The 72,089-nt window shown below is 35.1% G+C and overlaps 1 non-coding gene across 1 annotated transcript; it reads left to right on the plus strand.

Annotated features, from left to right (window-relative positions):
- The first annotated feature begins 46,761 nt into the window (after positions 1 to 46,761).
- LOC112132466 (small nucleolar RNA SNORA72) lies at positions 46,762 to 46,893 on the plus strand. Its single transcript, XR_002914232.3, has one exon. It is a non-coding gene; the product is annotated as a small nucleolar RNA SNORA72 (small nucleolar RNA).
- The last annotated feature ends 25,196 nt before the right edge of the window (positions 46,894 to 72,089 follow it).

Genomic DNA, 72,089 nt, shown 5'->3' on the forward strand with positions numbered 1-72,089 from the left:
TAGAGTTGCAAAAGTTCTTATAAGGGGAAGGCAGAAAGTTCAGATTCAGAAAAGGAGATGAGACAATGGAAGCAGAGGTTAGGCAGTAAAAGAAGGATTTAAAGATGCTAGGCTGCTGGCCTTAAACATGAGGGGAAAGGGTCATGAACCAAGAAATGTAAATAGCCTCTAGCAGCTGAAAAAAGTAAGGGAAACATTCTCCCTTGGAGTCTTCAGAAGGAATGTAGCCGCCCTGATGACACCTGGACTTCAGAGCTTCTGAACTCCAGAACTATAAAATAATAAATTTATGTTGTTTTAAGGCACTAAGTTTGAGGTAATTTGTTACAGAAGCAATAGGAGACTAATATGTGTATCTGTCCTTGGAAACCTTACACAGAATATGTCCTCTGGTCACTGGACTCAAGTTTTGCTGAACTGTCCCCTTATTTCTGCCATCCAAAATGACAGCACAGTATCAAACAGGATTTTAACATATATAATGTCTATAATTATATAACACAACTGATTACATATTTATATAATATAGTATGTAATTATAATGTAATATATAATTATGTATTAAATATAAAGAAATATATTTATATCTAAATATAAATATATTTTTACATAGACTTAAATTTATTCAAATATAAGTAAATATATAGTCACAGCATCAGTGTATTTTTGGGAACTTGCTTTGTGGTGCTATAAGTGAAGTCAGACTAACCTTTGTGGCACAATTTATACTCATGACATAATTTTGCTGTCAAATCACCACTTAATAATTTCCTTTATTAAACTTTAATCTACAAAGAGCACACGTGGGTTAGTGATATAACTCCCCAAGTTGTTTCTAAATTCTCCAGCTCTTCTCTCCCAATCCTAACTCTCCCTGCATTCAGAATCCTAAAGATCTTCAATTATCACGGCCTTTCTTGAGATTAGGGAAACTGCTCTTTAATCATCACATTTTTTTACTCACTCAAAACTATAATTCCTTCAAAATTTTCTCCTAATACCCGGAGTCAAGTTTCAAGAATTCAAAAAATTCTTTACTCGATGAAAGCCAGTGCTCCGAATTTTATTTTTATTTCTGCTACACAAACAAAAATATTTACTTATAAATTATTATGTCCTGTTTGTTCTAGGCTAATGTATCCTTCTCCTTGAGGCAATAAATGCTACTGGGTGGAGTGTAATAATAGTAACAACAAGAAATGAAACCTTGCTTACTTTCTCAAAAAGCTCACACTATACTAGATGTATTGCTTGGCTCATTCACCTCAAGGAAAAAGGATCAACCCTGGATAGTGATGCCCCTTACATATGTATTCACAGAGATGGAGGAAAACAATCACGGGCATGCCCCAGAGGCCAGGACATTTTAGAGCCCTTTCTCTGCAATCTCTTCTTTTGGGAAATCTCCGCTTAATCAAGTATCTGCTTTTTTGCTGCCTGAAGAGTGCTTTCATTTGTAAGATCCATTGTATATCTGTTTTTGTGCTTTAAAAGTAAACATCAGAAGAAATTTCCTGTTGCTATGCAGTAATCTTAGTCAAATCTCAGCTTCCAATACCACCAACCATCACCATCAGCATTTCAATATTTTTTTTTTTTGCTTTTTAATGTAATTTCTGGTGACCATTTGTGTAGATTAGTCTTCGCATTTATGAATTGAGACTCACAGGAATGAGTTTCCTAATATATGTAGGGGTAAAGGGAATTTTCCCTACCCTTCAAATGTTTGAATTAGCTAAACAAACAAACAAACAAAAACCTGACAGTAGATTAACAGAAGAAAAAGGAAAGTTTACTGTGAGTACAAGGAAATCACAGGACAGTGATTACCCAATGACCCAGTGAGGTGCGGAAGCTTATATACTCTTCTTCATAGTGAACAGGGAGATGGGGAAAAGTAGGTAAATTTGAGGGGTAGTACATGATTTTTAGGACCATCAAATGGGCCCAAAAACAGACAATAGTTTCTAAATGATTCTCTTTGGAAATTGAATGGGACTGCAGAACAGACAATGGCTTGTGACAAAGTCACAAATATTTGTGACAAAGTGAGTCTATATTTGATGACATTCTTCAGTCTTCCTTTCTACAATATGAGTTGAATTTTCCCTGGTTAATATATTTTAGGGAGGGGGTGGAAGGCAGATGCATTCCTCCTAGAGAACTTCAGATAAGGGAACTCCAGAGAGAAAGTTCACCCTATGCTTGTGGGTGGAAACAGAAGGTCAGAAAGTCCATGGTTCTGAGACTGCTTCCAAGGCTTTTTAATTTCCTTTAGTTCAAAGTGCTCAGCATGCCAAAGTGCCATACTTTGGAGAATTATTTTCTGAGCTGCAATACATCCAACAGCTTTTTGCCAATCTGGAATAGTTATTATGTATAAATCAAGCTGGTGTCTTACCCAGGAAGGTACAGATTCAATATTACGACGATGAAAAATAAGTATCTGCCTACAGAAATAGTTGTAAGCATTGCAGAAAGCCTCCTGAAATAAAACTATCCAGCAGACTCTCCTATGTGGCTCATTAAAATCAATCTGCAAAAGCAACAGATATGTAGTGGGAGAAAAACTTAGATTAAAGAAGAAAGTTCTGGTTAGATTTGAAACACGTAAAGAAGAGGGTAGACTTGTGAGATGCAAATTACCATGTACTGTGAGAGTCCATGGTTTTGGTTTGCTAAGGGATAGCACTGGGGTTCTCAGAATATGGTAGTGGAATTAATAAAAGAGAAAAATGAGGTCATCTAGTGGAGGTTGGAGAAGACCCATATTTCACACATTCAGGTAGTCACACTCTTCAAGCATTGTGAGTTTTGATAACAACACGCTCCTTTAAAATTGTGGAAATGAGGTACACTAATACTAAATTCTCAAACCTTATCAACAGTGCAGAAACATTTCATTCAGATCCTTCTTTGGGAACTGGATCATAATATGGGTTGAAACTAGTGTCAGGAATTCAGCTAAGTTGGGAGAGAATGAGATTGCTGAGCTGTCAGGTGTCAGGATAGCCAAATAAAACAATAAGCCAAAAAAGAAAGCCTTAATATTTTAATCCCTTACAGCTATGATATATGCAAGAAGCTAAAACCAGAGAAAACACAGACTCCCTCTGCTCCATTTTCCACCACAGAACAGAGCACCTGTGGGAGGTCAGGTGAATCAATATAGATGTGGAGTCCTCTCACAGCTGAGGGAGCCTCCAACAAAAGGCTTGGCAATGTTATGGACTCTGGGGTTGGTGGAGAGGTGAAGGGAGAGCAGTAGTAGTGGAAAAGTGCTGGGTGCTGTGTCAGAGAGGGGAAAAGTGTCTTTAAGCCCCACCTACAAACCATAAGGAAGCCTTGGTAGAGACACTTGAAGAGAAACTCTGCCCAAGGCCTCAGATAGAGACCTAGGAAAGAAGACATCTGGGGTAGGAAGGTAAATGCATGAAGAGCATGACCTGCCTGGGGAACCTGAATCCTTGACTGCAACCCCCTGCAGAGACCTCCCCGTGCACTGGCTGTGCACCCTATCTGCAGTGGGGAGAGCAGCTTTCTTTTCCATGAGACCTGCTAGGCAAAGCCTTTGTAATTGCTTGTGGTCAGCCTTGATAGGTCACACAAAGATTTTTAAATAGAAGGCAGACTCCTCAGGCAATAGAGACCACCAAACTCTACTACTTTAGATAGTCACTTAAAATACGTAATGTAAATAACTAATGCCTTTTAATTTTATTTAAATTTATTCCTTCTGGCTTAGCCTAGTAGTAGTTTGTGGATGTCACGACAGGTGACATTTGATATTTAACTTTGAGGTGATAAAACTGGCAAAGTCTATTTAGAAGTGTCTCTCAATGACAAATATTTTAATGAAATGTAACATCTAACACAAAAATGTTTTCAATATTTGGATTTGGGTCATTTTGTAAACACCACTTGCAATGTTCCAAATTTATTAGGATCTCCACTAAAATGAATATTTTTGTTGCATTTATTATTACTGAAGCTGCCACTTTATTTCAAGTACCAGTATAGGCAATATGCAAAATGTTCACTTTAAAGTGTATGCAGGAAAGGAACATTAAATATTAAATGAATATACATATTGTCTGTGTTTGCCTTCGTGTCATTCACATGATCACCCTTCAAGCAGGTTTTCAAGGGCAAGGGTTTATTAGTTTAGGCTACAAGCAGTAAAAATTAGAACTGACAGAGACCCAAGGGTCAATAGAGGACGTTTTTCTCCATACTGAGGGTTAACTTCACTTGTGGCTTAGCTAGGAGGATTTTATTTAAACAAACAATGGGAGTAGGAATATAATAACCAATGACTCTTTCACTTGCTGTAAATTACAATAATTCATTTTTTATTTTATTTTTATTTTTTGGGACAGACTCTCGCTCTGTCACCCAGGCTGGAGTGCAATGGTGCGATCTTGGCTCGCTGCAATCTCCGCTTCCCAGGTTCAAGTGATTCTCCTGCTTCAGCCTCCTGAGTAGCTGGGATTACAGGCACCTGCCACAACTCCCAGCTAGTTTTTATATTTTTAGTAGAGATGGGTTTTTCACTATGTGGGCCAGGCTGGTCTTGAGCTCCCGACCTCAAGTGATCCGCCCACCTTGGCCTCCCAAAGTGCTGGGATAACAGGCGTGAGCCACCACACCCAGCCAAGAATTCATTTTAAATAAAATTCCAAGAGAAAAATATTTCGAAAAAGCAGCAAGTGCTGAAGCAGATACATTAAAAATGGAACATCGTTCATAGCTTTGACTGATATTTTGGTGTTTGCAAAATATACCTCACTGGGTAAGCATTTTTGGAAGTAAAAGCTGATACAGTTTTCCTCATTTATTTAAAACACAATATTGATAAATTTCAAAACATTTCTGCTGTGCAAAAGTTTAGAGAAATGTGCCACTTGAAATATCAACTTGTCTGAATAATTGGGAATAAATGTTTTTAGCTAAACAACAGATTTGTGTTTTAATTATTTGTGTTCTTTCCCCAGATATATGATCTCCGGTTGTTTTGTGATCCCAGGATCTACTGAGATGTATAGCATAAGAAGTTATGCAGTTCCTGGATTTTGTGGATTTTGTAAGTTTCCCAGCTTCTCCATTGCTCTTGAGTGTCATTTTTTCAGGGCAATCATAAAAACGGGCAGGGCATGAAGCATTGCAAGCAGATCTGAAACCTGGATTTCCAAACATATCAGAGGTATGTGTAAAATAAGAATACCTATTTTCTGAGTGAAGGCTTGAGGGAGTCCTCTATGAATAAATGACACTATTTTGACTACCTAGAGGTCATTTTTGTGTTCCTTTGTTTTATTTGTTAGACAGGTGAAGCTGCTTGGTATTTAAATTCTACCCAGGAGGGATGTTACTGTATTTCTTTGGATTACCTATCATTTTCTCCATTGAGATGAAAAGTTTTAGATGTCAGAGGATAATGGAAAATAGTGAGGTGAAGGGTTCAGTTTCCTGCACATGCATCTGACTTTTACCATCTTGTAAGACAGAGAATCTAGATTCTTATGGCTTATTAGAATTTTTTAGGAAGCTTTTAATATATATCTTTATACTTGGCTTTACCCCAGTCTTTCTAGGGGTAGGGACTTAAGCATCAGATATTTTCAAAATCCCCAGCTGATTCTAATGTGCAGGAGGTTGTGAATCACTGGTCTAATGTCAAGTCAATGATATTCTCCAAAATCAAGTTTCTCATCTATATAATAAAAATGTTGGATTACAAAATGGCTTCCACTTTTTTTTGAAAGGGGACAGAAATCTCAATCTATATCTTAAGAAAAATCTTACATTTGTGGAAATAAACAGAGACCAACCAAATTAGAAAACAAAAGCTTTTATTCAAAGCTTGCTATAGCAAGGGAGTTAGCCTTTGTCCCTTGCATTTTGGCAGAGACTCAAAGGCAGGCAGAGGAGTGGAAAAGTTTTAAATAGTGGAGAAAGAGAAGGTTTCAATTATGCCCTGATCAAAGGCTGTTGGCATGGGGAATGCTACAGGTTAACTAGAAGTAGGACATCCTATGGAATGGCTAAGGGATACATACATTCTCTGATTGGTCCTAATTTGGACATGGGAACCAAAATTAGAAAAGCTGTAACTTATTAAGTTCTGACTATTCAGAGCTGATTGTTACAGAATTTCTTGCTTCTAGATTGTTACTCGAGATGGCAGTCTGGCTTTCCACAAGTCTGACTTACGGCAGGCTGACTTCCTGCTTGGGATCCTAGGCAGGTTGCTGCCAGTTGTAGGTCAGAGTTTTATTTTTATATATGGTCTGGCCATTGTCCATTGGTATATTCAGTCTCTCACATTTATAATCCAAATTCCTGTCACTCCCTTCTCCCTGTTCCCCACAAAAAAAATAATAAAAGGAAAGGAAAGGCTTAAACCTTATCTCATATAATAGTGGAATCTATTCCCTACTTCAGTTCTCATCAATCATCTCCTTCCTCTCTATCCTGGAGGGACAGCAGAATTGGCTGAATGTACCTCCTGAGTATTGGCAGCCTGCTTTTCTGCAGTTATCTAGCTCATAAGCATTGTTTTAGCATCTCTGAAGCATGATCTCCATTCCCATTGAAGGACCCAAGTTAGAGCAGCTCTTTCTCTATTTTCCCTGTAACATAAACATGCCTATTAGTATCACGTTATTACTAAAGTTTTACAGATTATGGAAGTGGTATTGGGATACTTTTAGCAAAAAGAATAAAGCAAATCATAATTTAATACCCTGAATTCTAAAATTCATCGACCGTCTCCACCACAAGAACATTCTTACTGGTCACCTTCTGAGATTTCACTTGGTACCATGTTGCAGAGCAAACTCCCCATGTCCGCCCTTCCATTAATTCTCTCTTCTGCTTCTTGTGCACACCAAGGTCACTCTTACCAGCATTCTGACAGCATTTTGTTTCAAAGGGATAGCAGGAGGAAATTGAGCGTGTTTCTTATATGATAATACAGTATAATTTGCATAGTTGATATAAAGCTCTTATCTATATCAGGCCCAAAGAACTTTGCTTTTTCACCAAAAGGCTTATTAAGATATTTTCTCCAAACCAAATTTAACGGCGTATTAGAAGAATCATGTACCATGATCAAGTGAGATTTATCCCTGGGATGCAACAATGATTCAACATATGCAAATGAATAAATGTGATACACCACATTAACAGAATCAAGAATAAAAATTAAATGATCATCTCAACCGAGGCAGAAAAAGCAGTCCAAAAAATCCAATTTTTTAATGATAAAAATTCTCAACAAATAAAGTATAGAATGTTCCTCCACATCACTATCAGGGAAATGCAAATAAAAGCATCAGAGAGAGATTTCTTCACATCTATTAGAATGGTTATTATCAAAAAGTGAAAGATAAGTGTTAGTGAGAATAGAAAGAAGGAAACCCTTTTACATTGTTGGTAAAAATGTAAATTTGTACAGTCATTAGGAGAAAACATACAGAAATTCCTCAAAAGATTAAAAAAAGAACTACCATATGATCTTGAAATCTCATTTCTGGGTATATATCCAAAGGAAATAAAATCAGTATGTTGAAGAGACATCTGCACTCCATGTTCATTGCAGCATTATTTACTATGGCCAAGATATAAAATCAAGCTAAGTCTCCATTAATGGATGAATGGATGGAGAAAATGTGGTGTATATATACAGTAGATTATTATTCAACCTTAAAAAAGACAGAAATTCTGCCATTTGCAACAACATGGATGAACCTGGAGGTAAAATAAGCTATGCACAGAAAGACAAATACTGCATGATTTCTCTTATATGTGGAATCTAAAAAGCAGAACTCATTGAAGTAGAGAGTACAATGGTGGTTGTCAGGAGCTGAGGAGTCAGGAAACAGGAAAATGTTCATTAAAGGGTAAAAAGTTTCAGCTATGTATGAGGAATAAATTTTGGAGTTCTAATCCACAGCACGGGGACTATAGTTAATAATACTGTATTGTGTATTTGGAACTCACTAGGAGAGTAGATCTTAAATGGTCTTATCACACCCACATACAAAGTAACTGTGATGTGATGGATATAGCTTGATTGTGGCAATCTTTTCACAATATATGTGTATACCAAAACATCACGTTGTACACCTTAAATATGTACAACTTTTACTTATCACTTTTAATTCAATGAAACTGAATAGAAGCAATATTTTCTGGAATAAGAGTCTTTGACCTCTAAGGCAATTGCTACTACTCCCCTAGATTATGGGAGAAAAGACAGTTTAATTTTTTTCTCATTTTTTTTCTTCTACTTGTATATTTTAATTCCATATGTGAAACAGATAAGATCACCAAATCTGACTCAAATTAAATATAGATCAAGTGTGGGCAAACTTTTCCTAGACAGGGGTAGCAAACATTTTAGACTTTTCCGATTTTATGGTCTCTGTCACAACTCATCTCTGTCACAACTCCTGCAACAAAAATCTCCTGTTGAATCATAAAGTGGCCACGGAAAATACATAAGTAAATAGTTATAACTGTGTTCCAGTAAAACTTTATTCACAAAAACACATGGTGGGATTTGGGAACAAGACATAATTGGCCAACCTGCCATCTAGATAGACTGACTCTAGAGCCCTGGTCAGTCATCTGCCACTTCTTTCCATATTTCCCTTTCTTGTTCTATTTATGATCCCCTGGAAGTTTCCTCTGAGCTGTATTGATTCTAAGGGATACAGTTTGGAAACGCACGTTTATAGAATATACATGAAGAGTCTTAAATTTCAGAATCACATAAATTTAATGAAAAAAATTGTTAAAGACTAAATGTGTTTTTAAGTCATGTTTTTCATATGTCACAATTTGGAATTTATATCTATGGTAGAAGTAGAAACTTTCCCTGTGAATTTTTCCAGAAGAATAGAAGTTTCTTGCAGTAGAGTTATGCGTATGTATTTCTTGCCCCATTAGGGCTGTGAACTTCTTAAAAGTGGGTATTTTATTTTTGTCATCTCTATACCAAGCATAATAATTTATATAGAAAAAGTGGTTAGTTAATATAGAATAATTGCATTGAAAAATTTGTATCCTTCTGTATTTTGAGATTGTTAGCACTTTATCCTAATTATCAGATTAGTCTCTGGAAATAAATGAAAATGAAATTTTTATAAACCCTATTTCCTCTTAAAGTCACTGGCATTCATAAGAAAGATAGTTGCTTAGGATAATTAAATCTTATATACTTTAGAAGTATCCCATGTTTGGAAAATAGCCCAGAAATCACTGGGGGAAAAGAAAGAAAAAATAATTGGTTATGCAGCCATTTAGACATCCAAACTTCCTGAATAACAATTCCAATTCTATATTGTTTTCTTTTGAAAAGAGGGGCTGGCTACTGTTGGGCCAGTCTGACTTCTATGATCACCTTCCTTCCGAAGAGCTTTGCTCATGATTGACTAAGGACTCAAGCTGATTGACAGGTTTTCCCCTTGCTGAACGTACATTAGAGGCCTGTGTTAATTCAGAAATTCTCCCAACTACTTCAATTTTTTTAGGGTATACCCTTAGATTCTGGTAATTTATTCAAAACCAAACAAGTGGGTGCCCAGAATTGTCCATTTTCAGGTTGCATAAGGTGTGTGCTCTGTGTTCTCGTTTAAAAACAAGCAAGTAAAGAAACAAGAAAACTTGAACAACAAAGCTGAAATACAGTTCTCCCACTGAGTGCATTTTAGCTTTTTATTTTATTTTATTTTATCTTTGGTTATTTTTCTTAGGTAAAGAGCAGCTTCATAACTGAGTACAAAAAAAAGCAAGATAAATATCAAAACAAACCATGTACCACGAGTCCTAAATATATATCACCATTCATTATGAAATGTTTATTCTGAAAAATGAAGTGCTTAAAAAACAAAATCAAGCTGAAACTTCTATTTTCTGGTGAAGGACCAAGATGGAGATCATCAACTGGGCAACATTTGTGGTGTAATTTCATGTAGATCACTGTCATAAGTTTATTTTATACACAAGCACCCATGTAAATGTGCACACACTCAATAGCAGTATATGTAGCTCTTTCATGGATCAATTGCCATAAAATATAAAAAAAAAATTATGGCTTGCAGCAAGTGCTATTGGTTAATCATTGAATATCCTTAAGTTTTTAAGTGACTCAGAAATATTAGTCATATGGGAGGATAATTTAGGATTCTTGTACATTCATTCTTATTTCTTTTTTTCTTCTTAGCAATTGTTTTTCAGGGTACCAAGAAAATAGCTACAGAAAACAGAACACTTAAAACAGTAAAATCAAGGCCTTCTAAGTGTGTTAAAAGAGTAGAGAACTATCCAGAGGTAATAGGTGAAGCCAGTGCGTCTCTCTAGCAGAGCACTGCAGGATAAACCAGGAACCATGGCTCTCATGGTTTTGCAGTTAGAGCCAGTATTCTGCCAGCAATGGAAAGGAGAGATCTTACCCTGTGCTCTAGGTAGCTTCTGAAATGGCTGCCAAGAATCCCTGCTTCCTTGTATTCACACCTTGTGTAATCATCCCTCTGAGGGTGGGCTGGACCTAGAGACTTGCTTCTAACAGTTGTAATTCATCAAAAATGATGATATGTCACTTCCAAGACTAGATCCCGACAAGGTTCAGGTTGAGAACCCTTTCTGGCCCTCTCATGTGCTGGATCTGAGGAAAGTAAGCTGCCATGCTGAGAGCTGCCCTATGAAGAGGCAAGGTATTTTGAGAGTCTGGTACTATGGTAGGCACTAAAAATTTAGCAGTCAGGAAGACTGACATAATACAACCTCACTCCTTATGGTGCTTTCATTATTACTTAGCAAAAGAGAGCATGGATTCTTTGTCAAGCAGACCTGGGCCTTTATTCCAATTTCTACACATATTATCATGACTTGGAGGAAGTCTCTTAACTTTTCTAATCTTTAATTTCTTCTTTTTTAAAATGTGGGGGTGATAAAAGTACTTCTTCCATGAAATTGCTGGGGGTTAAGTGAGATAACAGTAAATTTCTTTGTAAAGAGATTATTGTAAGCATTTATAACGAGAAGTACTATGTTGCTGTTCCTCTTATCTGTATCCTCGTCATCATTGTTAGAAAAGGGGAAACCTTTTTTCCCATTTCTTAACTTCCAGAAAGAGGAGTTGTCCCAGAGTACATTATATGTCTCTCTTGTCTTTTTACTCTTTTAACCTTTGGGGAATTGAAATGATTTATTTTTAAGTCAGTAACTGTGACAGAAGAACACAAAATCACTGGATGAGAGAAATAGATTATTTTTAAAGCAAAAAGATCAGGTAGAGCAGCATCTTGCATCACTTCCTAGCACCCCAGTTCCCAAAGGGCAATATGATGAAGGCCAAGTGTTACCTGTGTGTAGAGGGTTACATCACAGGACAGGAACCGTGATAATAGGAGACTGACTTTCTGTGGGGCTGGTGGCATATCTACCTTTCTTGTCATGAGAGAAAGAGTGAGAGAGACAGAAAAAACATTACCTTTGTATAGAAGCAAATGTCTCCAGGAAGGAGAAAAAGAGGGTATTATGATTATTATCCTTAGATAGTTCTGGGAAGGTTTGTCTTCATATTGCTCTGGAGGCGTACATTATCTGTAAGACTGCTCTTCAAAGAAAGGCCCTCACCATGCAGGTGCATGAAAAATCATCTTTCAATAGTAACCTAGCAGGAAATCGAGAAAGAATAATTTACTAGATTGAGCTCAGCTCTATCTTTTTACCTCAAACAGTGGCCTTTCCACTGGAAGCATTGAAGGTATAGAGAAAAACTTGATTCAGGAGGGTTAATAAGCATGAGGTTCCAGCCGCAGGTCCAGTTGGCTCTCACACAAATCATTCATATTCATCACAACAGCCTCGTGTCACTGAAGCAATTATTTTGTTCAATATGATTTATTTAAAAATACATGAAAATGTAATTTAGTTTGGAAATATTTTCATCCAAAATCATGAGAGTCAGTTTTAGATGTTTAAAGCTATTGCTTATGTATTATTTCAACTAATTTCCAGAAGTTGATTAAAAAAAAAAAAGTTTGTATTGGGTAACCCTCATACGAATGTGTAAATTCGTGCTATTTTGTTAACTAACTTGTTTTTAGTTGTCTGGATTGCAGCAGGGCCCATGACTAAAGCAAATAATAGGGTGGCCCAAGGTTTTATGACAAGATAGAGAAGGATCCTCTAAGCATGTGAGAGGCTGAAAGTTGAAAAATAGGTAGGAGCTGGCCGAGGTGGTTGGGGTAGAGTGAGGAGAAGGTTCTAAGTATAAAGACCAAAGGAGTGATCACTGCATTGAGAAAGGACTTGGGAATGACGTGGCTCTGAAAAAAGGCCACTATGGCAGAACTTCCAAAAGGAAGGGAAAAAGGCATCAAGATGAAGCCAGAGAAGGAAGCCAGAACTGGATCCTATAAGGACTTAGAGTGCAGGTTGAGAATTGTACCCTTTATCTTAAGAATTATTATAGTATAGTAATAAGGACACTGGGATAATTGCATAATCAATTGCAAGAGAACAGAAATTGATGAGGAAACCAGTTAGCAGCCTCTAGCAGTTGTCCAAATGAGGGACATAAATGGAAGAAACTTCCTGGGTTGGGCAGGAACTTTCCAATATAGAGACTTTCCCACCACAAAAAGAAGAAAAACAGGTCCTCACTGCCCTGTAGGACAAACCAGAACACGACGACCAGAGGATTCAGCTCCTAACCAATCAAATAGAGGATTCAAAAATACCCAATCAAGAGGATTGAAAAACAGACCCTTCTGAATGGACAAAGGGAGAACAAGGGAGGGAACAACGTGGGGATATAAGTCAGACTAGCAACAGCACCCTCTTCCCGGTCCCCTTCCACCACGTGGAAGCTTTACTTTTGGTTTGCTCAATAAACTGCGCTACTGCACACTCTTCTGGCCTGTGAATGTCTTTGAGCTGTAACACTCACTGCGGGACCATGACCCACTATTCCATTCTTTGGAGTCAGCAAGGCCGAGAACCTAAGCTCAACTCCAGTTACACAAGCGGGTAATTAAACTGGCCCAGCAGAGTAGGTGACATTAGAAACAGTGGAAAGCAAGTAGATTCCAGATATATTTAGACAAAAGGATTATATTCAGATTAATTCTCCAAAGTGAATTCTGTGTCTTACACACTTAGGGATCAACAGTAAATGTTCACCAATCGTGCTGAGCACATCACCTACCGAACATTTTTTGATTTACCTAGCTTCTTGCTTTTTTTGTAGAAAACCAAGAAAAGACTGCACAGAACATTCTTCCTCAAGTAAAAAGTAAGCTCAAAGCTAAATTACACAAAGCAGGTAACTAATTAAGAAACAATTGTTTAGACAACTGTTGTAAATCTACGCTTTTTTTGGTTAACAGTGGAAGGCAGAGTATTTGTTTTGATATGTATAATGTCTCCTGTGGGGAAAAACAATAAAAAAGTGTCTGGAAGTCATAAAGTTGGATAGTGCTATCTGAGACACCCTTTCAACAATGAAAACGATAACCATATGACTCCTCCATCAGCTAACAGCTGTTGGAAAAGGGCCTAAGCCTTTCTTTCTATGTACTGAGTCCAATTAAGTTGTAAAATCCTGACATACTAAATTGGTCTGTGGCCCACATTTTGAAGAGCTTTAAATAATTACTTACTCCTGCTGGAGAAGCTCAGTTTTTAAAGACATTTGGGTGATTTAATTGGGTGGCATTCATCCTTGCACTTATAGTTTCTACTAGGGCTGATGTGGTTGTGATAAATCCATTATAAATTGATTGTATGAAGACAATCCTTAAAAGCTAACACTTCCTTAAAAGCTCCAGGGATTATGTGTCTGTAGCTTGAAGAAATGACCAGTAGATGGGGCTCGGGATAGTAAAATTTTAGCAAATAAATAAAAAGTAAAATGATCAATTTATGTATTGTTTAGTCAAAAATTCTTATTGAGCCACCACTGTGCATCTTGGATTATGCTAGGCACTAGGAGTACAAGAAATTCAAAAAAATTATGGTTTATTAAGGTATATGGATATGTTTTTAAAAATTATAATCATGGCAATGAGTCTAAATTAGAAGCATGCTGATGTTACAGTGTTGACGCAAAGAAAGAAGTGGTCGTTTTTCTGAGGTTGGAATTAAAATGTTTATGGAAGCCTGTCATTTGAGCTGAGTGTTAAAATGAGTGTATTTAGTATGAAAGGGAGAAGGCATGCATTTGAGACAGAGGGATCAGTATATGCAAAGCACAACAGATTGAACTTTATATGCTTTCGGAAAGAAATACAATTTTGGCTAGGTTGAAGTAACCAGAAAAGAGGAAGTTAACTATTAAAGAAATTATGGGAAACAAAGACCCAAGGAGGCCAAGGGAAGCAAAGAGTTTAGCGATAGTTAAGGCTGGAATAAGCATGGACACAATCAGAAAAGACAAAGTAAACCATTAAAGAACCACAAATTCAAATGAATTCATAGGTTAGGCAGAAAGGTGTCTAACATGAAGAATGCCAGGAAGTAAGATATAGGAAACTGTTGAGTTCTGTATTGAAGGGGATGAGTGAAGCCACTAATTGAATACATTCAAATCTAATGTTTTTAAAACACCAAAAAGTGCCAAACAAAATATATCTGAAGAATTAATGGATTAAGAGTTTTAAACTCCTACATTATCTTAAAGTGCTGAGATAATTAACAAACAAATTCAAGGAGAGTGACATGATCAGATTTAGTTTTAAAACAGTCACTGTGGCTATAGAGTGAGGAACAAACTGAGATGATACATCTGTGGAGGAGGAGAAATGATATCCTGTGTGCCCGATAGGTCTACCACAATAATTGTTTAAAAAAATTAGTGCACATCTAGTAGGCTATTATAATTGTAAAAGATAAGGTGGTAGTTTGGACTGAGATGAATGGTGATAGCAATGTGTATATATTTCTAAGAACCACTTAAAATACAAAATTTTTTTAAAATGTGATAATATGATAAGATGTGGTGGTGGAGAAAGGGATGAAAGATAACTCCCTATTTTACAGCTATAGTTACAATCAAATATATTGTTTGTTCAAACGGTCATGTCAGATTAGCATATTTAAAAAGGAAAAATGCTGCCAGAGGTTAACAGCTTAAATCAAAACCTAAAGTACTCAGATGAAAATGAGATTTTAATTAGTTCCTTTTTTGACTTTTAATATTTGAGGCATTGGAAGGCATGTAAGTAGAGACACCTTCTCTGGGCCTGTGGTGTCTGTAGAGAGCTGTATTTAGAGGTATGGAGTACAAAATGAGGATTTTTAATTTGGAGTTAGTGGTATGAAGATAGGTAAAGCCATGGAAGTGCATGGGCTATTTCCAAGGGCAGTAACAGAGTGAGACCACAAAAGAGCTTATGGAAGCTTGAATAACAACAAACTTAAAGGAAGATCAGATGGTGAAAAACTGACACAAAACTGAAAGAAGTCCATTGAAATGATGGGATACAAAGACCTACAGAGGCCAGGGAACAATGGCTTCTTCCCAAAAGAGAACTCACTCATATTGTGAAATGTTTCAGAGTGCTACACAAGTTAAACAGAGACTGAAAAGTGTCCATTGTGTTCAAGAACAAGGAGCCTGGAGAAGGTTGCAGCAAGTTGAGTTTTCAGCAAGCTGTAGGGTAGTAAAACAGATTATGATTTAAATTTGAATGGCAAGTGTGAAAATGTCGATGGAAAGTAGAAGCATCACAAACAAAAGTTTGGATGGGAAGAGAATTTAGAACAAGAGCAGAAAAGGATATTAACAGACAACTTTCAAATAATGAGATCATTTTTAATGGAAGGGAAGGTTTACACAAAGAAATTAGAACTATATAGAACTATAGATTTATCAAGACCTGTATTCAATTAGTGGTTTAATTATTTAAAAACTTTTTGTCTGCTTCCCTTAAGCAGTAACCATTGCAAACTACTCATTTTGAAATCCACTTATTCTCTAAGCCTCCTTTGTAGAAATTCTTCTGTCATCATCCCAGCACCTAAAAGGAACTAACTAATGTAATTGGGAGGGGGTAGGAGACTTTTGAAAAACTGTGTGATCAACGTGTATACTACAGTACGTGGAAAAACATTGCCAAAGGTTAGGTGATTTAAATCAACACCGAATGTACACAGTTGATGATTAGGAAGTCAAATTTTAATTAAATCCTTATGGATGTGTGAAAATTCTTAATTATTGTTGCTTTTTTATCCTTAACTAAATTTCACTCTATTGAAGTACAGCAGAGCCTTCAGTATCCTGGTGGAATGCATGTAACCTGAGCAATTCATTATAAAGCAGTTTCTCTAGGAGAGCTTAGAAGTGTCAGAATTTATGAACATCCAAGTCCATTTGATTTGATTTTGTCTCTGGAGCGTGTTTGCTAATGCACAAATATTATTCATTAATGTGCTAAGGGGTGTTCACTAAAGCTGAGTGGTGGAATTACCTTAACTTCAGCAGAAAAGCCATCACTCTTTTCAAGCAAAGAATGCTGATGAGAAAAGTCTCCCAAAGAATTGTGATGGTGTAGAACAGCCCCAATAAATAAAATGCATGTTACTGCTTTTGTTAATGCCCATGGGAAAATAATTAAATCTACATCTTTTCCATTAATCTGTTTGGGAGATTGTATGTCTAATGAAAATGATGGAGAAATTCAAAAGTGGGCCTGAAGAATGGTTAACTTTTAAGTCCCTTGTTATTATTCCTTTTAGTCAAGAAGAAAAGAAATGGACTGTCTAAACTCTGGCAGTATGAACTCTAATTTTGTCATACTGTTTAGTGCGTAGGAAAAAAATACTGCTTCCTTACTTTATATGTAACCAGATAAAAATATATGTCTCATGTAAGAAAAGCCCAGAAGTTGCCAGTTTAGGGCTGGCATAGCAGCTTCATGTTAACTGGGACCCAGGATCCTCCATTCTTATTGCTCTGCCATCCTGAGAATGTTGTCTCAAGATTGCTGACTTAAAACAGCTCCTTGTGCTCCAACCATCACATTCATATTCCAAGTAGAAGAAAGGAGAAAGGGAAAAAAGAGAAGTGTAACTTCTCCCTTTTCTAAATTTAGAGTTCATTGAAATATCACATAATAAAGAAACACACTCAATGTACAGCTTGATAAATTCTCACAAAGTAAAGACAAACTTTTAACCATCACCTAGATCGAGATATGGAACACTATCAACACTCTAGAAGACACTCTTATGACCCTTCTCATAATTATTCCCCTCAAAGTAATCATTATTCTGAATTTCAAAACCATAAGTTAATTTTGCTTACTTTTGAAACTTACATAACTGCAATCACAGTGTATGTTCCTTGTTTTTCTCAAAACCATGTTTGTGATGTGTATTTATGGTTACTTCTAATTATAGTTTTTCTCTCATTGATATATAGCATTGTACTATAAAAATATACCACAATTTATCGGTCGATTCTTCTAACATTGGGTAGTTACTACAATAGTGCTATTTATGAACATTGCTTTATGTGTCTTTGTAAACATATGTCTGTATTTCTGTGGAGTATAATTAGATTGGGAAGGCCAGAGTATAACTTGTGTCTATCATCAGCTTTAGTAGCTATTACTAAACAGTTTCAAGAGGTGTTGTACCAATTTATATAACTTCCATCAGTGTGTGGGAATTACAGTTATTTCATAACCTCGGCAACACTTAACATCGTCTTTGTTTGTAATTGTTAGCAATTCTGATAGGTTTTCTGATTTTAATTCACATTTCTCTGGTGTCTATGCATGAGGATCTTTTCCATATATTTAATATCTATTTGAATTTCTTCTTTTGAAAAGTGTCTGCAAAAGTTTTGGCCAATTTTTCTTTTGAGTCTTTACTTTTTCTGTAGATCTGTAAAAGTTCTTTGAATATCCTGGATGTGAGTTCACTGTGGCATATATGTTTTGAAAATATCCATCATAACTCTGTGGCCTGTATTTTCATTCTCTGAAACTTTTGATTTCATTTTATTTTAATCTAAGTTTTCATTTTTAATAAATTTCATTTCACCAATATTTTCCAATATAGGTAGTTCTTCTTGTGTTTCATTTTTTAAAACTTTGCTTTCTTGAGAACTACCATGATATTATTACTGTTTTTGTCCAAATAGCTAATTATTTTAACATTTATATTTAGATCTGTAATCCATCTGGAACTGGTTTTTATCTGTGGTGTGATGTAGAGGTAAAGATTCAATTTTTTTCCCCATATGGAAACTCTAATACATTAGCATCATTTATTGAAAGGCCTTCTTTGTCTTATGCACTGCAGTGTTATAAAGCAAGCAACTTTGTTATAAAGCAGATTATTAAATTTGTGTGAATCTGCATTGAATCAGGTCTCTTTTCTCCCCATTTCTTCTGTCTATTGGACTTTTTATGTACCAACATAATATTATCTAAATTACTGTAGTTTCATGACAAGTTTTGATTTCTGGAAGCATAAGTGCCCTGGCTTTGTTCTTCAAGATTGTCTTGGCTATTCTTAGCTCTTTGTATTGCAATGTAAGTTTCAAAATAAGCTTGTAAATTTGCAAGAAAATAATGGAGAGATTTTGGTTAAGACTGCATTGACTTTATAGATAAATCTGATGGAGAGTTGCTATCTTTATAGTATTGAATCTTCTAACCTGTGAACATCGCATTTGCCTCCAATTATGTAGTTTTCTTTATCTCAGTGGTATTTTAGGCCTTTTGTTGCTGTTTTTGTTGCTAGTTTGTTTTAGTGTATATGCCTCATATCTTTTACGAAAACAATTAATGGATTATATTTATTATAATATAGCAAATATTATAATTTAAAATTAACTTTCCTGTTTGTTACTAATATATAGCAATACAGTTGATTCTACATATTTACAATGTTTAGTGACCTTGTAATATTCCCATACGAATTGACTTGGATTTTCTACCTGCATCATTATGTCATCTATAAATAATTACAGTTTTATATTATCTGTTTCATTTATTGTTTTACATCCTATTTTTATCTTTCTCTATTGCACAATTCTAGTTTCTAAAATTCAAGGTGAATACAAATGTTGGTAACACGCATCCTTGTTTTTTTTTCCAGTTTAGGAAAAGCTCTAAATATTTCACCTTCAGTATAAAGTTGTATAATTTTCTCAGATACTGTTAATCAGAGCAAAGAGTTTTCTTTTTAATTTAATTCAATGAGTAGTTATCATGAGTTTTTAATTTAACAAATAATTTTTATTTACCTTATTAAGATAATCATATGATTTTCTTCTTTATTCAGTTAATTTGATAAATTGTACTACTTATATTTTTATTGTTAGGACAAGTTAACATTCCTTAAATTAAATTATAGTGAAGATTAATGAAGTAATAGGTTATTAGGCAATATTTGAATGTGAGATGAGGCTGGTTACACAGATGATATAGCTCTACCTATAGATATAAATAAAGATGTATGTCTTACCTGAACAGGGAAATCAATACTACCAGAATTATAGTGATGTGTGTGACTCAGAACCATGAATCCCATATCTGTATTACTTTCTCCCATCGTATAAGCCAGGATATGGCAACCACCACCACCCGCCTCTTAAAAACACACATCCCACACAGATATATCCTAAGTAGCATTTCATTTATCTCTCTCCAAAACAAACTTGGCTTTTCAGGCAGGATTGAAAACCGATCAAAGTAGCAAGCACCAAATTGTAACTTGATGTGCTGTGTTTTCCAGAAAAATGCCATTTTCAGAAGAATGCCATTTTTTAAAGCATCTGAATTACAATTTTTTAAACAAGAAAGAAAAGAAGATACAGATCTATGATACAAGGAGATTTTATGTTAAAAATGAAATACTCCAACTCTATATTAGTTTTCTTATTTTAAATTTGTGAGTTTTGAAGACCAAAAGAATTGTGTTCTAATATAGTTGTGCCCTGTCACTTAATAATTAATGAGGCTTAGTAAGTCATTCTCCTTTCATGAACTACCATTTCTTAATCTACTAACCGTGAATAATGCTGTCTTTTGTGAAAGGAAAATAAATCTTGGGGCCCCAAAATCACTAAGCTAAAGGGAAAAGTCAAGCTGGGAACTGCTTAGAGAAAACCTGCCTCCCATTCTATTCAAAGTCACCCCTTTGCTCACTGAGATAAACGTGTATCTGATTGTCTCCTTTGGAGAGGCTAATCAGAAACTCAAAGGAATGCAACTGTTTGTCTCTTATCTACGTATGACCTGGAAGTCCCCTCCCCTCTTCCAGTTGTCCCACCTTTGCTTCGAGTTGTCCCACCTTTCCAGACTGGACCAATGTTAATCTTACACGTGTTGATTGATGTCTCACATCTCCCTAAAATGTATAAAACAAAACTGCTCTGACCACCTTGGACACATGTTGTCATGACCTCCTGAGTCGTGTCATAGGTGTGCGTCCTCAATCTCGGCAAAATAAACTTTCTAAATTAACTGAGACCTGTCTTTAATATTAGGGGTTCACACTTTCAAAGGATTGTAATGGGTTAGAGACAATATATATAAAGTCTAGCACAAAGCCTAGATATGATGGTTACTTAAAAGTTATTATTCCTGTTAATATTCTATATAACAGTGTTTCTTCTTCATACCCTGATTTCAATTTTCAGCTCGGGAGAGTTTCTTCCAATTCATCCCTCCATGCTTTTCTGTCCCCAAATTGTATCTCTCTTATTAGAAGGAAATAATAAAATCACCCTGTGGTGGGCACTTTTCTAACATGGCTCTCAATGACCCCTCAATCCTGGTACTCACTCCCCCGTGTAGTCCTCTCTTCTTGAATGTGGGTAAGACCAACTGATTGGCTTCTAATGTGCTGAATAGGTAAATGTTATGGGATGTCACTTTCTAGGATAGGTTACAAAAGACTGTTGACTTCATTTTAGCCCATACTCTCTTCCCTTGTGGTTTTCTCACTGGGAGGAAACCAGCTGCAATATTGGGAGCTGCTTTCTGGAATATGCCACTTAGCAGGGAATTGAGGGAAGCTTCTGATCAACAGCTCATAAGGAACTAAGGCCCTCAGTCCAACAAACTGTGAAGGTCTAAACCCCACCAACAGTCACTTAACTGAGCTAATCCCAACTGAGCCTAAAGATGACTGTAGCCCCTACTGTCCATCACCTTGATACAACCTTGATAGAGACCTAGAGCCAGAGGACTTGAAACATATTCCTGACTGTGCTGTAACAAATGTTATTATGTTTTTAGGCAAGCCACTAAATATGGGGGTAATTTGTTATACAGCAATAGATAACTATTACAAACCTATTCACACCAAACTTTTATCTCCCAAACTGTTCTATTTGTAGTAATCCTTTTCCAGGGTATTTAAAAATACTTGAGTGGTTAAAGACACATCTTATATACAAATATATTTTTATAGTTATTTCCGTCTACCTTCATGTAGTAGAAACTGAACAGGCAGTAATTTTCTTCAAAGTAGACGTCAAATGAGAAAAAAATCTATATATAATGCTCTAGTAGGAATAAAAAACACTATATTTTAATAAATACATTATATAATAAAGTAGTCAGAAAACAATTTTGAGCAACTAATTTTTGAAAAGCAACCTGAGAAATACAATAAGAATACAATGTAGTTCTTCTCCCAAGGCGGTTACATTCTATTTAGTAAAATAAGAGCTATAGGGATGAAAAACCTACTACTACTCCAAGGTAATAAATGACAAATAAGTCACGCAGACAGTAAGCAATCTGGAAATAAAAAGAAGAAAGTAGTTTCCCAGGGTAAGCAGAGCATGCTCTGGTTCTTTAAAATGATTAGAATTAGAAATTATAATTTTTTAGTCTGTATTTTTATAAATACAAGAATTTCTTTCCTTAACAGTTTATTTCATTCCTGATTATCTATAAGCAGGGATAGCATTTTATTTTACTCACGAGTCTATAGAATGGTAAAAACAAAGAAAAGGTTAAATAGTTCCCCTGAGAATAGAGGCAGTATTCGAATTAAAACTAATGTCTTAAGACTCTTAAAATAGATTTTAAAAATATGATCAATCAATTAATTTTTAAAATTAGCCAAAAGAGAAACAAAACTATTAAAATATATCTATCATATCACTTGTTTGATATCAAAAAACAATTTCAAAATTATAATTTGTTTTAAAATTTTAGTTTTCCATAAAATTTTTAAGCATGATTCCATTTTAAACCTTAAAAAATTTATGGAATGGTGAAATAGGAATCATTTTTGGTGGTACTGATGAAATTGCCTAGTAAATTATTTTTAACAATTATAAAAGTGTTTGTGCTCTGGGAGAGAATTAATACTCAGAGAAGTGTGCAGAAAGCAAGGAAGTTATGGTGCCATAGAAGTAAGGGACTATGAATTTTTAAATTTTTATTTTAAGTTCAGGGGTACATGTGCAGGTTTGTTACATAGGTAAACTTGTGTCATGGGGATTTGTTGTACAGATTATTTCATCATCCAGTATTACGTCTAATATCCATTAGTTAAATTTTCTGATCCTCTCCCTCCTCCCACCATCCACCCTCTGAAAGGACCCAGTGTGTGTTGTTCCCCTCTACGTGTCCGTATGTTCTCATGATTTAGCTCCCACTTATAAGTGAGAACATGTGGTATTTGGTTTTCTGTTCCTGTGTTAGTTTGCTAAGAATAATGGCCTTCATTTCCATTCATGTCCCTCCAAAGGACATGATCTCATTCCTTTTTATGGCTGCATAATATTCCATTTTGTATATGTGCCACATTTTCTTTATTCTATCACTGATGGGCATTTAGGTGGATTCCATGTCATTGCTATTGTGAATAGTGCTGCAATAAACGTTCATGTGCATGTGTCTTTATGTAGAATGCTTATATATCCCGGTGTACTCAATAATGGGATTGCTGGATCAAATGGTAATTCTGTTTTTAGGTCTTTGAGGAATCATCATACAGTCTTCCACAGTGGTTGAACTAATTTACCACCCCCCCAACAGTGTATAGGTGTTCAAGTATAAAATAACAGCATCTGTTATTTTTTGACTTTTTAGTAATAGACATTCTGACTGGTATGAAATGATATCTCATTGTGATTTTGATTTGCAGGTCTGTAATGATCAGTGATGTTGAGCTTGTTTTCATATGATTGTTGGCCACATGTATTTCTTCCTTTGAAAAGTGTTCATGTCCTTTTCCCACTTTTTTATGGGATTGTTTTTTTCTTGTAAATTTGTTTAAGTTCCTGATATATATGCTAAATATTAGACTTTTGTCAGATGCATAGTTTGGAAAAATTTTCTCCCATTCTCTAAGTTGTCTGATCATTCTGTTGATAGTTTCTTTTGCTCTGCAGAAGCTCTGTAGTTTAATTAGATCCCCATTTGTCGATGTTTGTTTTTGCTGCAATTGCTTTTGGCATCTTTGTTATGAAATCTTTGTCTGTGCCTGAAGGGTATTGCCTAGGTTGTCTTCCAGGATTTTTATAGTTTGGGGTTATACATTTAAGTCTTTACGTCATCTCGAGTTAATTTTTGTATATAGTATAAAGAAGGGGTCCTGTTTCAATCTTCAGCATGGCTAGCCAGTTATCCCAGCACTATTTATTGAGTAGGGAATCCTTTCCCCATTGCTTGTTTTTGTTTTTGTTTTTGTTTTTGTTTCAGGTTTGGCAAAGATCAGATTCTTATAGGTGTATGGTCTCATTTCTGGGTTCTCTATTCTGTTCATTCGTCTACTTGCCTGTTTTTCTACCAGTACCATGCTGTTTTGGTTGAACATTGGTAAGAAGAGAGTAGTATGACATTCTAAACAGAAAGAAATAATTAAGGCAAATTGAATGCAAAGATTTAGTATAATAAAGACTTAGAAATATCCACCAGATTTAAAAATTTGGACCCTCTTTTTGATTTTAGTGAGAGATAATATTAGTAGAGTCAGGGGACGAGGCTGGAATTCAATAGATTAAGAATGAACGTGAGGTCAGAAAGTGGTAACAATGAGAATAGCTCATGTTTTGAAGTCAGATGAGAAATACAAGAAAAATATTTGATTATTGGAGGAGGATTTAGGCTCAGGGGTATACAGAAACAGAGAAATGTAAATCTAAACTAGGACCTAGGAAGTGGATAAGTACAAGGAAGAGAGAGTAGAATGCCTTTGAATAGAAGGGACACTACATCTGAGAATGAAGAAAAATATTACAAAGACAGAAATAAAAACAAATATGTGGTTGCATAGTTGTGTAAGAGAAGCTTTGTATTTGAGAAAGATGATACCTGATTGCATTTCTGTCTGCTGAATATGATGAGCCTGAGGGCACAGAGTTAAGGGCAGTGATGAAAAGACGTTGGAGAACATGTTGGCCAAAACAATTGGAGGGCTTGGCCATGGCTTAAAAGATACACACTAGATGGAGACCAGAAACATGTAGTGGCACCAAACAGCTTTTTAAAAATATATAATTTCTTCCATTGCTATGCAGTATTATTAATATTTTATTATACTAAGACTTGAAGAAGGGGTCCTATTAGTGCTTGTGATTTCTTGTTTCCATAACTCTATGTGACATTCAGGTCTTTTGTTTTAAGACGAGTTTGCTACCCATTAGTCTAGAGACAGCTCTGAAAAATCAAAGTTAGAAAATTATCCACATATTGGTCATTGAACAAATACTCTTGATTAAAGTTATCTTATTTAGATGATATAAAATTAATTTACTCTTTTGTCCTCTGTGGCACAGGCATGAGGTGACACAGAGGCAGAAGTTATTGGCAGGTCTCAAAATAAATGCCTTATATAAATTTATTGGAAGGTTATTTCTCTTTTAGACTGGATGTGGGGGATTGTGGTTATCATACATGTCTTTTTTTTTTTTTTTTTTTTTGAGACCGAGTCTTGCTCTGTTGCCCAGGCTAGAATGCAGTGGTGCGATTTCGGCTCACTGCAAGCTCCGCCTCCTGGGTTCTGGGGTTTCACCTTGTTAGCCAGGATGGTCTCCATCTCCTGATCTTGTGATCTGCCCACCTCGGCCTCCCAAAGTGCTAAGATTATAGGCGTGAGCCACTGCGCCCAGCCTGTACATGTCTTGTATTAGCCTGGACATTAAGATCACTCATGAAAACATTTTCTCACATTATTGTACACTTTATAAACTCTGTACACTTAGGCTACATTGCATTTCATCCTGTTTTTTTTTTGTGTGTGTGGGGTGACAGAGAAAAGCATTATGAATTATGACCTAGAAGGGATGATGAGAGGCATTTGAGACCTAGAAATAACCACCGCAGATACATTTTGGTTTATATTGAACATTGGATGCATTATTTTAAATAAAATGTCAAATGGGCTTTTATTTTTAAAGGCAAAACAAATTGCTTATGTATAACCGTGGGCAAAAAAAAAAAAAAAAAAAATGCTTGGAAACCAATGTTTAAAATGTTCCTTTTTTTGAAATAACTTGTCCCAACATACAAGTGAAGTCAGAGGCTATTATTGTAGTGAGAGACAATATGTGCAGAATAAACACCTTAGACCCAGAGTTATGAAATGGGGGGGATTTGAAGCTCAGTTCTGATGTTTACTAAATCCTCGATTTGGGGCAAGCCATTTAACCTGAGTTAGAATATCCTGATCTAAAATAAGAATAATGTCTATTGTCCAGGGTTATTTGGTGAAAAGATAATGACATAGTATTTCTGAAAGCATTTGGTGAAATATAAAGTACTCGAAAATACTGTCTTTATTTAAGGGGTCCTGCACAAAAATTTCCATCTATAAACCTATTTTAAAAAAAAACAACATTTCTGCCAATCTGGAGGCTTTGGGCCCCGGGTTATGTACAGGTTAAGTAAGTAAGTCAGAAGGGCAAGAAGGGCATGCCTAAATTTATGTGGGATATATTTTGATTTTTCATGATATGAAGTGTTTTTAAAAATTTAAAGAACACAGAAGAAAAGAAATAAAAAATAATTCCTGTGTTTACAGTTCTGTCACTTCAGACAATGTGATTTTTTTCTCAATCTCCTTTCCAATTTGTTACATTTGAGAATTTTTTTTGGGAGGGATATATGTAAGTAAAAAGTAAAATGTTCTATGTTACTGTCTTCACAGACATGACTTCAAAGGCTCCATTGTGTGAGACTTATCATTATGATTGATTAATTAGTATATAGTCATGCATTGCTAAGCAAGGGAGATACATTCTGATAAATGCATTGCTAAGCATTGTGAGAACATTCACAAACCTAGATAGTACAGCCTACTATACACCCAGTCTATATGGTATAGTCTATTGTTTCTAGGCTACAAGTCTGTACAGCATGTTACTGTACTGAACACTGTAGGCAATTGTAACACAACGGTAAGCATTTGTGTATCTAAACATAGAAAAGCTATAGTAAAAATAAAGCATAAAATATAAACAATGACATACCTGTATAGGACTGTCACCAGGAAGGAAACTTGCACAACTGAAATTTGCTCTGGGTGAGCCTGTGAGTGAGTGGTGAGTGAATGTGAAGTCCTAGGACAATATTGTTTGGTACTGCACACTTTATAAACACTGTACACTTAGGCTACATTGAATTTATTTAAAAGATTCTTTCAATAATAAATTAATCTTGGCATATGGTAACATTTTTGCTTTATAAACTTTTTAATTTAAAAAAAACTTTTTGATTCTTTGCAGTAACGCTTAGCTTAAAACACTAACACATTGTTTAGATGTATACAAATATTTTCTTTTAAAGTATCTTTATTCTGTAAGCTTTTTCCTATTTTAAACACTATTTTTTAACTTTTTAAATGTTTTTGTAAAAAACTACGACACAAATACACACATTAGCCTAGGCCTACCCAGGGTCAGGATCATCAGTATGACTGTCTTCCACTTCCACATCTTGTCCCGCTAGGTCTTCAGGGACAGTAGCACCGTGGAGCTGTTTTCTCCTATGCTAACAATGCCTTCTTCTGGAACACCTGTTGAAGGACAGACCTGAGGTTGTTTTACAGTTAACTTTGTTTTCAAATAAGTAAAATGAGTAGGCTGTAAAATAACACTAAAAAGTATAGTATATACATAATCATATAAAGTGTAGTATACATATAAAAGTATAGTAAATACATAAACTAGAAATAGTCATTTATTATTATTAACAAATATAATATTTGTTGTTGACTAAAAGGTTGTTATGTGAAGCATGACTGTATTTACAGCTTTTTATTTTTATGTGTAATGTACATGAATCTTCTCTATATTTAGCATTTTTTTTAAATTCCAATGACCTTGAATTTTATTGTTTTATTTCAAAGAGAATGTCTTTAAAAAATCAATTAAAATAATAAATATACTACAATAGACTGCTCTGGCTCCCAGAAAATTGTAATCGTCATGAGGGCTCAGGTGGTGTAATTAACCTTTGCCATCCCCAGCGGTACCTGACACAGTATTTCAGCAGAGTTGGCACCTATTATTGGAGAGCGAATTGTTTGTTAGCTTCAGAGTATTTCATTCCCCAAGCTAGAGAAATTGCTCTCCTCCAATAGCTATGTAGAGAAATGATGTCATGGCAGGGCCTATAATATTTTGTCACATGAGATATTTCATTTCAAGGCTAGTTGGGCAAATGATAATGTAAGCAGAGCACATCCACAAATTGGATAAACAGATGGGCTTTCATTGCCGGAAATAATTTGTTCTGGGAAGAAACATCTAACACCAGTGACTGCCATATTTTGACAGAAGAATGACATTTGGGATTGGAGTCATAACTGACCTGGCACATTTTGAATGGATAGCATTGCTGAAACAAATGAGTAGCAATTATTTATTAATATAGTAAATTTAGTACGTTATTTACCAGAAATCTCATTTACTTGCTTATATTTTTTATTTCTAAATATGTTATCTTATATGTGCAATAAGTACATGAATTCTCACTGGTGCTAAAACCAATGAGCTTAGCTTATACATTAGACAGTTGAGTTATAATTTCAAATAACTACAATCAGGAGTATTTCATTACTGCAAGCCCGTGGACTGAAGTACAAATCTGATATGACATTTTATTACCCACTTAATGCTGGTCCGGAATCCTCAAAATTCCAGATAAATGATGTAGTATTATTTGCATTTGTTTATATTTGTATATTATTTGCATTTGTTTATATTTGTATGTTATTTGCATTTGTTTATATTTGTATATTATTTGCATTTGTGAACAATTTAAGGTTAGGAACCACTTCTCATATATTTTATACACTTTATTTCTATCTCCCAAAGCCTAGTGCTGATGTCATAAACAAATTCTAAATACCTGCTTGCTAGTTGATAAATTGATGAATGGATGAGTAGATGGATGGATGACAGGATGGCACAATCACCCACCCCATCACTAGTCATTGTCAAACTTGTTCTATTTTTTCTTTAGTGCCTAAACTTCTTTGAATACTAAACTTTTAGTAACGAATGGATTATTCTTTTGTTTACTTTCCTATTCACTCAATAGCTGAGTTATGAAAGTCTGTCATATGTTTAATACTGCAAATGGGCTCAACCTGCAAACACTGCAAAGGCCAATTGCTGCTTTAAGATTATAATCTAGTAGACATATGGCATGTGCCACAGAAGTGTTATAGCGTGTTACTAAAGTACTTATGATGGATGCCTAACTTGAATGGGAAAAGTAGTAGAGGAGAGGGAGAAGAGATAGAGACAGAGATAGAGGTAGAGAGAGAGAGAGAGGTGGAGAGAGAAGAAATTCACCATTGAATTCACTCAATAAAGATTATTTGGAGCATCAACTCTGTTTCAGGCATTATTGATAGACCTCAAAGTAGCAATAGTGAACAAGGAAGACACAGTTGCTAACCTGGCAATCTTCACAGTTTAAAGAGCAAAACATAGACTCTAGTAGAAGAAAAGGATTGATACGTTAAGTCAAGCAATAAGTGGTGAGTTTCAGAGGGGATTAGACACCCAAATGTCTGAAATAAATGGACAACTGGACTGATAGTATTGTTTAGGTAGAAATCAATCTTTACAATGTCCTCAAAAAGCCTAATCAACTTGAAATTAATCAATCTAGAGGAAAGTCATAATACCTTATTAAGCATCTACAATACAATTGACATTTTCGCAACACTATCTTTTTAGCCCTTTTTGAAGTGACTCTAAACTTTATTTTGAAGATGAGGAAGCTAAGATGAAGAGATAATAAAAATTTTACCAAAGTAACCATGCAAGTTTATGGTTAAGTAGGGATTCACAGTGATATTACTGAGTTCTGATATTTATTGACCACTTGCATTTATAATAAGTCTCTTAAGCCTAAAAGAAAGGAGAAAGTACTGAAAGTTTTGTCCTGACCAGGATCTTGCATTTCAGCATTTGAGTAAGAAAAAGGCATTGCAATAAAATAAAGAAGCGAGAGTAAAAATTCAAGAGAAAATATAGTTAAATACATTTATAGATTTAATAAAGTGTTTATTGCTTCTTTTAATATAAATGTTCAACCTGATTTTCGGAGTGAAATGTTCTCAGTTTTCTATTAACATGACTTTTATCAGCGTATCTCATTACCCAACTCTGTGCTTACTATAATTTATAGATGCCCAGGGCTCCAGGAAGGGAATGGCCTCTGTCAATACCATATAAATAAGACATAAGGCTGCTAGGATTTTCAAATCAGAGGAATAAAATTATTTTAGGTTTTGTATAGAAAGAGTGACAGATTATAGATTTATTTATTAAAGCCAAAATTGTTTGAATAACATAAATGCTACAACATATTGCCTGTAATAACAAAATCAGTGCCCAAAGTAAAATTGAAAAGAAAAGAAAAAAAAAGAAGCATATTTGAACATTATAAATAAACATCTCCACTGGTTTATGCCGGGAGAAAGTCAATAAAAGTTCAAACCATAATGTGATACTAAATCTCAATTACTCTTTGTGAGGAACCATTAAAACAATTATGTAGTTTTATTTATTTAGGAGGGCATATTGATGGTTTCTTTCTTCTTGGTTCTGGTACTTACCTAGTAGGGTAGATATAAAATAGAAGGCTTTGTAGGATATCAATTACTTCCAGGGTTTTGTTTACGGTACCTTTTCCTTTATCAAGTGATAAGTTTGTTGAGCATGTAACAGGAACTAAAAGTTTAGCCCTTTGAACAATGAAATGCCCAAATGCAACAATGCACAAATCACAGAAGATCAAAACTGGCATGAATCAAATTAGTATAAAATGATGGGTGAAATTTTTACAAAGTATGTATTGGGGCATTTTTTTTGTGAGAAGTGATTCAATTTAAGCATTAAAAACTGGATATATATGAATTCTAATAACCAGATTGTACATGTAAATGAATGTGACATTTGGATTATTTCTAAGAGTGTGACTCGAAATATTAATGCCTTGCAATGAGTATGAGATTCTAAAACTGAAGAAGGGAAGAAAAGAACAGTCATATAGAGCTAGTGAAATGGTAAATCAATGTTTTACATTGTTACAAACTTTTTGCTTTATTGTACATGAATATCTTTGTGTGACTATGTATACAAAGAACAGAGGGGAAGGGAAAGCTAGAAAGTGTTACCCTAGAGAGCTACCTGCATGCTACATCAATATGATGTATATTGTGTGTGTAAAAATTACCCATATGTTAATGTGTATAAAGTAAATAGGAGTGCAGAAAAATAGAAATGCGGTCTCCAACCATTGGAAATATAAAAATATATAGAAAAAAATGTAACAATTGCAATATATATATCCATGTCATTGTGATTATTTAAAAACTGACTTAATCTATCACAAAGAAGTATAACCCCTTTTTAAAAAGCCAGAGAAACTAAAGAAACATAGTTTTGCTGTCTTATAACACTCAGATTTTCTTCATTTGATATCAATTGAAAAGGAAAAATTCAGTCTGAAGGAAAGTTATACATACTTTATTGAGCATCTACAACATACCTGACACTTTCTCAACACTATCTTTTTAACCTTTTTGAAACAACTGTAGATTTTGCAGATAAGAAAACAAAGATGAAGGGATTACAAATTTTACCAAAATCATAATGGAAGTGTATGATTAAGTAGGGATTCAAAACATTGTAGAGTTCTAATCTTTCTTGACCATTTGTATTTGTAATAAATCCCTTAAGCTGGAAAGAAAAGAGAAGGTGTTGAAAGTTTTGTATTGGTCAATGTATTGGTCCTCTACAACAGGGGTCTCTACTAACCAGGCCACACAGCAGGAGGTGAGCAGCACGTGAGCGAGTGAAGCTTCATCTGTATTTACAGCTGTTCCCCACCACTTGCATTGCAGCCTGAGTTTCACCACCTGTCAGATCAGCAGCAGCATTAGATTCTCATAGGAATGCAAACCCTATTGTGAACTGCGTATGTAAGGGATCTAGGTTTTGCGCTCCTCATGAGAACTTATCACTGCCTCCCATCATTCCCAGACGGGACCATCTAGTTGCAGGAAAACAAACTCAGGGCTCCCACTGATTCTATATTATAGTGAGTTGTATAATTATTTCACTGTATATTACAATGTAATAACAATAGAAGTAAAGCACACAGTAAATGTAATGCACTTTAGTCATTCTGAAACCATCCCCTTATCATGCTGCTCTGTGGAAAAATTGTCTTCCACAAAACTGGTTCCTGGTGCCAAAAAGGCTGGGGATCATTGTTCTACGATACAAGTAGTATTGTATTTTAGTTTATAGGTTTTTAAAAAATTGGTCATTTTAATTATCAATGTGTTGTTCCTAACAGAAAATGGAATGTAATTAAATAACAATAAATACAGTTCAAAGTCCAATAGAGAAAAAAAAAAGATGGTTTTCTTCTTTCCCTCTAACTTTTACAATAGTTTATGATGTTAGTAATATATTTTTATTATATAAAAATTGGAACATTTACATAAGCAAAAAAAAAGTGCAATATTTACAATCTTGTCCTAGAAACAACTGTTGCCAACATTTTGGTAAAGTTTCTCCTAGATGTTTTTTTCCTTATGTATTATTAGTTAAATATTCTTATAGCATCAAGTAGCATATCCTTTTTATTCTCACTAAACCATTTATCAAGACCATGCTTCTTTCTTATAAAAGTTTATCCCAATATCACTTATAACAGTGTGGTATTATTCTGTTACTGAATTAATAAGTTATTGTTATAATAAGTTACAGAAAATGTAAATGCTTAGAAGAGACCAAGCAGGTAACCTAAGTGTCTAAATTAGACAATGGAGGTCTGTGAAACAACCAGAAAACCCAAGCCCAGCCTAATGAATTTTAAATTAATATTTTACTTTAATGTAAAATAAAAACATAAATAAATATCACAATGCCAGCCAAACCAAACTCACCTCTAATAAATGCTGTCTGAGGATTGTTACTTTGTCACCCCTAAACCAAAATAGCCAATTATGGATATTTAGGTTGGTAAAAGAAAGTTCACCAAAATTAACCACAATATAGAATGCCTAGATACCCCCACTTTACCCTAAGAGACAAAAACAGATGAATATCCCCTGAGAACTAAGACTATTCTCAATCTGGAGAAAATTTACATACTTTTAATTTGAACAATTGATACTGAAATGTATCTTTAAAAATATTAAATTTTGTACCAAATACAAAACCTAGGGCAGGGGATACATACATGCAAACAAAATGATAAGAGTAGTTGTGTCAGGGAGGAAGAGAATTGGGTGGCTAGGAGACTTTTTATCATATAACCTTATCTTTGATGGTGAGTTAACCAGTTTGTGTAGGTATAGTTGTCTTTTCCTTTTCACTCTTTCAATATGTGTTAGAATTTTGAAACTGAGAATTCATATTCCTCATTAGTTTTTAAAACTCCTTAACCAGGGTATTAGTTTTCTAGGAATGCCATGACAAACTACCACAAAGTGGGTAATTTAAAACAACAGAAATGTATTATCTCATAGTTCTGGAGGTCATAAGTCCAAAATCAAGGTGTCAGCAGGGTTGGTTCCCCCTGGAGGCTTGGAGGGAAGAGTCATTCCATGTCCCTCTCCTAGGATGTGGTGGAACCTAGCAATTCTTAACACTCCTTGGCTTATCAATATATCACTATAATCTCTGCCTCTGTCTTCATGTAACCTTCCTCTCTGTGTCTTCTCATTTTAGTCTCTTACAAAAACAGTGATGATTAGCTTTATGGCCCGTCCTAATCCAGTATGATTTCATTTTCAGATCCTTATTTTAATTGTATCTGTGAATTAAATCTTTATTCCAGATGATGTAACATTTTGAGATTCTTGATGAAATTATCTTTGGGGTACGGGTGGGCCACTACTTAACCCACCACAAGCATTATTATCTTTTCAAATATCTCTTCCTTATTCTATTGTTTTCTTTAAGAATTTCAAAGTGAGCATTAGATCTTTGCATGCTGTCTTTGAAGTCTCACAGCCAATCTTATATTCTCTCTCTGCAAGTCTGTGTTATATTCTGTATAACTTCTTTACATATGTATCAGTTAGCTTTTACTATTTATCAAACTACTCTGAACTTGGAATAATAATTTATTCAGCTTATGGTTCTGTACATCAGCACTTAGGTCTGTGTTCAGGTGGTTGGTCCTTCTTGTATGAGCTGGGCTTGGGTGATGTTAGCTAGGTGTGTTCAAGTGTCTGCAACCAATTGGAGGGTCTTTAGGCTGGGTGCTTTATTATAGCTATGGATGAAACAAGCTTTGGTCTCTCATCCTCTAGCATGTTAGCTTGGGCTTGTTTGCCTCATGGAAGTAGGAGGTCCAAGAGTGTGAGCAGAAATGTTGTAATGCTTTTATAAAGCCTAGATTGGACCTAGCACAATGTTGATTCAACCATATTCTGTTGGCTAAATCAAGTCACAAAGCCAAAACTTTACTATTGTAAAGCAAAAGTTGCTTACTATTGTAAGCAAAAGTTGATAGACTTCATTACCACCAGACCTGCCTTACAAGAGGACTTGAAAGGAATACTAAATATAGAAAGGAAATACTGCTACCATATAATACAAAAACACACTTAGACACACAGACCAGTGTCACTGTAAAGCAACCACACAAACAAGCCAACATAATAACCAGCTAACAGCATAATGACAGGATCAAATCCACACATATCGATACTAACCTTGAATGTAAATGGGCTCAATGCCCCCACTTAAAAGGCACAGAGTGGCAAACTGGATAAAAAGCAAGAACCAATGGTATGCTGTCTTCAAGAGACCCATCATTCATACAATGACACTCATAGGCTCAAAATAAAAGGATGAAAAAAAATCTACCAAACAAATGGAAGACAGAAAAATGCAGGGGTTTCAATCCTAATTTCACACAAAATGGATTTCAAAAGAACAATGATCAAAAAAGACAATGAAGAGCATTGCATAATGGTAAAGGGTTTAATTCAACAAGACCTAACTATCCTAAATATATATGTACCCAACACAGGAGCACCCAGATTCATAAAGCAAGTTCTTAGAGACCTAGAAAGAGACATCGACTCCCACAGAATATTAGTGGGAAACTTCAACACTTCATTGACAGTATTAGGCAGATCACTGAGGCAGAAAATTAACAAATATTCAGGACCTAAACTCAGCATTGGATCAAATGGATTTGATAGACCTTTACAGAAGTCTCCACCTAAAAACAACAGAATGTACATTGTTCTTATTGCCACATGGCACATACCCTAAAATCAACCACATAATTGGGCATAAAATCATCTTCAACAAATGTAAAAGAACTGAAATCATGCCAAATACACTCTTGGACCAAGGCACAATAAAAATGGACATCAACACAATGAAAATTGCTCAAAACTATATATTTACATGGAAATTAAACAACATGCTCTGAATTACTTTTTGGTAAATAATGAAATTAAGGCAGAAATCAAGAAATTAACTGAAACTAATGAGAACAACAATACAACATAACAGAATCTCTGGAACATAGCTAAGGCAGTGTTAAGAGGAAAATTCATAGCACTAAATGCCCACATAAAAAGTTAGAAAGATGGCAAATTAACAACCTAACTTCACAACTGATAGAATTAGAGAAGCAAGAACAAATCAACCCCAAAGCTAGCAGAAGATGAGAAATAAAAAAAGTCAGAGCTGAACTGAAGAAAAATGAGACACAAAAAAACATTCAAACGATCAAAAAATCCAGGTGTTGGTTTTTTGAAAAAATTAATAAAATAGGCCACTGGCTAGACTAATTAAGAAGGAAACAGATAAGATCCAAATGAACACAATTAGAAATGACAAAGGAAATGTTACTACTCACTGCAGAGAAATAAAAACAACCATCAGAAACTACTACGAACACTTCTAGACACACAAACTAGAAAACCTGGAAGAGATGGATAAATTCCTGGACACATACACCCTCCCAAGACTAAGCCAGGAAGAAATTGATTCCCTGAACAGACCAATACTGAGCTTTGAAATTGAATCAGTAATAAATAGCCTACCAACAAAAAAGCCCAGGACCTAAAGGATTCACAGTCAAATTCTAACAGATGTACAAAGAAGAGTTGGTACCATTCCATGAAAGCTATTTCAAAAAATTGAGGAGGAGGGACTTCTCTGAGTCCTTCAACTCATTCTCTGAGGCCAGCATCATCTTAATACCAAAACCCGGCAGAGATACAACAACAACAACAACAACAACAAAAACTTCAGGCCAATATTCTTGAGGAACATCAATGCAAAAATCCTCCACAAAATACTTGTAAACCATATTTATCAGTACATAAAGAGTGAATCCACCATGATCAAGCAGGCTTGATATCCTGTGATGCAAGTTTGGTTCAACATATGAAAATAAATAGATGCGACCTATCACATGAACGGAACTAGAGACAAAAACCACATGATCATCTCAATAGACGCAGAAAAGGCTTTTGATAAAATTCAATATCCCTTTATGTTAAAAACTCTCAATAAGCTATGTATTAAAGGAATATACCTCAAAATAATAAGAACCACTTATGACAAACCCACAGCCAACATTATACTAAACGGGTAAAAGCTGGAAGCATTCCCCTTGAAAACCAGCCCAAGACAAGGATTCCCTCTCTAGCAACTTCTATTCAACAAAGTATTGGAAGTCCTAGCCATAGCAATCAGGCAAGAGAAAAAAAATAAAGGACATCCAGATAGGATGGGAGGAAGTCAAACTATCTCTGTTTGCAGATGACATGATTCTATATCTAGAAAACCCCATAGTCTCAGCCAAAAACCTCTTTTAGCTAATAACTTCAGTAAAGTTGTTGGGTACAAAATCAATGTACAAAAATTACTGGCATTCCTATACACCAAAAACAACCAAACCAAGAGCCAAATCTGAAAGGCAATCCCACTCATAATTGACACACATGCACACACACACACACACACACACACACACACACGCCTAGTAATGCAGCTAACCAGGGAGGTGAAAGATCTCTACAATGAGAACTATAAAACACAGCTCAAAGAAATAAGAGAAGACACAAACAAGTGAAAAAACATTCCATGTTTATGGATAGGAAAGTGGCTATACTTCCCAAAGCAATTACAGATTCAATGCTATTCCTATGAAACTACCAACAAAATTCTTTACAGAACTAGAAAAAATTACTTTAAAATTTATATGGATTCAAAAGCAAGCCTGAACAGCCAAGGCAATCCTAAGCAAAAAGAACAAAGCTGGAGGCATCACACTAACTGACTTTATATTATAAGGCTAATGTGACTAAAATAGCACGGTACTGGTACAAAAACAGAAATATAGACCAATGGAACAGAATAGAGAGCCCAGGAATAAGACTGCACGTACACAACTATCTGATCTTTGACAAAGCTGACAAAGACAAACAATGGGAAAAATACTGCCTATTCAATAAATGGTGTTAGAAAAATTGGATAGCCATATGCAGAAGATTGAAGCTGGATCCCTTCCTTATGCCATATACAAAAATCAACACAAGATGGATTAAAGACTTAAACTTAAAACCCAAAACTATAAAAACCCTGGAAGACAACCCAGGCAGTACCATCCTGGACATAGGAATAGGCAAAGATTTCATGACAAAGACACCAAAAACAATTACAACAAAAGAAAACATTGACAAATGGGATCTAATTAAACTAAATAACCTTTGCATATCAAAAGAAACTATCAACGGAGTACACAAACAACCTACAGAATTAGAGAAAATATTTGCAAACCATGCATCTGACAAAGGTCTAATATCCAGCATCTATCAGGAACTTAAACAAATTTACAAGAGAAAAACAACTCATAAAAAAGTGGTCAAAGGACATGAACAGATGCTTCTCAAAAGAAGAAATACATGGGGCCAACAATCACAGGAAGAAAAGCTCAATATCACTGATCATTAGAGAAATGCTAATCAAACCCACAATGAGATACCTATCTCACACCAGTCAGTATGACTATAATTTAAAAAGTCAAAAAATTACAGATGCTGGCAAGGTTGCAGAGAAAAGGGAACCCTTATACACTGTTGCTGGGAGTGTAAATTATTTCAGCTATTATGGAAGACAGTATGGCGATTCCTCAAAGTGCTAAAAGCAAACTACCATTCGACCCAGCAATCCCATTACTGGGTATATACCCAGAGGAACATAAAGTATTCTACCATAAAGAAGCAAAAATGTGAATGTTCACTGTAGCACTGTTCACAATATGGAATCAACCAAAATGCCCATCAGTGGAAGGACATGGAATCAACCTAAATGCCCATCAATGCCAGTCTGGATAAAGACAATGTGGTACATACAAACCATGTAGTATTATACAGCCATAAAAGAATGAGATTGTGTCTTTTATGGGAACATGGATGGAGCCAGAGGCTATCACCCTTAGCAAATTAATAGAGGAACAGAAAACCAAGTATCACATGTTCTAACATAAAGTGGAAGCTAAGTGATAAGAACTTATGCACACAAAGAAGAAAGCAACAGACACTGGGGTCCACTTGGAATGGGGAGGGTAGAAGGAGGGAGAGGAGCAAAAAAGATAACTAATGGGTACTGAGCTCAATACCGGGGTGATATAATAATGTGTACAACAAACCCCCATGGCATGTGTTTATCTATGTAACAAACCTCCACATGTACCCCCAAACCCAAAATTAAAAATTAAAAAAAAGAAAATACAATAGTTTTCCAAAAGCTTGTGTCATTTTACATTCTGACTAGCAAACACTCTGTGAGACATTCTAAAAGATATGTATTGATATTTCCATAATGACTGATTTAACTACACATCTTTTCACATGCTTATGTCTGTGTATCTTCTTCGGTAAAGTGCACCAATACATTGCAGACCTTTTGTGGGTTGTTTGCTTCCCTATTGGGTTTGAGGACATTTTTATATACTCTTGATATAAGTACTTCATCAAAAATATTATTTACAAATGCTTATTTTTTTCCATCCTATGTCTTTACATTTAATTATCTTAGCAAAAACTTTTGAAGATTAAAAAGTATTAATTTTGATGAAGTCTAATTTACATTTTTTTCTTTTGTGGATCATGTTTTTGGTGTCATATCTAAAAAATCTTGGGTTCTGTAAATAAAGAGCTTAAAAGTCACCATTCCATCCTAATAGTAAGCAAAAAGCTGAACAAACTGAAAAATAAAAAATTGTTAGATCTGTAAGAGAAGTCAGATCACAGGGCAAACCACTGTCCCTAAAATTGGAGAAACTGACAGGGGGATATAGGGAATCACAACATATCAGAGCAAAAAATTCCATGGGAACCAGTGTCAAGGTAATAAAACCTAAACTGTATTTGACATTGCTGGTGCTAGGTGTGGACAAGTATGAGAATTAAAAACTCCAGAGGGACGTAGTCATAGGGGGACCCCACACTTTCATGAGTTTACCCCCCAGGAGTTTACTCAGGTTCTCACAGTAAATATTGGGAAAAAATCCCTACAGACAGAAATAAAGAGTATGTTATTGGAAATTGGAGAAAAGGCAATCCTTGTTATAAACTGACAAAAACCTTGGCTGAATTGTGTTTTGTGGAAGGCAAAAGGTATGAGCAATGAATTGGGTATTTGGCTGAACAAATTTCTAAGCAAAGTGCTTAAAGTGTGTCCTGGGCCCTTTTCAATTCTTATAATAAAATGTAAGAAAAGAGAAATGATTAAAGGCCAAACTTTTAATCAAAAAGGAAGCAGGACTTAAAAATTTGGAAAATTCTCAGCCTACTCATGTTGCAAGGAATGATAAAATAAGTTCAGGAGAGAATAGAGGTAGAGACAAGTGATTTTCATAAGATTAGTCTGAATTTGCTATTTCAACAGAAGCCAGGGCCTACTCATCTAGACAATAGAGGAATAATCCTGTGGGCATTTTGTAAATTACTGGAGTTACCACCTCCCATCATAGGTCCAGAGTGCAAGGAACTGGAGGCCGAAGCCATTTCAAGGCTTTGCTCCATGAATTTTAGCACAGTGCTCCTTGGCTGCCCTAGGTGTGGCTCCAGTGGTTTCAGGTGCAGTGTGGACTGAGTTGGCTACCTCTCCAGAGGGCACAAATACTCAACATTGGCAGTGTCCAGTGTGTGCCATCTCATCTTCCCCAGAGCATAGAGTGCATGAACTGTTGAGATGTGGCTATCTCCATCTAGATTTTGAAGGACAAGACTGCCTGGATCCTGCCAAGGCTAGGATCCCCTATCCTGTATTTCCAGAAAGCATGACACTGAGTAAAAGAAGATTATTTTTGATCCTTAATATTTAATTTTGTTTGCCCTGTTTGATTTCAGACTTGCTTGGGACTTGTTACCTCTGTCATCTTTCCTTTTGCTCCCTTTTGGAATCAGAATGTATATCCTAAGCCTGTACCAACACTGTACTTTGGAAGAACATAACCTGTTTATTTTATAAGCTCACAACTAGAGAGTGTCACCCATATCTAGTTTAGACAGTATTTTCACGTAACTTTGGACTTCAGACTTGAGTTGATGTTGGAACATGTTAAGACTTCTGAGGTTATTGGGATGGAATGATGTGTTTTACAAGCAAGAAGGACATAAATGTTGTGGATCTGCAGTAGAATGGTATGATCTGAATGTTTGTGTCCCCCCCAAATTTTATATGTTGAAAATCTAATCATCAATGTGATGGTATTCAAAGATGGGGCTAATTCAAAGATTGGATTATGAGAGTAGTGCTTTCATTAATGGAACCAGTACCCTTATAAAAGAAACACCAGAAAGCTGTCTTTCCCCTTTCGATACACACAGTGTATTGAACACAGGGAGAAGCTATCTATGAAAAGCTATCTATGTCCCTCGTCAGACACCAAAATTTTGGCAACTTGGTCTTAGACTTTCCATTCTCTACACCTATGGAAGATAAGTTCCTTTTGTTTATAAGCTACACAGGTTATATAATTTTGTTATAGCAGCCTGAACTTACTAACACTCTTCCAAAACAGAAAGTACTAGGTCTAGACAAGTTCACTGGTGAATTCTACCATACATTCAAGGAAGAAATTTATCAATTAAAAAAAAGGATCTCTTTAAGAATATAGAAGCAAAGAGAATACCTCTTAACTCATCTATTAGTCCAGCATCATGCTAGTATTAAAACCAGACAAATGCATTACAATAATTAAAGGGTTTAATTACTTTCACAAGCATAGTTGCAAACATCCTCAACGAAATACTAGCAAACAAAGTCCAACATTGTATGAAAACAACTGTATGCCAAAACCAAGAGGGAATTTTCTCAGGAATGCACAGCTAATTCAACTTTTAAAAATAAATTAATATAATTCATCACATAATCAGGCTGAAAAAGAAAAGTCACATGATTATATCAATAGATGCAGAAAAAGCATTTCACAAAATCCAATACCCATTTATGATAAAAATCTCCCTGCAAAATACAATGCCGGGAAACTTCACCAACTTGATCTAAAATATTTATTTAAATAACTATAGCTAACATAATTCTAAAGTGTGAGAAAATAGCTGCTTTTTTATTGAGATTGAGAACAAGGCAAAAACTCCAGTATGGTCAAGATGCCATTTCTTTCCAGTTTGACCTTCAGATCCAATGCAGTCTCAATCAAAATGCCAAACAGTTATTATTTTTTTTAGCTATTAGCAAATTGATTCCAGAGTTCATATAAACAGGCACAAGATCCAGAATAGCCGAAACAATATTGAAGAAGAACAACAAATTTGAAGAACTGACACTATTCAAGTTTAAGATTTACTATAAAACTATAATAAGAGAAACAGTGTGGTATTGGCAAAAAAAATCTACAAATAGAATAGAGAGCTCAGAAATAGATCCACGTAAATATAATCAACTGGTCTTTTAAAAAGGAGCAAAGAAAATACAATGGAGAAAAAATTTTCTCTGTAATAAATGGTATGAGAACAACTGGACATTCACAAGGAAAAAAATGAATTTAGACACAAAACTTAGGCTCTTCACAAAAGTTAACTGAAAATGGATCATAAACCTAAATGTAAAATGCAACACTATAAAACTCTTACAAAATAACGGAAGAGAAGATCTTGATGACCTTGGGTTTGGCAATGAGATTTCATTTATGAAATTAAAGGCACAATCCCTGAAGAAAGTCAAACTCTCTCTCTTTGCACACTCTATACCTAGAAAACCCCATAGACTCTACCAAAAGGCTGCTAGAACTGCAAAACAACTTCAGTAAAGTTTCAGGAAACAAAGTCAATGTACAAAAATCAGTAGCATTTCTATACATCAGAAATGTCCAAGCTGATAGCCAAATCAAGAATTCAATCCCATTTACAATAGCCAAAAAAAGAATAAAATACCTTTAAATACAGCTCACCAAGGAGGTGAAAGACCTCTACAGTAAGAATTACAAAACACTGCTGAAAGAAGTAACAGATGACAAAAACAAATGGAAGAACATTTCATGCTCACGGATGGAAAGAATCAATATTGTTAAAATGGTCATACTGCCCAAAGTAATTTACAGATTCAATGCTATTCCAATCAAATTATCAACATTATTTTTCACAGAATTGAGAAAAGCTATTCTAAAATTCATATAGAACCAAAAAAGAACCAGAATAACCAAAGCAATCCTGAGCAAAAAGAACAAATCCAGAGATATCACACTACCTGACTTCAAACTATACTACAGGGCTACAGCAACTAAAACAGCATAAATCTGGTACAAAAACAGACACAGAGATCAATGAAACAGGATAGAGAACCCAGAAATAAATCTGTACTTCTACAACCACCTGATCTTTGACAAAGTCAACAATAACAAACAATAGAGAAAGGACTGCCTATTCAAAACATGGTGCTGGAATAACTGGCTAGCCATATACAGAAGAATGAAACTGGACCCCTTCCTTTCACCAAATACAAAAATTAACTCAAGATGGATTAAAGACTTAAATGAAAGACCAGGAACAGATGGTGGCAAGATTACAGAGGAAAAGGAACACGTACACTGCTGGTGGAAATTTAAATTAGCTTAGCCACTGTGGAAAGCACTTTAAAGATTTCTCAAAGAACTTAAAAATTACCATTTTATCCAGCAATTTTACTACTGCATATATACCCAAAGAAAAATAAATTGTTCTACCAAAAAGACACATGCACTAATGCGTTCATTGCAACGTTATTCAAAATAGCAAAAAGAGATTCAACTGAAGTACCCATCAATGATGGACTGAATAAAGAAAATGTGAAATATACATACATACATACACACACACACACACACGCACACACACACACACTAAGCAGCCATTAAAAAAACCAAAATTATTTTCTTTGCAAAAATATGAATGCAGCTGGAGGCCATTATCCTAAGCAAACTAATGCAGATATGGAAAACCAAATACCATGTTCTCACTCACAAGTGGGAGCTAAACATTGAGTACACATCGACACAAAGATGGAAACAATATACACTGGGGACTGCTTGAGAAGCGAGAATGGGAAGGGGGTGTGGGTTGGAAGGCTACCTATAGGGTACTATGCTTACTAGCTGTGTGATGAGATCACTTGTACACCAAGCCCTAGTAACATACAATTCACCCTTGTAACAAACCTGCATATGTTCCTCTGGATCCTAAAAGTAGAAGAAAAAAATTAAGAAAAAAAAACAAATAATTGATAAGTTGGACTTAATTATAGTTAATTTTATTTCCCATGCATGAAATGCTCTCAAGAGAGTGAATAGACAAGCCCCATACTGGGGGAAAATATTTGAAAAAGATGTAGTTGATAAAGGACTATTATTCAAAATATACAAAGAGCACTTAAACTTCAACAATAAGAAAACAAACAAAAAAAACCCCTTAAAAATAGGCCAAAGACTTAACAGACCTTACCAAACAAGATATGCAGATGGAAAATAAGCATATGAAAACGTGCTCCACATCAAATATCATAAGGGAAATGCAAATTAAAACAATGAGATACCACTACATACTTATTAGAATGGCCAAATTCAAAGCACTGACAACACCAAATGCTGATGAGGATGTGAAATGACAGGACTCTAATTTATTACTGTTAGAAATGGAAAATGGTACAGTCACTTAGAAAGGCAGTTTGATGTTTTGTTTTCTTTTTAAATATAACTAAGCATACTTTTATAATATGATTCAGCAATCATGCTTCCAAAGGAGTTGGAATTTACCCAAAAGAGTAAAAATCTTATGTGCACAGGTGTTTACATAATCATTAATCATAATTGCCAAAACTTGGAAGGAACTGCAATGTCCCTATTTAGTTCAATGGATAAATAATCTGTGATACATCCAGAAAATGGAACATTATTCTATAATAAAAGAAATGGGTTATCAAACCATGAAAAGACATGGCAATTACTTAAATGCCTGCTACTATATGAAATAAGGTGACCTAAAAAGGCTACGTACTGTAGAATTCCAACTATATGACATTGTTGAAAAGGCAAATGTATAGAGACAGTAAAATGATCTGTGGTTGCCAAGGCATACAGAGGAGGGAAGGATGAATAGGCAGAGTATGGAAGATTATTAGGGCTGTGAAACTACCACAATAATACTATAATTATGGATTTGTATAGTTATACATTTGTCCAAACTCATAGAACAAACAACAGCAAGAGTGAACCTTCATATAAACTATGGACTTTGCGTAATAATGATGTGTCAATGTAGGTTTATCAATTGTAACTGATGTATCACTTTGGTGCAGGATGGTCATAATGGGAGAGGCTACGAATGTGTAGGGGCAGGAAGTATATGAGAAATCTCTGTACCTTCCTCTCAATTTTGCTGTGAACCTAAAACTACTCTACACAATAACAAAACCTTTTTAAAAAAAGACATAGAACATCTCATCACCCTTTACATATTTTTGCACTCCGTTTCAATACATGCCACCGCTACTACTCTCATCCTTGCTTACCTAGAGGTAATCTCTATTCTGATTTCTATAAACTTTAATTAGTTTATGTTGTTGTTGAACTTTATATAAATGAAATCATATAGTGCAAAAAGAAGATGCTTGCCTAATCTATAGTTACAAAAATTTTCTCATATGATACCTTTCAGAAGTTTTACTTTAGTTTTAAAATTTAGATCTTTGGTTTATTTTGAGTTAATTTTTGCATTGCACAAGTTATGAAACATTTGTTTTATTATTGCTGTATGTGAATATCTAATTGTTTTATTATTTGTTGAAAAGTTTATCCTTTCTTTACTGAATTGATTTAGCATTTTTCTTGAATGCTAAACAATTAATTGACTATTTATGCATGAGTCTACTTCTTGTCATATAATTTTATTCTATTGACCTATTTTTGTATCTCTTAATGCAGCACTATATTTATTACCACAGTTTCATAATAGCAGGTCTTGAAATCAGAGAGTATAACTTCTTTAATTTGTTTCTTCTTTTTCCAGTATATTTTGACTATTGACATCTTAACAATATTACATTTTTTGATTCAGGAACCTGGCATAACTCACCAATAATTTTAGTATTCCTTAATTTCTCCTAGTAATATTTTTGTACATTAGTGGTTGCTTTAGTGTTTATAGTATACGTATTTAATTCAACACAATCTATTTTCAGTTGATATTATACTATTTCACATATAAGAACCTAAAACTAAATATTTCTATTTTTCCTCTCTCTGCCTTTGTGTTATTGTCATACAGTTTATTTCACATATGTTATAAACACCACAATATACTGTAAAAAATTATTTATACTGTCAGTTATCTTTCAAAGGCACTAAAATAACAATAAAAAGAAACTTTTTTATATTTACCCACATACCTACCATTTCCAGTGTTCCTTAATCCTTTTGTGGATCCAGATTTCCATCTGGTGTCATTTTCCTTGTCTCTGAAGGACTTTCTTAATATTTGCTTGTTTTAGACATCTGATGGCGATGAATTATTTAAGATTTTATATATATTTTGAAAGTCTATTTCATCTTGATTTTCAAGGATGATTTTATTAGGTATAGAATTTTGGATCCACAGGTTTCTTTTATTTTTTCATGTTTTGTTTTATTTTGTCTCCCCTTTTTATACTTTAAAGATATTGTTCTACCGTTTTCTGGATAGTCTTTTCTCCCAAAAGAAATCTGCTGTCATTATTTTCATTTTCTTCTGTATTTTCTGTCTTTTTTGTCTAGTCGCTTTTAAGGCTGGCTTGCTTTCTTTTTCTTTCTCTCTCTGTTTCTCCTTTCTTTTCTTTTCTTTCCTATCTCTTTTTTCATCTATCTATATATCTACATATCTTTTTTCACCTGTCATTACTAGAGTGGTTTTTTTTTTTGGCTATGGCTTTCTAAACTGTATAAGTATTCTTAATTAAAATCTTAACTCTTTTTAATTTAAGCCAATGATTGTGTATATTTTTCCCCAAAGTCTTAACCAAAGCAGGAAAAAAAAAACAACCCTATTTAAATTTGCTGTCTTATTTGTTTGTTTGTTTTACTGGCATGTGTGTATGTGCATGTGTGTGTGTGTGTGTGTGTGTGTATTTCTAGCCTATGTTTGTACTGGAGATGTAGTAGCTTAAACATTTTGGATGTATGTGAGGATTCTGTCGGTCCACCATGACCTTTTCCTCCTTTCTCCAGGTGATGATTAATACTCACAGTTTTGGATTTCTGGTATCATCATATATCTTAGAACAGATGTGGCTTCAGTTCTTGCTTATCACTTTGGTATCAGCTTTCTTTTTGTTTTGGCCCTCTTTGGATTTTCCTTTAGCCTCTTGAGAGCTCTCCTATGCATTTAAAGATACAGTTGTCAAAATTTATTCAGCATTCCTAGGTGTTTAATACTGCATAAGTTTTCAGAACATCAAGACTGTCATATTGCCAGAACAATTCTAAGTGACAGTTTTAAAGATATCATTTACATTATTCACTTCAGTGTAATTGTTATTGTTTTTATCATGAATCTAAAGAACAAAAATTGTCTTTTTTGTTTATAACTTATCCTGGTTATAAACTCTTCTTCACAAAGCATTAGTGAAATTGATGTATCTTAATTTAGGTGATACCAAATAATTATTTTTATTGATATTCTTTCCCACCAATTGAATTAAGCATTTCTTCTGACATTAGTATCCTATCTTGTATCAATAAATGTTTAGTTGTTTTTCTAACATTCAAAGAGTTATCATATTTTCTGTGAATATTCTCAATGTTCTGATCATGTGAGAGCCAGGACAGGCTAAACATTTGCTACGTTAAGACCATGCATATGTACCCAGATGTAGCCCATTCCCTAGCTCTGGTCTTACAAATGCTGGTGATAAACCAGACAAAAGAAAAAATAAGTTATCATATTTTTAAAATGTTTCTTGTGATGACATGCAATATCTTAGATAAAAAATAAAATAACCAATAATGAATGTCTGTCTTAGCAACATGTTAAAATGAATGTTTAAGAGACAGTTGATACTAATTAAGAAATTAGGAAGTTAATTGCTCAGAATAATATTGGTTATCCTAGAAAATACATTTTCAACAGAAGCCAAATTTGGCAATACCAATTTTGAAGTATTCACTGGACATGACATGGTTTAACATTGTAATCATTTACCTTAACACCCCTTGTACTAATTTATATTTCATTAGCAACATTGTCTTTATATTTTGACTTTCCAAGTAATTTCTTGCAAAGTAAGTAAGTTGGCCAGTAAAACTATAAGTATTGTCTACCTAGCAGTTATATTTCTTTTTGTAAGTTATTAAATTAGCATTCAATTTTACATCAGTTCTATGAGCTTGGCTAATATGAGACAATGTGAAAAAGATTGAAAAAATAAAAATTAATCCTGAAATACTGTGAACAAACATACTCTAGATGCTATATATACGTCACCAACTTGTCAGCTACACCCTAGATGATCCCTTTGCCTTAGTTATATAAGCAGTTATTCATTTCCCTATTATTCATTGAATCATGCAACCATCCATCCCTTCCTCTATCCATTCATCCATCCATTCTGACACTGAACCAACATTTGTTAAGTATCATATATATGTATATATAAATATGTTTCTTGTGATGACATGCAATTTCTTAGATAAAAAATAAAATAACAAATAATGAATGTCTGTCTCAGCAACATGTTAAAATGAATGTTTAAGAGACATTTGATATTAATTAAGGCATTAGGGAGTTAATTGCTCAGAATAATATTGGTTATCTTAGAAAATATATACTATATATATACACACACACACACACAAAGCACAACAATGAAAAAAGTTTGGTCACAAAAGAGAGTGTAATCAGGTATTTTTAGTTAATCTTTAACATAAAATTAAAAAATATTTGTTACTCTTTCAATATCATCACTTCTTTCACTTTATTTGAAATTATTATATCTGTGGCTGTGAGAGAGTAAGATTTGATCCTGAGCATATTTTTTAAATGGGAAAATAGAGTAAAAGTAAAAATTAAATGGATAAAAGTAAACAAAATCAAAAAGTCACATCACAATAGCAATCATTTGTGATAGTCTTTTTTTATTTCAAAAATATATGTTGAATATCAACCATGTCCAAGGCATACTTTTAATTGCTGTACTTTCAAAAATTATATATCAGTGTTTTTGAACTTGGCACTTTCTTTTTTCTATAGCGTGTTCTAGGTCATTATTTATTACACATTGAATTTTTTTATAGTAAATTTTAAATGACTTACAATAACCATTATTACAAATCTAAAGATTTTTCATTTTAAATTTATTTTTATTATATAAATTTAAGGTTTACAAGATGTATTGATATACATATATTATAAAATGATTACTATAGTCAAGCAAATTAACATATCCATCACCTTTCATTACCTTTTTCTGTGATGAGAGCACCTGAAATCTACAGTCGTCGCAAATTTCAATATATAATGCAATATTATTAGCTCTATTCCTCATGCTGCATATCACATTTCTAGATGTATTCATCCTACATGGCTGCAAGTTTGTAGTTTTTGACTTACTTCCTATTTCTGCTTTTTCCCCTCCCCTGATAGACACTATCCAACTCTGTTTCTATGTATGCAAATTATAGAGATTCCATATATAAGTTAAATCATGCAGTATTTTTCTTTTGGGGCCTGGCTCATTTCATTTAGTATATTATAGCACATTTACCAACAAATGGCACATCTATGTTTAGCAACTGAGCATTAATATTTAAAACATATATGCTATGTAGACATACACATTTCTATCTATTATCTATGTGTATATCTATAAGGAGGACATATTTTTTAAAACATGAAGAAACAATCTTTGTTTTCCTGAGAAATTGGATTTGTTCTCAATGAAAATGGAATAAACCAAGAGGAATCTTGAAATGTAACTGGTCATGTTAATCATTAGCCAACATTTTGGATTTCCACAAATTATGGGATGTAAAACTACTGACCTGCTATTTAGAAGCATAGCTTACAATTTTTTCAACTGTCTCATTAAAATATTTGATTGTCTTTATAAATACTGGCCATGTGTTAAGAATTTTTGATATTTATTTACACTTTAAAACTACAGAAGAAATATTTGATATCTTCCTATTATAGTACAGAAATATTCCTACAAGTGTTGCAATTTTTACTCTAATGACTGATACTGTACAATCAAACAGTAATTGACTGTTTTAAAATGTTTTACTAAACTGACCAATACAAGTTCTAAGTATATTCTCAAACTAGCTTATTAAGGTAAATGGAACTAAATCAGCACATATAACAAAGGATCATTCAAAATCAAAAGATCAAGGATTTTAATTTTATGCATACATACTGAGTATTTCCTACCTATAAATCATAGTGCTAGGTAATGCAAGGAAGAACATACTATAAGCTTTGTTTTATGTTGAATTCAATATGATAGCTCATAAGTGTAAATGACAGAAAAGAGGTATGTGGCAAAAGGATAGTACAGAAGAGAAAGGGATTAACTGTTTGGCACAACATAATCTTTAGGGAAGCAGTCTTGCTTGAATGGGGCTTTTGATTACAAACAGAAATTAACTGGATAAATGGGGGTGGTAAAAAAAGAGTATTGGCAATAGAGTGAAATAGAATTGCATATTCAGAAAACTACACATAGTTAGTTATCCTGTAATTTAAAATGAAAATTTATAGCAATAGGTGGGAGATGAGTATAAAATACAGAGATGTGATTCTGTAGGGTCACGTGACCCATGATAATACCTTTGTTGTATGGACAGTGGCAAGCTGCTGAAAGATTTTTAAAACCAGAAACTATGATAAAAGCTGTTACTCACATAAACAATTGCTTCTTGCTTTAGGAAATATGTGATTTATATTTTCCAAGTAAAAAAGAAAACAATTGAATCATTCCAAAGTCATACAAATTTTATTTTTGGATGGGGCCTAAGGAGTATTCAAGGCCAATCTCCACTTTGTGCAGATAAAGAAATTAAGATTCTTAGATACATAATGAGAATTTTAGGGTCTTACCACCAGCCAGGTGCAGAGCTGGACTGGAATACGAGTCTCTTAATTAATTTTTTGGAGTTATTTGAAGATTTCAAATCACTGTGACTTTGGGAGATTGTTGCAAAATGTCATCACTTGGCACTGCTTGGTCCCAATCATCATTCTCCTATAATAGCTTTTATCTTTAGCTTTCGTTAATGCTGATTTTTAGGGTTCCTTGTCTTTCAGATGAATGTTTGGCATATGCTTGGTTAATAGGAGTAGCATTTGGTTTTTATGTGAATTCTTTTAATCTGAATCTGGTTTAAAACAAAGTGAATTCTGGTGACTATCTATGCCCCAGCCCCAGCATGGAAGTTCAAATACAGAATAGCTGTGTATTGGCAGAGTCCCAAGACTGAAACAGAAGGAGATGCCAAAGGTCTGATGACAGAGTCAAGGTTTTTGGCTTATCTATGAAGGAAAATTAACACATGGGCTTTAAATGAAAAATACCCCATCTTCACGCAAAATGCAGCAATATCAATTACTAGGGTAAAGTCTATTCATATCTTATTTCAGAAGAAGGTGGGTTATTTTTCATTCTGGACGCACTGATTGTTATTCAATAACCTTGCTGAGTTTTGCCCTTACCTACATTTATCAACTATGAGAGTTGCTCAGAAAATAAGTTTATGAGGTTAATTACCAGCACATTATGCAGAATGCAGAAAATTTGATGGTGGTTGAATATTATGCTGGCATAGGAGGGAACATTTCAAAGAGCTCAGCTCTGATTGTTTGTGATATGGTGTTTCCTTAATTAAGAATGGCTGTTTGTATACATATGCACTCCCCACCCAAGGTGCGTGCCAAGGTTTAATTTTTTTAACTCAACATTTCTTTCAGTTGCAAAAAATCAAGATAAATTTATTGAGTTGATGACAAAATGCTAATACTTAATACTTTTAAACTGCTGTTTAAGAAAGGAGATTTTCCACCAATCTAAGTGAACTTGAGTTTTAAAAGAAAATGTACTTATGTGTGTTTCTGAGTGTGTTTGTTTGTGATTATATGATAATCATAGACTGCTCAGTTTTCCTCACAAAGCTGTTGGTATATCATTAAATTAGTCAACTAAGGCTTTCAGTTTTTACACTGATATTTAAATGGAATTTATATTTTAAACATTTGCTTGATTAAGAGATGAGCATCAGTCTGCTTCTTGAGATTGATGAATTAATAACTTTCAGCATGTTTTGAATAAAACAAAATGGAAAAGTAGAAGACTCTGAACAGAAGCATATGTATACCTAGCAGTCTGTTGTGTTTATACAATTAACATTTTATGGACACCATTACCCTCTATTTATTAAGCTTAACATATTTATCAGGCTTTGGGATTACTGAGCAACAATCAGCCTTTTAATTTTTTTTAGAAATTGAAAGTTTTAAATAGAGAAAAGAGGATTTCTTTTTTTTTTTTTTTTTTTTTTTTTCTTTTTTGGTGAGATGGAGTCTCACTCTGTCACCCAGGCTGGAGTGCAGTGATGCAATCTGTGCTCACTGCAACCTCTGCCTCCCGAGTTCAAGTGATTTTCATGCCTCAGCCTCCCAAGTAGCTGGGATTACAGGTGTGCTCCAACATTTCCAGCTAATTTTTGTATTTTGAGTAGAGATGGGGTTTTGCCATGTCGTCCAACCTCAAGTGATCCGGCAGCCTCAGTCTCTAATAGTGCTGGAATTACAGGCTTCAGCCACTATGTATGACCAAGAAGAGGATGCCTTTTTGTCATTTTTATAGTCCCAGGAAAATTGGGAGAATTCCTAGATAGCTACGGATCATAACACCTTGTAAAGTATAATGTACCAGAAATTATTTTTCTGTCTGAGAAAGTTTATTTTTTCTCATTTTTATTGTAGGTTATTTTTAGGTGCCATTCCATCCACCTAAAATTGTCTTCGCCTAGATCTTGAATAACCGACTCCTGGTTGTCACTCAGGTCTCAGTTCAAATGGCCTCTCATCAAAGAGGTTCTCCTGATAATCTAATCCACAGGATCCCATTCCCTAACATCAGTCACTGTCTCTCTCTCCACATGTTTTTTCATTATCTCCATTATACTTAGAACTATCAGAAAATATCCATTTGCATTTCTGTTTACTTTGTTATTGTCTGTCTTCTGTTTCTAAAATGTAAGGACTTTGGTAGTCCCTGTAACCACCATATTCCCATTATTTAGAATGGGAGTACTGTAGTTCAAAAGCATTGGTTGAATAGAAGAAAGAAACAAGGAGAACTTCTTATATGTGCTGTTTTCCATAATACATCCAATAAGTAATATAAGTGTGTGAAACAGGCTAGGTATGGTGATTAATGAAGATTAGTGGAAGGTGTAAAGACTGTGATGAAATGCAGGACATCTGCCTCATCTAAACTCAGCTCTAACTGTTATTATGATGCATTTGGACTCCCAAATGCTAGATTTTATGTGTAATTCATGACTTTTAATGTTGGAAAAATAAGTGTTTGAATTCTTTCTGGCCAAAAAACTATGTCCTTGTGCCATTTAAATCTCTCTGAGCCTCTTGTTTGCAACCACAGCTATAAAATTAAATATGACAGTGGACAGAGAATTAAAAAATGCCAGGAATTTGGATAGGACATGTCATTCCCAATAATTTACATATTACATTATATTTCCATCCATAAAGACAAATTCAGTTGTAAGAGAAACCCAAAAATAATAGTGGTTTAAATAAGATAGAAGTTTAATTTTATCTTGTAATGAGACATTGTATCTTGACTTTGTAGATTTAGTTACTTCACCATTCTTACAAATGAGTTTTGTCTCATGGTCCTCAGTAACTGCTTCATCTCAAGCCATCCATCTCTACTCCAATGAGCAGAGTGAAGGAAGGTAATGGCAGAAAAGTGATAAAAGAATATTAATTATTCAATTCTTAGGAAACTTCCCTGCAATCTAAGATATATATTCTATATCATTCTAAGATATATATTCTCTACAATTTTAATTATTCAGAAAATATTTACTGAGAGGAATTGGGTATGAATACATGACACATTGTTTTATTTGTCCTCTGGGATATAGTAATTAGAAGGCATCATTCTGGAAGATGGGGAAACACCAGTGAACAAAACCACATCTGCCTTCATGGAATTTATGTGCAGGCAGAAGAAAGACAAAAATAAAGATGACATGGAAGTAAAATATATTATATGTTATATACAGGTAGATAAATTCAGTGATATATCCTGTCATACATGTGCAGAGGCAAGCCTGGGGTGCACAAGTAATAAACCATTGCAATAATCCAAGTAGGAAGTGTTGAGGGCCTGTATTTGCAGGACAACTGGAGAAGTATTTTTGAGGTAGAATCAGCAGGATACAGTAGTCAGCTGAAGAGAACAGATGTCTGAATTTTTCATATCACGATTCTCCTTGTAATATAAACATTTTTCTTTTAAAAAATTACTGCAAGTGGACTCTTTGGAACAACACTTTTTTATTTTTAGTGCTTTTAATGGTTGTAGGAAAAAGATCTTTAGAGCAACAGGACAAAAAAAAGAGTAAATGATCTTTCTAGTCTCATGCTTTGCCATGAATACTGTCCCATCTGGCCCCTGCAATCTCCATCTCTACTACTGAAAGGATATTCCATAAAGCATTTATGAGTTCCAGCTTTAGCGTACGGGAGTCTGTGACCTACAAATTGGCAAGGCAGACCACTATAGGCGGAATAATCATGTGTTTTTAAAAACTGGCATCTTTCAATTGTGAGAAAAAATGATAGTGTGAATTAGACCATATGCCTGTTCTCTGAATGTAATTATTACTGGCTCTAGCTAACATCGCCTGAATCTCAAATACAAACTAAAGAAGATCTATGGCTTTGATACATGCTGAGAAACTTTCAATGATGTAACAGAGCGTCTGAATTGGGAAGCAGGAAAAAGCTTTGACTCTTTTGCTTAATATGTTGTAATTTAGTAAATATCTTGTGTATGGTATGATATGTAAAGGTGTATGTTGTAGGGATATGTTTCTGGTTGATGAATTGAAAAGTAAAGGGAACAAAAAACAGTTATTCAACTGGTTAAATGACTCTGCAAGATACCAGGCTATAATTTTGACTGACATTGCCACTCAGATGACCTTGGCTAACAATACCGTATGTTATGGTATTGCTTAGACATATCTTAAAGAAGGCCATCAAGCCTCAAAATAGTAAAAATATCCAGAACAGAAAAAAATCCAACAACATGGGAAGCTCAAGCTCAACTTCGGGATAAGATGTGATATGGTTTGGCTGTGTCCCCACCCAAATCTCATCTTGAATTGTAGTTCCCATATTCCCCACGAGTCATGGGAGGGACCCAGTGGGAGGTAATTGAATCATGGGAGCAGTTACTTCCATGCTATTCTCCTGATAGTTCTCATGAGATCTGATTGTTTTATAAGGGGCTTTTCCCCCTTTTGCTTTGCACTTCTCCTTCCTGCCACCATGTGAAGAAGGCCGTGTTTGCTTCCCCTTCTGCCATGATTGTTTCCTGAGGCCTCCCCAGCCATGTGGAACTGTGAATAAAGTAAGCCTCTTTTCTTCTCTTTTCTTTATAAATTACTCAGTCTCAGGCAGTTCTTTATAGCAGCATAAGAACGGACTAATAGAAGATGGTTTTGTATCTTCAAAACAAGTTACTCTACTTTCATCTGTACAATATCAACAGAAAAGTATAGTAGAAAACTAAATGAAAATAATCAGAGACACCTGGCTGTTTACAGCTGGTACGTTTATTCACCTTTCTTGTGATCCTAAAAATGTTTTTAAGTTTCCTGTGCCTCAGTTTCTTTATTTATTGACTGAATATTACATTTCAAAAAATACTAAAAATGTAAAATTACATTTATAGGGTGCTGAGTCTCCAGCAAGAAAAAGTAAATGTTTCAATCCACTTGTTCCTAGTTCTTGCCTTTGTAACAAACAGAAGTTAAAAATATAATTTTTCAGGAAAAGAGGAAAATTCCCATGCAGTTTATCCACCCCTGATTTTGGCCATATTTATTTTGATGGGAATTTCTAGGGGAGGGGAAAATCATGTGCTTATGCTATTTTGTATAGGTAGGGCTGTTTGATATGTAATAAAGGAGTAGATTGAAGATGATATGTGAAGGATTATGAAAAAGTGTCCTAGCCAGAATATAATTCTCTCAGCTAGCCTTGGTGACTGAAAAACCACTGCTAGAACTGTTCTCATAAGCTGGAGTAAAGAATCATAAAATTAGTCTTAATCAAATGAAAGCAATCACCTTATTTAAGACCTCATTGATCTCCTTTAATTTTGATATATGTTAACTCATGAGAACTAGAAACCATTTGTCAGAGAACACAATTTCTTTCTAACCAGCTTAACTTTCTCCATCCTCAGTAGACCCTCTCACAAGAGCTCAGGTTATCTCTGTGGTAGATATAAGAAAGATTTTTGTCACTGCCTCTTCCTATCTCAAACTATTGCCTTCTTCTCCCTGCCCTTGTTTCCATCTTTTCTTATCACTCTTCATTTCTTAACAACTTTTAATCTAGTTTCTGTGTAACACTACTGAAAAATGCTCATTAATATACCCCTTTCTTTTTAAATCTTACATCTTTTGTTTATGCTTCATTCTCCCTATAGCCTCACTAGCATTGAGCAAAGTAAATGTCCTTCTTTACTTGAAATTCATTTCTCTTTTTGCCTCTGTGGCCCTGAATACTCTCATTCACCTTATACTACTTTGGATACTCTTTCTGTCTCTAATTTAGGTGGTTCTCCCTTCTCCTGACCCCTAAATTTAGAATTTCCCAAATCCAGTTTTGCTTCTTAACGTTTGAAGATTAGGGCTAACTATTGCAAGACATTCTTTCTAGACTGGCTGCAGCAAAGCTTCATAGAAACTGGTACACTGAATGCTTAAGGCAATCAATCTTGGCAGTGCTACAATGTCAGTTCAGGGCAAGGTTCTGCCAGGCTGCATAGCTGTAACTAGAGGACTTGTGCCCCACACCTTGATCATGCTGGTGGTGGGGATAAGACTCCCACAACCACAAATACTGGAGTGATAGATCAGCACTCCACTAGCCTTATAGCTGTAGTCTCAAGGCTTGGACCTAGTTTCCTGATTGCTCCAGGGGAGGGAGACTCTGGTGCTCTTTCAACCAATGAGTGCTTAGATGTTGGACTACATTTGAACCTAGGTTCTGCAATATGATACCGGTATTGAATCTCAGTTCCTAATCATGCCATGAAAGATGGGTACCTCCATAGTCAAGGAGCTTAGAAGCCCCCAGGCCAAGGGCCAGGTTCCTCTCTAGAAGTCTAACATATCTTTATCTGCTGCCACAGACTGCAAAGAGCCAGAGTCATGCATACCTACTGTTACTGCTTTCATTTTTGCGACTTTTCCCCGCTAATGGTATTCCAGAAGGTTGGTGTGTGTGCTTTCTGATAATTCTTCTTAGCTTGATCCACAGCTTTCTTTTTCTCAAGGTATTTACCCACTTTCGTGACTCTCTATTTACACTGAGTTCAGTGGCAGAGAGTCCAGTTTATTACATCTTGTGTCACCACTCCCCAGCATGAAGGCTGCTAAACGTAATCATTTTGCTCTACCAAACTCTACAAGCAGCCAGCAGGAAGTCATGGGCATATTTTGAGTAGGATAATAACATCATCAAAGCAGTTTTTTAGATGTATTTTCTCTTTAAAAATAGCTCCCTTTGTTTTTCTTCTGTCTTTGTGAAGAATATAATCATTGACTGTCACCCAAGCCCAATACCTTGGAGTCATTTCTGAATCTTCAATCTGTCAGATTTTATGTTAGTGACAATGGGAGGATGAGGGGATATAATATTAGTTACAAATTTTGATTGCTCCACATTGCATTTCTTCTTGGATGTCATGTAAACTCTGCGCAGGAACCAAATTACCAAACAGCTCTATAGTAGTAGCTTTTCACATTATTGTTGTTATTAAACTATTTCTTTTGTAAGTGCCTTGTCTCCTCATCTAAATTAAAAGCTCTCTAAGGGCAGTGACCCTATTCTGCAGTACCTACACCGTTTTGTGCATAACTACTGCTGAGGAAATATTGGTTGAATTTGATTAGATGATGATAATGCCAAGGTCAGTCATCCTTCAGTTACATAAAAGAACAAAAACACGAGGAGGAGAGAAGCATCACAGGGTAATCACAAGTGAAAAGGAACTAGGAGATGTTGAAAGACTGTCACCCATCTCCCAATTTTCATTAGATAAGGTCTTAAAGAGTTTAAATGCCACTTTTACCAATTATCATAAACATACATCCTTTTCAGCTATACCCCAGACAACTGATGCTTTCTAGCCTGATGACAAGGTATTCTCTAATTAAACCAAGGAAGTCCTCTGTTTTTCCTGTTGAAAACCATAGGAAAGGTAAACATGGAAACATTTATTATGTTCCCTGACACACATAAAATTATTCTAAGGTAATTTGTAGACAAAATACGCAGACAAAATAAACAAGGCTATGTTTCTCTGAAGGGCAACAGCTTCTACAAATGTCCGACCTTGTTTGCAGGGTTCGGGACAGCATTACGAGATCTCCCAATCTGAAATTAACGCCATCCATCTACACACCAGCAAGTGTCTAGAGAGGCGGTGCCCAGAGAATCAGCTTGCAGACTGAGTGGGAATTGAAGGCCCAGGTTACCTGGGTCTTAGGAGCAAAATTTGTTTTTATGGACTCATCAGGCCAATGCCTATTCCATCAGCAATTTCATTTTGTGAACTTGTTAGGAAATGTATTGGTATTATACAAAATATTTAACAAAAGAGCTCTGAATTTAGTTATGGAGATTTCAGCATTATTATGCCTGTGCAGAACTATACCATATGTTTAAAAATAAAATTCAGCATGTAGAGATAATGTCGCATCATTCCACATTCCTTTTCTTCTTGTCTCAAAGTTCCAATGCAAAGCTTCTTCATATGTCATTTTCTGTGTATGTGCATCTTTATGTTTTATGTGGTTTTTGTAGCTCAGCAACAACATACTGATGCCTTTGATGGCATTTTCTCTACTCCCCTTCTTTAAGAGAGTTCGTATTATGATAGGCAAACCTAAAAAATTAGAATCCCTCAGAGGGGACTCTATTAACTGATCCCCTTTATACTTCTGCAGCTTCATCAGCCACCAACCACTCCTCATGTTGAAACTTCTATTCTAGAACTGGAATTATATGTAGTTCTCTTAGACACTGGGCCTTCACACACCTACGTGTCTTTGCATTTGCTATTTCCTCTAGCTACATATTTCCTGTACAAATAATAAAATCACAAATTGTATCTGGCTTGAAAGTGATACTTTGATATATGAAGATTCCTAATCTTTATTATGAAAGGAGGAAGGAGAAAGAAAAAAATGGTGCAAAGGTATAGAGTCTTTTTCCTCTGAGGTTATAGAAGAAATTTTTCCTTTGCCACTTTCCTCTGTGCAAGTTGTGAAGCCTCTTTGAGTCTTAGTTTCTCAGCTGAAAAAATGAGGATCATAATATACATGTCATGTAGTTGTTATGAGGATTAAATAAGGTCATATGAAATGTTATGGGCAAAGTAAATAGTAGTTTTTTGTTTATTTCAGACCATCATTTCTATGACTTTAAGACTTTCTCTCAGCTAGGACCCTTATGATTCTGTGAGTATTAATTTTTTTCTTTAGGGCTAAGAATAGGTATCAAGAGACATTAATCTCCTATATATTTATTTTTTGTATATGTCTTCTCAAGGCTTATCTAAATTAATATTATTCACTCTTAAAAGAAGAAAAACATTCAATTACATTTAAGAGCTTTAGCAAACATGTATAGGATAAGGGTGGAGGTAGTGTCAGAATTTAGAGACCTTAGTACAACTGTATTTCACAGGAAGAAAGTCAGCGAACAGGCCCTTCTCCATCTTCCTCCCTCCAGAATCACAACATCCTTTCTTATTTTTCTGTGTGCTCATTCTCCATTCTGTTCTCTGTAGATAAGTTTCTTTCATACTCTTTGTGACATCTGTTCTACCGTGATTTCAGCTCCTCTGCATCGCTGTTTGTTGTAACTTTATAGCTCTCGTGTTTAATAGCAGAAGACCCCAAGTGTCTTTGTCCCCTAGTTCACATTATCATTAGCTAGGTTGTCATCTTTGTTCCAGCCTGTTCTGGCCAGGGAAGTTAGCATTACAGCTGGTGGAATATGTCCCCTGGTGGATGGACACTCCACACCCCGATAGCAGTGTTGTGAAAGACAATTTGGGTCTGAAGCCAAAGGATAGCAACTCTATTAAAGGGTTTACTTTTAAATCTTACTAGGGTTTGAGGCTACCTGAAACCCAGATGAAGTTCCCAAGATCTATCAGAGGATTTGGCTGGATTAGAAACAGGGTAGAGAGCAGGTCTAATGATTGACCTCAGCTTTTGGATTTGGCAAACTTTTCTTATCTTACTTGGTTTCCAATCCACTTTCCAGAAACCATTCTTCTGTAAACAGTCCTCCCATCTTGTCTCATCTAGATTTTCTGGGGTTACTGAAGCTTCAGGTCAGAGGAAGGATGGAATAAGAACATACAGCAACTGTGGTTTCCAGTTTCTCCCCCAGGTTTGATCTACAGGTTTCAAATAGGTGTTGTGTAAACTGAAGTGCAAATTAAATGAGATACTCTACTAGAAAAATAGTGTCATGGGTAAGTGACAAAAATTTTATACTGACCTGGCTGTGGCAGACATTGTGGCTGTCTCCCAACATCACTTTCACCACTTTCCTTTTATGTTATCCTCATGGAAGGTAGATGAGATTGACTCACTGCAGTATCTGAGTAGGTGAGGTCAGACTTGTTAAAGCCACGAGGCCATAATTATTGCTTTAGGAAATCTGGTTCTAAGCTCATCAGCTATGGAAATCCTCTGGCCACAGAAATTATGTAAAAATGAACATTTCACTGAATTTAGTAAATATGTAGCATTTTGTAGGGAAAATACTTTTCTAACAGGTTTACGAAAAAGGAAGATCTGTCCTTGCCTTGGACAAGGAAATATGTAAATCAGATTGCAACTGGCCATCTTAGTGCTATAAGAGAGCAAGTTTTTATATGAAACTTTTTGTTATGGAAATCAGATTAGAGAAATTAAAAGAATGTGAATATTAATGACATTATAGGCTACATAAGTGAAACAAATCTAATGCTCTTTTAATATTTGTACTGTTTGTCTATATAAATCCATAAATTATCTCTGTTATTTAAGTCATTTGTAGTAATTTGTTTTTTCATTTGTACTAAAAACAATTTCAGCTGATACCCTGGCATTAGCATGCACACATGCACACACACACACACACACACACACACACACCAGTTGTTGGGTTATATAATTCTGATATTACCAAGTATTCTATCTTTAGGCATGGCTGCATTATAGGAACTCAACTGATTACATCAGGATTTGTCTCTGTTGAGTCTTTCTTCCATTTAATTGGGTTCATTTTGTGGTTTCATGCAGTAGTTCCTAGAAACTCTATCCTCACCCCACCACAGTCCAAAAATCGCTATTTATTTCATGAATTCTCAGCCTCAAATCCCAAGGAAAAGACAAGGAATTTTTTCCCAGAAATCCCAGCCAACACCTTATTGTTTCTCATTTACTCTGATTGCGTCTCAAACCTCTCATTGAATAATCAGTGTGAACCTAAAAATATGCTACTCAGTCAAATGTCTACCTCTGAAGAAAGGGGTGGAGTAAACTATCCCCAACTGAACATGGTAAAAGTAAAGTGAGGGGTGGTACTCCAGAGGAAAATTTGATGTGATTATCAGATGAATGGATAAAATCTGGGCAGGTACAAAAATACATATCTACTAAAGATACTATCACATCAAATCAAGCTTCATTAAAATCAAAAGTTAAATATTTAATAAAGGTTATCAATAGCTTCAGCATTAAATGTGAAGACTGAAAGAATTTAAGTAATTTTTCCAAGGTCATATCCAGTGAATTACAAATTAATTGAGAGTAGAATCCAGAACATCTCCTTCTTAGTCTCAATCAGTTCATAAAAATGGAAAGGAGGCATGTTATTCCGTTTTCACACTGCTATAAAGAAATACCCAAGACTGAGTAATTTATAAAGGAAAGAGGTTTAATTGACTCACAGTTCTTTACTGCTGGGGAGGGCTCAAGAAACTTACAATTATGGCAGAAGGTAAAGCAGCGACATCTTACGTGGCAGCAGGAGACAGAGAAGAGTGAGTGAAGGAGGAACTTGCCAAACACTTATAAAACCACCAGATCTAGTGAGAACTCATTATTATGAGAACGGCATGGAGGAAACCACCCACATGATCCAATCACCTCCCACCAGGTTCTCCCCTCAACATCTGGGAGATTACAATTCAAGATGAAATTTGTGTGGGGACACAAAGCCTAACCATATCAGGAGGCATATGGAAAAGAAAAAAAGTTAAGTGCCTCAGTCAGGTTTTTTACATAGTATCATTTTGGGTCCATTAACCTACTGGGAGAAGGGTAAAATTTTGTCTCTTTCTTCATTTTAGGAGAAATAAAATAGATGGTCATATTTAACACAAAGTTATAATTTAAGGAGAAAATCACTTCAAATATGTCAGAGCATACCTCTGTGAATGTGCTTTCTCTATTTCTTGGCAGGTCTGCATTCTAATTCATTTAATTATTAGATTCTTATATGGATTTCCCCTGCTGCCTGGTACTCATCAGAAATAAAGGAAGTTAATTTCATCCTAAAAGAATATTTTCTTCCACAGGAAGAATTAAATACAAGTCAATGACTTACATCTGTCCTAGCAGAGCATCTGAAATCCTGATCTCATCTAAAAAGGCAAGAAGAGGAAGGGAAACATATCTATGGCCTATCATTTTCCCGGATAAGGAATCACTTTTCATGTAACCACCTTCCAATGAACATGTAAATGAAAAGCAAAAGAAAGAAGCAAAGACAGCTAAACAATCACTATAGGCTTGAGAGCTTAGATTCAGAGAGGAATAAGGAGGAAAGATAAAATATCTGTCGAGTTCAAGGGCTTCAATACCAGGGCCAGTAAGACAGATTCTGAAGTCTTGAGGCTTTCCATTGGCTTCCAAAGCTACAGCTTACGTTTCTCATCTGACACTGGCAGAAGGAACTATAAGTATTTTATAGGCTACTCACATGTTAGATTTCCAAAGAGCTTTTGAAAGTATCATAAAGGTTGTAATAATAAAACATATTTTTATATAGAATAGGTCAGAGGTTCTATTTAAAATGCCTTTCAATATAAAATGAACATGAGGCATTCTCAGATAGAAACTCTACATAGAGTAGACAGAGAATGTCTAACATAATGACACCAGATTTTGTCCCAACAGAGGGGTCAAAAATAGCTGCAGTGTAGTATCTCAGGAGCAGTAATTTTGTATTACTAACATTCCATTAGTAGTACCATGTAGGGGATTTGATTGACAGCAGAGAGAAAACGGCCCTCATGTCTTATTCATGTGTAAAAGAAGAGATATGCAGTGGTTATCAGGAGTGGTAGACAGAAAAAAAAGAAATACAAGATAGTATGAATTTCCAGCCCTGTTAACATGAAGAGAAGTCATTTATTAATGCATTTATTCATTCATAATTCTTCAAATATTTCTGAATGTTTCCTGTCAGCCAAACTGTACTATTACTCATTTGATTCTTCTAGAAGCACTCTTGTAGAACATGAAGTGTATTCATTGAAAGAAAGATTAGAAAAATGTAAAAAAAAAACCAGCTAAGCAATTGTGTGCATATATACATCTAATGTGAAAAATTATTTTTAAGTTTTTGTTTAGATATAATTTTAAATTCCAGAGGTGTGTTACATAAAGGGTTCAAAGAGTTACTTCTAGGAATGTATGTAAAATAGAAGGAACTAATCAGGCACACGAGCCCATATTTATTTGTAAAGATGTTCATTTCAGTCTTATTTCTGACAGTAAACTTGTGAAAATAATCTAAATGAATATCAGTTGAGGACTAGTTAAATTAAGATGTGTTTATGTTATCAAATACTGTATAGTCATTAAAATCATGGTCTCAAAAATTAAACAATTATTTCTACACTGTAACCTCAATTTTATGATGTATGTTCACAGATATATATAAAATTTAATGGAAGTTTATACCCAAACAGTGCTTATTCCTAAGTGATAACTATGAATTTCCTGCATAGTATGTCTCAGGAATTTGAGCTTTGTCAGACAAAAAACAGGATTTGAGGAACGAGTATCAAGGAAACATTAAATCTGAACTGACCCTCAAAATTTTTGTATTATCCCAAAGTGCAGTTCTTTAAGGCTAAGTTAGTCTATGTAACTCACAAGAGTTTGAAACTGTGCTCTGAGTAATTCACCATTTAAATGACCTTTAGTTTGACAGAGTAAAGATTATTTATGTGGCAGCAAATGAGACTGGCTTTTCTTCAAGACTCCAACTTTTAAAGTGGAGGTAGGGGCTGGGGTTTGTATCTCAAAGTCTACAACAGATATGCAAGCTCTTCTCCAAGGCTTCCAGGAATGAAAATGCTGAGAGGTAAGTAGACCTAGATTCCTGTAAGAGCCATGGAAACAAAGTATATTAAGGAGACAAGAACAACACAATTTTTAAATAAGGCCAAGCTTTATATTGTATAAAATCAGAGAGAACCGGGTAGAATATTAGAAACACAGTTGTAGGAAGATGCCTACGATGTCATGTAAATTTGCCTCCTTACTGGTTACCTTAGTTTAAAAGTAGAGCATTAAGGCAGACTCTTGATACCTGTAAAGTCTTGAGGTGCCTGGAGTCAATAAGCAAAGAGACCATTAATTGGAGATAGAGGCTAAAAAGACTGCCTGAAATCTCCAGATGGGAATTCATGGCAACAGCTTCTAGGCCAGTCCTACTAAATGCAGAAAATCCCTGCTGGCTGCAGAGAGGGACACATCAGCTGCCACCCTAGTGTAAATCCAACTGAATTTTGAGATTAAAAGTTCAGTTAAAATAGAAGGTTTGGGGGCATCTACAATATACAAATTAGAAGAAAAAATATGGAATTTTATTAATTATAAAGACACTTTCTTGTTGAATCTACATGGGGACAGTTTGATTTCAAATGGCAGGTCCCTCTAATTATCACTCAAAAAAAGTGAGACCTTAGGAGGCAAATCTGTGTAACTGCGAGTACAGGAATGCTTTCCTTTAAGCATGACTAGTTCAGAAGGTTGGCACCAAAGACAAGCAGCTATTTGCCTTCCCTGTTTCCTAGCTACAACAGTGAAGCAAGCTCCACGTAGGCAGCTGGAAATGAGTTCTGACTGGGCAATTATATAAATGTCACTCTAGGTGGTTATCTTATCAGGTTTTTTTTTTTCTTTCAGAGACCCAGCATCATATTTCAGGGGTACTGGATTACTTAAGATAACGAGAAGGCTTAGATATATTGCCACAATAAAAACAAAGATGTCTCAGACACTGGCTTTATAATATCAGCTACAGATGGAGACTGTTGGAGAGGCTGTGTGAATGTAAAGCAAACCCAGTTCACTCATTGCTCCAGCTGTATTGATAGTCATACTTTCCAAAGACTCTGGACAGTGACTGATTTATCCATTACACAGTCTGCATTTTACTTGAGGCAATTCTTTAAACGCAAGGTCACTACAATGCATGCCACAATGCCTTTTAACATATATTAGAAGCACCTAGAATCTTATCAATAAATCTTGATTTGGGGAAACCCATTAAACTCTCTGAACAATAATAGGCATATCCAAGAGTGAGATCTCAGAGACAGACCACAATCTGCCTCTCTGTCTGATTGAGATGTATTAGGAATGGACAGTAGCCTCTGAAGTGTCCCATAGAAGCTCAAGCAGGTAAAGCAGATAATGCAATTCTACACATCTGTGAAGTAGAGGTTGTTTTAGTGAAGTGAAAATGACATGTTAGCTTTAGGCTACATTTTCCATTAAAGAATAGGGGCAAAAGAGTTGTATGTTAATTTTTAGAAAATGTTAATTCAGATATTTATGGTTATGTTTTTCTTCCCATTTGTTCATGTCCTTCCTCATTTGTAGAAGAATTGTACTTCACTTTCCAATGATACGCAACTTAAAGTGCTCCCTGTGGTAGAAGGATATATCCCTGCCCCACACGACTTTCTTTAGCTAATATAAAGTAAGCAGAAGTGCCAAATGCCCCCAATTTGCAGAATTTTAAATATGGCCAGAATGTGGTGATACCACTCTACCCTCTGCCACAAGACTGCTTCTTCAATCTGTCAATCTGGGTCCTGAAATTAGAATCTAAGTGAAGTAAACTGAAATCAAGCTGCAGCAGATACATGTGAGTGAGAAATAAATACTGCTGTAAACCCAGAGATTTTGGAGCCATTTGTTACCACAGGATGACTTAAAAAGCTAATTAATTTGTGATCTCAGAATATAAATAAAATTATACTACAAAAATATATACCATTAGTAAATCAGGGTTTTAAGAATTGAACTCACTCACCTATTCATTCAATAACCCATAGTCAACTATCATTTGTATTTTTCCCCTCTGCCTTTATCAACTTTTAGGCTGTATTGACCTGTTGGTCTGGCACTGCGTAGGCATCGCTAAGAACAATTTAAGTGAACTCAACGTATAGGGAACTAAAGATTTAAACTTAGGTAGAAAATCTAGAAACCTGAATTCCACTGGCAATTCCATTAAGATGTGAGAATTAGCTTTGACAGGTCAGAGTAGACTTCTTAGCTACAAAGGGTAATGGCTCTTTTCTTGCTACAGTTCAAAATCTAGAGTGACTGATTCATCTTTAGCCAGTCTGGTTTCTGTACTCTTCTCTGGACATGGCATATTTGCCATCATCGCCTTGTCTTTGCTTCTACACCTTGCCTCCTCTTGAACCAAATGCAGTATCAAATTAGCACTTGATATATGCCAGGCACTGCACTGGTCTCTTTCATATATACTATCTATTAAAATGCTCTTAATTAACTTGTAAAAATAGGATAATTACATCATTATTGTGACTTCATTTAATTGTGCAGGAATTTGAATGTTTATGAGTTTTAAATGACTTTTTGAAAAAAGCTAGCAGTTTTTGCCTTAACATCAGTGTAATTTCAATTATATAATAATGGTTTCTTTGCTCACCCTCAGAAACTTCTGAGGGTGAACTCCAGGCACAGACTAAGTCCTATTCCCTCATGAAGTCTTCCTCCCCAACTTTCGTTTATCCCAACTTCTCTCTCTCTTTCCTAAAATGCCACCTTGCAAATGTCCTCGTAATAGAATTTAAGCAAACATTACATGACTACTTTTACTCATTTCTTATGTGCATGTTATCCCCGCTAAACTGAACTTAAAATTCATTAGAATACAGCAAGTGTCTCATTCACTTGTGATCAATCTTTTCTGGATGAGCAAATCTCTTCCTTTTTCAGAAAAATTTCTGTGTAGAAGGAGAGAGATTGGACAGAATGACTCAGCACCATTTATGAATGATTATACTGAGTTGGGGTAAAGAGAGGTAACAGACATGGGGAAAAAGATGACACACGATGATAAGAAGTGCAAGCAGCATTCTAAAATTCAGTTCACATCTTCAAACTCTGAGTTCAAGATGCTTTCCACTGTACCATGTGGTCCCTATCACTGAGTTCTATAGCATGTTTTCTATGTTTTAAAGCAAAAAGTTTCTCTGGTTTGTCCTCCTCAAATTGTCCAACAAAAATATATATTGAAAACGCTCAGATTTGCTATACATCACTTGTGAAAAATTGCTGAAGAAATAATTCCTCAACTCATTCAGTCTCATTAATTTTGTCCTTTGAAGGATGGAAGAATATATCTTTCTAGCAAAAATCGGATTTGTACATGACAGCTACTTGAGCTCAGAGGTCAAAGAATGAATTTGGGCTGCCTCCCTGCATTCACGTCCCTTCAATCTTTTGTTGTGCTTCCACAGCAGGTAGGATTTGAAAGAGATTCTGCCCTTGCTAGAAGAAAAAAAAAAATTGTAAGGTAGAAAATAATCAAACATTGGCTTGAGAGGAGCCAAAATTAATGCCACTTCCAATGCTAATGTAAACCTTCTACCAATACTTAGGATTTAAAAAAATATATCAAAAGTGTCATATTTCATGGCCAAGGAGACCCAGTATGGTGGCGATGTATGCTATGCTTATGCCTGGGAATAGAGTAAGAGGTTAGGTAGATCAGGAGATACATTTTCAAGGAAAAAAATCTAAAAAAAGATTGGGCATTTCCACAAATGTGTGAAAGGGAATGCAGACAGACAAACCTAAAGCTAATATCACCAAACACCAATATCCCTGTGAAGCTTTAAGGTCCCAGTGACTTTACTAGGGCAATTTCAATTTTAGCTTTTATGCTCTTCTTACTAGAGTTAGTAAAAAGCAAAGGACAGGAGTCAAAAATAGAAATGAGCATTTGAAATAAGAATCAAAAGCAGACACCTCTGTTGGTCTCTTTTTCTAGCTCTACTTTTCAGGAATTCTGTCTCCAACTATATGACACACTTACTTTTAGAAAGAAACTGCTTTGAGCATTCAAAAAAGGAAGTGGTGATGTCAAATGACTAAACATTTCCCAAGTTCTAGACTTTAAAGTCAGTCCAATACTTTCTGTTGAAGCTTTAAAGTATTGATGTTAAGCATAGGGCAGCCTTGTTTTGGAACACAACACACTTTGCTGATTTGTTGGACATTGATGATGTTTAAATTGCGAGACTTAGAGACATTATCAGATCTATTTTTGAGATTGTGATCTTCCATTTTTTATGGGACATGTCTTTTTGTCTTTTTTTTTTTTTTTTTTTTTTTTTTTAGGTCAAGTGGGCTCCTGTCTTAAAGAGTTTTCGACTACCATCTCTTTTGAAACAGGTTTTTGCTCAGCTCCAACAGTCTTTAAAAGGCTTAAACTTAGTTTATATATCCTCTAGTCCCTCCCTTCACTAGACGCAGAGCGTGGCCTCTCTGCCGGAGGAATGATCATCCACCCAGGACTGAAATCACTAACACACCTCCCGCCTGTTTCTGCCACAGGACTAGGAGAAGTCGGAGTCTTTAGCACTGGTGGGTGTGATAAATAAAAGCAGCTTTCTACCTAAAAAGTTTTAGCCCAGTATTTGCTGCCAATGAGGAGAGATAGAAGGTCTTAACTTTCAATAGACTGAAAAATAATTAAAGATCTTAAAACAATTCTTATGTGGTGAGAGAGAGAATAATGAATGGCATTTTCATCCACAGTCACACGTGCCTGATGGATATGAGAATATTCTTTAAGGATTACATTAAGAGAAATATAAATAAAATTATATTTGTATACTGAGATTTTATAAAGAAAAAACCTATCCTATGGAGTGCTTTTGTTTCTATTTTTTTTTTCTATTAAAAGTATAAACTTTTAGGGTTGGGCATGGTGGCTCATGCCTATAATCCCAGCACTTTGGGAGGTCGAGGCAGGCAGATCAACTGAGGTCAGGGGCTCAAGAGCAGCCTGGCCAACATGGTGAAACCCCATCTCTATTAAAAATACAAAAATTAGCCGTGCGTGGTGGCATACGCCTGCAATCCCAGCTACTGGGAGGCTGAGGCAGGGAAATTGCTTGAACCCAGGAGGCGGAGGCTGCAGTGAGCCAAGATGGCATCACTGTGCTCCAGCCTGGGCAAGAGAGCAAGACTCTCTGTCAAAAAAATAAAAATAAAAATAAAGTATAAACTTTTAGTTTAGGGGAACAATCATACTTAGATTGGAGCATCTTGATATTTAGCGATATTTCTACATTAAACAATGATGGAAGCATATGGGACCTGGCCTGATTATAAAACTTGTTTAGTGGCTAAAATAAGGATTCTACCTTTTTTTTAAAAAAAAAAAAAAGAGAGAGAGACTATTGATTTAAAATTATATAGATCCAAAGGGAGGCTAAAAGGAGGAAGCCTGGATAGTGATAATGATCCAGGAGTCAGGGACACGGAAGGACCCAGTTCAGCTTTTGCACCTACTGCTGTGCCACTCCTGGCAAGTTATTTATATTTCAATTCTTAGTTTTCTTACCTGTAAAATGCAAGAAATAATACTAATTCCTTTTTGTTAAGATATAATAATTCTTCTGAAAGTAAAAAGAATTTTGTATAAGTTGTACTGCAATAAAAGTCACTCACTATGATTATTCCTTCAAAATAATTATTGAAACTCCTATTACCTTATAATCATTTTAAAATCATGAAATACGGGAAAGGAAGAAAGAAAGAAAAATCCTACTGAATTTCATGGTGTTTTCATAATGAGTATTTATCTGAGGTACTTTCGTTTGTACCTTCCTATTTTTGCCATTACCTCTCCAATATTCTGTTTATCAAAATCTCATCCAAACTTCAAGTAACGCCCTCTCCAAGCCTTACCTTGTTCTTGATAAACTCAGATGAGCCTTTATCTACACATGGACATCTGTGTATCACCTATTTTGTTGTCTATAATCTCTTGCATGGTACTTATGTGCTGTATCCTGTCCTAGGTAATCTCATTTTTCTGAAAAAAAATGTTTCTTGAATCTAGAGCCTATAAAGTTAGTCCAATTCTACACATTCACACACTTCACCGACTTTTATATAAATACACACATATATATGTGTGAGTATACATATTGTGTGCAGTGTGTGTGTATCAGAACATATGTACTTATATACATATATGCCTAAGTATAAAGGACTTAAATACATATGTCTTTTAACACATAAGATTTAAAAGTTAAATTCTTATTTTTATTTTAAAAAAAATCCCAAAACTATATGGCTGTTACTCTAAAATCACACAAAGAGCTGAAATGTTAAACCAAATTGTGTATGACTTTCTCAAAAATGTCAATCTTTTATTTTTATATTAGTTATAAATCTTAGCAATACTTTCCTTTAGCATAATAAAAACATCTACTGTTTGTGCTTGCAAGAGTGAATCTTATTCATGTGTGTGTAGGGGGTTTCTTAGCTCCAGTCATGTAGTAGGTACACAATGAATTGTGTTGAATAAGTTAATGCATATTTTTGCTAATAATGACACTTTCTTTCTTTCTTTTTTTCTTTTTTTTTTTTTGAGATGGAGTTTCGCTCTTGTTGCCCAGGCTGGAGTGCAATGGTGCAATCTTGGCTCACCACAACCTCCGCCTTCCGGGTTTAAGCGATTCTCTTACCTCAGCCTCTCGAGTAGCTGGGATTACAGGCGTGTGCCACCACGCCTGGCTAATTTTTTGTATTTTTAGTAGAGACAGAGTTTCTCCATGTTGCTCAGGCTGTCGAACTCCAGACCTCAGGTGATCTGCCCGCCTCGGCCTTCCAAAGTGCTGGGATTACAGACGTGAGCTGCGTGCCTGGCCATAATGATACTTTCAAACATACAAACTTTGAAAGATTTTACTACTCATAGGCAACCACTAGCAGAACTTTCAAAGAAAGTGTATCAGAAAGAAGTAAAGAAATGTACACACACAGGAGAAGAATTGAAAATACATAAGAAGTAGTGAATATTTCTTTGTTGCAAGGAATAGCAACTAACTTTAGCTAACATAAACAGAAAAGGAACTTATTGGAAAGCTAGCATATATCTCACAAAATGTTCGGGAAGACTGAATATTGGGGCCTTGAAATATAGGCATGAAACAAACAAGAGGGAAACAGAAACCACAGCTAGTGTCCAGTAGTTGGAAGGATTTGGATAGGACCCTGTTGACAGTGCCATCACCACAATTGTGGGCACCTCACCACAACTGGACTCAGGGTGTGCCCATTATTCCCAGGCTAGTGTAAATCAAGTTTAAACTCCTTAAGCATGTTTATCATTCAGGTAAGTTTTAAAAATCACTGGTAGAAGGGTCTGCTTGGTAAAATTATTCAGATGCCCATCTTCAAGCTCCCAATGTTTATGGCAAGGGAAGATCTACCTTCATTGGCTTCCATAAATGCATATGATGAAGAACTCCCTCAAATTAAAATGTAAGTTGAGGTCAAAGGGCACTGACAGAATCTTCTGCAATCCATTCCTTCTACTTTCTTTTTTTAATTTTTTAATTTTTTTATTATTATTATTTTTTGAGATGGAGTCTCGCTCTGTCGCCCAGGCTGGAGTGCCTTCTACTTTCTTAGCACACATATGTAGCCTTATTCCCATGCTCGGAATTTAAGGGAAAAAAAATCTCCACTATATGATAATGAAGCTGACCTTTCTTTATATAAAATTGAAAGCACATTTATCCCATTTTCAAAGACATAAAACTTCAAAAATCTGATCAGATTATTCACACAACTCAGGGCCCAGACATTCTAGACTATATGTCCTTTTGCATTTGTAAACTACAGCTAATTTTCTTTTAGGCATCAAAAATGCCTAAGTTATATTTTTAAGGTCTTTAAAACAAGTTTGGATACTTGGCTAAGCCACTGTTCATTAGAAGCACTAGTTTCATATATTCACTTGAGCATCAAATATTTGTTGAATATCTTCTATATGCTGGGCTTTGGGGATAGAGCAGTGAAATAAGCAAATGAGGAAGTGTTTGCAGTTATGGAGATTTTGTTTATAGGAGAGAGCAATATTTCATGTAAACATATAATATAAAGAACTTTATAAAGTAGTGATAAATATCATAATCAAATCAAAGCAGGGTCCAGGAATCTAGAGAACATGAGTTGGCAGGGAAGAGTGGGGGTGGTCAGGGCTTCCTAAGACAATGGTGGGCAGGGATCTGGAAGTGGTGAGGGGATGAACATTCCAGGCAACAGAGGAATTGAAGCAGACATCCTGAATGACACAATGCTTGCCACGTTTGGGGAACAGTGAGGAGCCCAGAGGCCAGAGCTAAATGAAGATGGTAGAACATGAGGGTGGAGAGAGGATAGGAGCTTGGTCTCGTTGAAGTTGGTAGACCAGTA

This window comes from Pongo abelii, chromosome 11, assembly GCF_028885655.2.
Source record: "Pongo abelii isolate AG06213 chromosome 11, NHGRI_mPonAbe1-v2.0_pri, whole genome shotgun sequence".
In the NCBI taxonomy this organism is placed as follows: Eukaryota; Metazoa; Chordata; class Mammalia; order Primates; family Hominidae; genus Pongo; species Pongo abelii.